General features: G+C 39.8%; 3 protein-coding genes across 5 annotated transcripts in view; 1 reads left to right on the forward strand and 2 right to left on the reverse strand.

Moving 5' to 3' along the window:
• Positions 1-3,924: 3,924 nt before the first annotated feature.
• On the reverse strand, positions 3,925-5,940 carry LOC138609354 (mRNA cap guanine-N7 methyltransferase-like). Its single transcript, XM_069681997.1, has 5 exons — positions 5,121-5,940; positions 4,788-4,905; positions 4,386-4,487; positions 4,218-4,251; positions 3,925-4,113 (listed from the first exon to the last, which is right to left on the reverse strand). The coding sequence occupies exons 2-5, from the start codon at positions 4,902-4,904 to the stop codon at positions 4,076-4,078; spliced, it is 291 nt and encodes a 96-aa protein (XP_069538098.1). The 5' UTR covers position 4,905; positions 5,121-5,940; the 3' UTR covers positions 3,925-4,075.
• A 6,979-nt stretch (positions 5,941-12,919) lies between these two features.
• On the reverse strand, positions 12,920-34,416 carry LOC138608828 (mRNA cap guanine-N7 methyltransferase-like). 2 transcript variants are annotated; one of them, XM_069681404.1, is made up of 11 exons: positions 34,250-34,416; positions 30,117-30,271; positions 29,806-29,935; positions 28,277-28,402; positions 27,788-27,903; positions 20,760-20,941; positions 14,116-14,280; positions 13,783-13,900; positions 13,381-13,482; positions 13,213-13,246; positions 12,920-13,108 (listed from the first exon to the last, which is right to left on the reverse strand). In XM_069681404.1, exons 2-11 carry the CDS (start codon positions 30,261-30,263, stop codon positions 13,071-13,073), a joined length of 1,158 nt encoding a protein of 385 aa, XP_069537505.1. In that variant the 5' UTR covers positions 30,264-30,271; positions 34,250-34,416; the 3' UTR covers positions 12,920-13,070. The 2 variants fall into 2 exon arrangements, with proteins under 2 accessions (XP_069537505.1, XP_069537506.1); XM_069681405.1 differs by lacking the exon at positions 34,250-34,416 and adding an exon at positions 30,370-30,383.
• A 30,779-nt stretch (positions 34,417-65,195) lies between these two features.
• LOC138608512 (dentin sialophosphoprotein-like) overlaps positions 65,196-72,089 on the forward strand; it is a 15,868-nt gene continuing 8,974 nt past the window's right edge. For both annotated transcript variants that reach the window (XM_069681115.1, XM_069681114.1), the window contains exons 1-6: positions 65,196-65,235; positions 67,209-67,267; positions 67,793-67,825; positions 68,160-68,195; positions 68,632-68,649; positions 72,078-72,089. The exon at positions 72,078-72,089 is cut by the window's right edge and continues 24 nt beyond it. In XM_069681115.1, the coding sequence (XP_069537216.1) occupies positions 65,225-65,235; positions 67,209-67,267; positions 67,793-67,825; positions 68,160-68,195; positions 68,632-68,649; positions 72,078-72,089 (169 nt within the window). In that variant the 5' untranslated portion in view covers positions 65,196-65,224. The remainder of the gene's footprint in view (positions 65,236-67,208; positions 67,268-67,792; positions 67,826-68,159; positions 68,196-68,631; positions 68,650-72,077) is intronic.

The raw sequence follows: 72,089 nt of genomic DNA on the forward strand, positions 1-72,089 counted from the left end.
GCAATTTAGGGCAATCACTTTATTTTTATACATATAGAGATGTAAATGTGAAGGTAGGGAATTTTATATTATTGTATGATGCTGCCATCTAGTGGCCATTTTCATTATCAGGAAAAGAAATCTGGAATTGGAAGTGGAATCATCAATTGTATGATACTGCCATCTAGTGGCCATTATCAGTATCAGGAAAATCAATCTGGAATCATCAAATTGTATGATGCTGCCATCTAGTGGCCATTTTCAGTATCAGGAAAAAAAATCTGGAATTGGCCACTTCCGAGTTTCGTTTTCTGTATAGTAGATTGAAATTTGAGTCGAACTTCTGGAGGCGTTACTTTTCCCATTGACTTTGAATGGCATGCTCCTAACCCCTACCCTAACCCTAACCCTAACCCTAACCCTAAACCTAACCTAACCCAACCCTAACCCTAACCCTAACCCTAACCCAACCCTAACCCTAACCCTAACCCTAACCCAACCCTAACCCTAACCCTAACCCTAACCCCTAACCCTAACCCCTAACCCTAACCCTAACCCTAACCCTACCCTAACCCTAACCCTACCCTAACCCTAACCCTGACCCTAACCCTAACCCTAACCCTAAACCCTAACCCTAAACCCTAACCCTAACCCCTTTCCTAACCCTAACCCCTCCCCCTTGGACATTTATAGCATATAAGTTTATATAAAAATAAATATAATATATTAAAATGTGTAAATAAGTACATATTTTATAGTAAAATCCATAAATAAATTAATATTATACATTAAAATCCATAAATAAATTAATATCATTTCCATATAAATAAATAAATATCATACATAAGTAAATATCATATATTAAAATGTCCATAAATAGTATTAACATCAATTAGAATGCATTGGGAAAAGGAAACATAGGGTTAAAACCTAAAAAACAAAAGACGAACATGCAAAAGTTAAAATAACACTGACACAAGCTCTGGCAAAACTTGCACAGTATAAAAGCGGCCAAGCTCAGAACAGCACTCACTTTGCTTAGACCATCAACGAGACAACATCTCTCTCTCATTAGACAGTCTATTGCCAGCTATTCTTTTCTTTTTTTCTTTTTTAGTGTGTGCCTTGGCCTGAAGAAGACCCACTACAGGGTCGAAACGTCGCCTACAGGCACGCAGTATTTAGTTAAAAACATTTAAAAACAATTTTATTTTACTTTTATTTAATCTAAAAACAAAAAAATATGCCAACAGGCACGCAGTATTTAGTTAAAAACATTTAAAAACAATTTTATTTTACTTTCATTTAATCTAAAAACAAAAAAATTACAAGATATATAGCAATGTATAAAAAATAATTTTTGATTTTTGATTTTTGATTTACAATTCATTGGTTTAAAAAAAAATATATATATAGAGTTTCATTTTATAACAATCTAATATATATACAAACAAATTCATTATCAATAAATAACAAAGGCGATATTAAAAAACAATACCCACATGATGGGTAACCCGGACGAGGGTTGGACAGAGGTCCGTTATGGCAGGAGACGCCAGCGCTTCCGTCAACCCACATGGGACTGGGGCTTGGGGTCAGCCCGAGGGATGGACCGTGCGCCTCCCGCCCCATTCAAGGGACGGGCTCAGTTCCCCTACCCTAACCCTAACCCAGCCAGAGCCTCGGATTACGAGTTCCTCCTCAAGCACAGATGCTCTTGACCCATCCCATTTTACACTCCTCCAATGGAATGTAGATAGTCTAAAATACAAATCTTTCTACCTCATGTGGTAGTAAAATTCAGAAGATATTACACGGATCTGGAATGGAACAACACTGAGGAAACAGCTCCCTCCAGCGGAACCCAAAACACCTCTGTGACTCTGAGGACGATTCAAAAGCTTGCCTTCATCTTCTCAGCCCACAGACAGCAGTTCGGAAGCAATTGTTCAACATTAAAGCTGAATTAGCGTTAATTAATAATAATTAGTTAATTAAGGATAATTTTCACTAATAACAAGCTCTGTTTTGAGTATTATACAACATGCTTCCGCTCTACATTTCCGCCTGACCCAGAGCTTTCGGAAAATGTATATATTGCCTAGGCAAAACAGCCTCCCTGCTGACTTATTTGATGAAAACTCATAATGCCACAAAGCATCATGGGAAATATTGTATTTTCCTTAATATCTTCATCATGACTCATCATAATCCTCAAGTATTATACATTAAAATGATTGTCTTAACCTGGACTTCCGGAAAACATCATAAAAATGTAATTAAACATATTTTTCAAAAAAGTATAATTGCACCAAGAGTTAAACTCTTAGGAGAAATCACAAAACCCAGGACAAAATGATGATTTCTATCATCTGATGACTCGGGATTCTCTGCATGCTGGAGGACTCCATTACCCAGAAGCTTGGATTCTTGGCACACGGACTTCCTGATGGAGGACTTCATCACCTAAAATCTTGGAAACTCTTCTTTGGTGAGTAATCTCAGCGCTTCCTGGGGTCGTGCGGTGTAAGGGGCACAGGAAGTAGCCTTCAGCTAATCGCTAGATTAGTGCCTAATGCTGAATTAGCGACAGTCTTTCAATTCCAAGATGGAATATGATTCAAAGGGTTAGGCCACCATGACTCTGAAGGATAATGGCAATTACCAATATGTGTAATAAGGATGTAATAACCACAATCTTCTTCAAAATCCAACGAAAACATCAGGATAGATGGTATAACACTCTCCACCATGACTCATGGGACACATCCGGAGTTTGATCAACTTCCGGGGGGCCTTCCTTGTGTGAGGGTGTCTAGTGATACGCCCGTTGACCCTGAGGTACACTACTGAGGACATGTCCTGAAATTCTAGGGTTAGGGTTAGGGTTAAGGTTAGGTTATGGCAGGTAAGTGAATGGTTAGGGTTAGGGGATCTCGTCTCCCGACGACCTCCCCACGTTGCCCATCGGCAACGCAGTTGAAAAGAGGCCGAAGGCAATGCACGGGCCGACGCATCTCACTCAGTGAACCTCCTAGCGGTATGCTCTTGGACCCGGTGGTAAATAGGAGAAAAGTGGTGAACTCCTCTGGCTAAAGGAGGGATAGGGGAGAACAGAAGAGTGTTGAGGCTCCTTCATCTTGAAGGAGGGAGAGGGAGAGAAAGTGTTATAGAAACAGATATAGAGAGGGGTACCTCGACTAAGGTTAGCACCCTCCCCTGCCGGTCTAGGCTTATCTGCTGCCCTACTCACTAACTCCGTGTGAGGGAGAAAGTGAGAGAGCGATAGAAGAGTGGAGATGAGAAAGAAGTGAGCGGTTTGGATTCTAGAGGAGGCCCTCTGGGTAAAATGAACACTTCTTGGGCTTCTTGGCTGGTCAGCTGTGAAGTCTTCTGGAGAGTCATGGAGAGTGTGTTCCTTGATCTTTGGGAGGAGTCCGTAGAGATGAAGATGGATGAGTTAGTTTTCCAGTCCAAGGGTTTGGGTTAGGTATGTTCCTCAGATGGTTAGGGTTAGGAGAGCCCATTGGGATAGGCATTCAACTCAAAGTATTGGATCCGACTGGTTAAGGTTAGGCGTGAACCTTGAGTGGTTAAGGTTAGGCGTGAATCTTGAATGGTTAGGGTTAGGCGTGAATCACGAATGGTTAAGGTTAGGCGTGAACCTCGACTGGTTAAGGTTAGGAGAGAGCCCATTGGGATAGGTATTCAGCTCACCTGGATAGGATTAAGTGTTTGAAGCCCCTGGTTAAGGTTAGGTATGAATTTCGAATGGTTAGGGTTAGGAAAAACCATTGGGTTAGGTTGTAGTTGTTGAGTCTTGATTGAAGTAAAGTCTTATAAATCCCATCATTTGGATTGAAAGGGTTAGGGACAAACCGTCTGGTCCCCCTCTTTAAAAAAAGTCAAATACCAAGGACTGAGTTTATATTCAGATTTAATACATTTCTACAACAAACTCATTGCAGTTCATAGTTCATCAAAGACTGTCTTCTAAAGAAAAACTGGTAAACACTGTACAAAAACAAGAGTCAGAACAGGTGAGCTGGTGAGCAGCAGGTGTGTTCACAAACCAAAGAAGATTTTGTTTCCAGCATCAGGACATCTTCTGAAAGACAAACACCAGGTAGACACCTGGACCAACAGAGAGGACAGGTGAGGCTGTTAGTGAAAACGATGTTTTAACAGTGAACTTAACAATGACAATCATATTTGAACAGTGAACTTAACTGACTTACCTGTTGCTTCCCACTCAGATTTACTCAGAGTGCCCTGCACACAGAGAAAGAAACACTTTCACAAAACTGAACCAGTCTGCCCCAGAATAAACCAAAACAGTCTGACCCAGAGCAAACCAGACCAAACTAGTCGAACCCAGTCCAAACTGTAGCTGTCAGCAGACCCACCAGTGGTTGTTTGACTCCAGCTCTGCTGCAGAGCTCTTTAGCATGGCTGTACTCCCCTCTGTTGTCTGTAGCCTGTTGACCTCCGTCCTCACAGGGAAACGGCTGAAAATACAAACAGGTTTTCAACACACACTAAGAACATGTAAAAATGTTTAAGTCAACTACATGTTTACTACATGTTAACTACACATTAACCACAGTCAACCACATGTTTACTACATGATAATTACACATTCACTTAATGTTTATTACATGATAATTAATCATTAACTACATGTTCACTACCCTCTCCTCATACATCACCAAATTAATTTAAATTATGTTCACATCTTTTGCTACAAAGACGAACGACATAAAATAATGCAGGTTAAAGTCTCTGTGATTAACAATCACCAGTTCTACCTCCAGAGCCATCATCTTCATCATGAGGCTGCGATGATGCTCCTTCTTCACTTTCTCTGCAAAGAACTCCGAAAACCTCTGCTTCAACACCAGACGCATGTTGTACCGCCGGGCCATGCTGCAACCAACAGAGACATGTAAAGAAGTCAAGTCTTTACAGTCAAGTCTTTAGTGTAGAGTCCTTACAGTCAAGACAGAGCAGAGTGACAGTAGAACTGGTTCGGCTGGTTACTCTAAGACAGCTCTGATCTGTTCTATGTTTCATATCAACGCAGAAACATGTCAAATGTTACAAAGTGTCAGTGAAGTGCAAAAACTGAAACTTAATCTTACTGTTCGAAAAGAGGAAAGTAGACAAGGAACTCTGGAACATTGACGACGTCCTCAAGGCTGAAGTGATACTGACACCCGAACAGAGGATAGAAACCTTTGGACTGAAAGGAAACGTTAAAAACTTCGTTTCCAAACGACAGAGAGTCCGAAGCCTCCAAACGTTTCCTGAGCAAGAGAAGAAAAGAAATTCATTCAATTATGTACAGACACACGTCGATCAGCCATAACATTATGACCACTGACAGGTGAAGTGAATAACACTGATTATCTCGCTACAATGGCACCTGGCAGTGGGTGGGATATGTTAGGCAACAAGTGAACCCTTTGTCCTCGAAGGTTATGTGTTGGAAGCAGGAAAAAATCGCCAAGCGTAAGGATATGAGCAACTTTGACAAGGGCCAAATTGTGATGGCTAGACGACTGGACCACAGAGCAATGGAAGAAGGTGGCCTGGTTTGATGAATCTCGATTTCTTTCACGTCATGTGGATGGCCGGGTGCGTGCCTGTTGCTTAACGGAGGAAGACATGGCACCAGGTTGCACTATGTGAAGAAGGCAAGCCAGCAGAGGCAGCGTGATGCTTTGGGCAATGTTCTGCTGGGAAATCTTGGGTCCTGCCTCACCACACCTTCAGGGGTGTAGTGGAGTCCATGCAGGTCAGGGCTGTTTTGGCAGCAAAAGGGACCTACACAATATTAGGCAAGTGGTCATCATGTTATGGCTGATCGGTGTATATACATACATATATATATATATGTATGTATATATATATGGATATATCGCAATATAATCTTGTCAAAAAAAGTTTGGAATATGGTGTTTGGTCGATCATATCTCTATTGTCATTTTATCATTAGCATAGAATCTAGTATCATTGGAAAGCTTGTTCATTTCACTTTCCATCGATGTCCCATTTGTAACGATCATGCATTTGTGGAATGACCAGCACATCTGAGAAGTGGGTGAGGTCTCAAGGAAAATGTGCCAAATTTCTCTCCCATTGAAAAACAGTTAAGACTATTCTCCTGTTGGTATGGACTATTGTTTTATGTGTTTTGGGAGATTGGACGATTTAACTCTCTCAGTAACAAGAAACAAACAAGACATAATGGTAATTTTATGCTTTATTTATTGAACAAAATAAGGAGCCTCAGAAGTGGGTGGAAGAATCATACGCAGCCACAACAGCCTGGCACCTCCTCCTCATGCACGTCACAGATTTTTAATTTAAAATCCCCATCAATTTCTTTTCGATTTCCAAAAAACAGAGATTTAGTATTTCCAGCTCCCCTTCAATAACAAACGAAAGTTCCTTTAAATTTCTCCCAGAGCAAAATAAATTTGTATCGTCTGCAAAAATGACAAATTTTAACAAATCACTAACTTTGCAAATATTATTAATGTAAAGTATGAAAAGTTTTGGACCAATCACTGATCCCTGGGGTACTCCACAGGTGACCTTCCTAAATCCAGACATGGCATTGTTAATTTGCACACACTGCTGTTTTCTAAGTATAAACAAAAATGCATCATAAGCCTGATTTGTGTCGTCAACATACACCTCGTCCCAGCTTTAATTTGTAAGGTCCATCTTCAAGGCTTCAAGTCTTTCTGGTGTCCTTGATCTTACTGGTTTGCGGGACGTCTCCCTTCCACCAACTGAACATTTAAATTATGTAAGATCACAAAAATGTGAAGATGATCACTGATATAACAATCCACTAGTTGCTTGGTGATGATCATTGGTGAAATATTATCAATAACAGTAGCACTGTCTTTGGTTATCCTGCTGGGTTTGTTAATAAGGGGCCAGATACCATAACTAAACATTGCATTACAAAAATCTTTTGTTAATTTATGTTCATTCCATTTGAACAAATCAATATTAAAGTCAGCACAAACAAAGAGTGATTTCTTATCACATACTTTCCCAAAAGTATCAACTATGGTATCCATAAATTCTATATACGCAACTCAAGAATATACTCTAGGATTTAGTCGAATGAATTTCAATTTTCAAACTCTCCATAGTATCATTTACAGTTGTTTTATCAACTACCTTACATTGAAAATTGGTCCGTACATAAAATGCAACTCATACACCTTCTAACACAAAGTCATCAGTCTTTTCATTTGTTAACCAAGTCTCACTTACAGCAATGACTTGAAAAGTATGTTTTAATGATTTCAAATAGTTTTTGATTTGAACAAAATTTGTATAAAGGCTTCTACTAGCCCTCCAAGGTTAGGTTATTTAACTGATTTTCAGAATAGTATTCAGAATTTGATTTGTAATCATCATGAAAGTTTGTCTCAGGATCAATGTTATTTTTAAAACTAAATGATTTATGTTCAGTGAAATGTTCTTGTTACTGTTATTTTCAACTAAGGAGTTTTCATTCTCAGAAAGATCATCACTTTCCACAGTAGAAAAATGAAAATCATCTGTCATATTATGACGGACAAAAGTAGTTGCAGAAATTTCAGCTGCAAGCTGCATTCTGCAACCCGACTCTGTCAGAGCATGCTCCCCAACATAACCAAAACAGAATTAAAGTCATCGTCTATTCTTTGTTTATGATGGATGCTCTGTCTGTCGATGCCAGGGCACATTCGCCGTGGCTATTCACAAACTGGAAACACTGTCACTTATATTGATCCAAATGTCTTAGATTCCGTACAGCAACCACCTTGGCTTGCTCTGGTGGTCCATTTCGATTCGCAAACTTGACAACAAGTCAACCCTGTCGAACCGCCATCCTAGCTACATAAAGGACACCTATGATTTTGTAGCCAAAATCAGAGGCATCACCGTCCCACAGTCTGCGTTTTTATTCAGTATAGATGTAGACAGCCTATACACTAACATAGAAACAACAGAGGGACTAAAAGCAGTTAGGAAATGGTTCAACAAATACCCGGACAAAGACAGACCGGATGCAGAAATCCTGGAACTCCTGTTCATCAACCTGACGAAAAACGACTTTGAATTCAACCAGGAATTTTACCTCCAAATCAAAGGGACAGCAATGGGCAAGAAATTCGCACCAGCCTATGCGGACATTTACATGGCTGACTGGGAAGAAACAGTCTTCGAGAAATGCACACACAAACCCACACACTACTTTAGATATTTAGATGACATCTGGGGCACATGGACACACGGCACAGACACATTTTTAGACTTCATGAACATCTTAAACACGCACCACACATCGATCAAAGTTAAACACACCACACATAACTCCTCAATTAATTTCTTAGACACCACCACATACAAAGGCCCTGATTTTAACCGCACTAACACATTAGACACAAAGGTTTATTTCAAAGATACTGACACACATTCATTACTACACAAAAACAGCTTCCACCCAAAACACACATTCAGAGGACTTGTTAAATCCCAACTCTTAAGATTCCACAGAATCTGCAGCCAGTCCACGGAATTTGAAAAGGCCACTCAGACTCTATATGGGTCGTTGAGGAAAAGAGGCTACGCCCGGAGCTTCCTGAGGAAAATCCGAAAGTCGTTTCTGGAAACAAAGGAGAAGAACCTCAAAACTCCCATCCCCCTGATAACAACTTACTCGAGCCTAAGTATCCACATTAACAACAGAATCAAAAGGAACTTTGAAGACACTCAAAGGAACAATTCTGTGATGCAGGAATTTAGGATCATATCAGCATATAGGAAAAACAAAAACTTACAGGACATCTTAGTCAAAAGTAAACTAAAACCAAAACCGGGACAACCACACAAAAACAAACCGCAGTTCTTTAAAGAGAAAAAATCTGTAAAGAACAGGGGAACCAAACAGGTATTTCCCATCCTCCAGAAAATCAATCTGGACACAAGAAACTGCGTGTACATCATCACATGCAACAAATGCGGGAGCCAGTACATAGGAGAAACAGGGAATTCCATCCGAATCCGACTGGCACAACACAGATATAACATTAAGAACCAGAAAGAAATGCACACTAAATTAGTCCCACATTTTCTGGAACACGGCCTTCAATCACTAGAAGTGAGCGGACTCGAACACAACATTAATTGGACAGCTGCACAACGGCAGCAGACAGAGAGATACTGGGTTCGTCAACTCGACACCAGATATCCCACTGGACTGAACATTAAATAAATTTGACATGCTTTCTCAGCCCGACCTGCCGAGTATCAGAGTGAGGTTTGAATCAGGGAATCCACAGATGGCCTATGCATTCCCTGTCTTTTTTAGAAGCACAAGTCAGTTAAAACTGACAGCTCTAGAAAGCAGGATCCGTTGTCCCGAACCTAACCCTAACCCTAACCCTAACCCAACCCTAACCCTAACCCTAACCCTAACCCAACCCTAACCCTAACCCTAACCCTAACCCCTAACCCTAACCCCTAACCCTAACCCTAACCCTAACCCTACCCTAACCCTAACCCTACCCTAACCCTAACCCTGACCCTAACCCTAACCCTAACCCTAAACCCTAACCCTAAACCCTAACCCTAACCCCTTTCCTAACCCTAACCCCTCCCCCTTGGACATTTATAGCATATAAGTTTATATAAAAATAAATATAATATATTAAAATGTGTAAATAAGTACATATTTTATAGTAAAATCCATAAATAAATTAATATTATACATTAAAATCCATAAATAAATTAATATCATTTCCATATAAATAAATAAATATCATACATAAGTAAATATCATATATTAAAATGTCCATAAATAGTATTAACATCAATTAGAATGCATTGGGAAAAGGAAACATAGGGTTAAAACCTAAAAAACAAAAGACGAACATGCAAAAGTTAAAATAACACTGACACAAGCTCTGGCAAAACTTGCACAGTATAAAAGCGGCCAAGCTCAGAACAGCACTCACTTTGCTTAGACCATCAACGAGACAACATCTCTCTCTCATTAGACAGTCTATTGCCAGCTATTCTTTTCTTTTTTTCTTTTTTAGTGTGTGCCTTGGCCTGAAGAAGACCCACTACAGGGTCGAAACGTCGCCTACAGGCACGCAGTATTTAGTTAAAAACATTTAAAAACAATTTTATTTTACTTTTATTTAATCTAAAAACAAAAAAATATGCCAACAGGCACGCAGTATTTAGTTAAAAACATTTAAAAACAATTTTATTTTACTTTCATTTAATCTAAAAACAAAAAAATTACAAGATATATAGAAATGTATAAAAAATAATTTTTGATTTTTGATTTTTGATTTACAATTCATTGGTTTAAAAAAAAATATATATATAGAGTTTCATTTTATAACAATCTAATATATATACAAACAAATTCATTATCAATAAATAACAAAGGCGATATTAAAAAACAATACCCACATGATGGGTAACCCGGACGAGGGTTGGACAGAGGTCCGTTATGGCAGGAGACGCCAGCGCTTCCGTCAACCCACATGGGACTGGGGCTTGGGGTCAGCCCGAGGGATGGACCGTGCGCCTCCCGCCCCATTCAAGGGACGGGCTCAGTTCCCCTACCCTAACCCTAACCCAGCCAGAGCCTCGGATTACGAGTTCCTCCTCAAGCACAGATGCTCTTGACCCATCCCATTTTACACTCCTCCAATGGAATGTAGATAGTCTAAAATACAAATCTTTCTACCTCATGTGGTAGTAAAATTCAGAAGATATTACACGGATCTGGAATGGAACAACACTGAGGAAACAGCTCCCTCCAGCGGAACCCAAAACACCTCTGTGACTCTGAGGACGATTCAAAAGCTTGCCTTCATCTTCTCAGCCCACAGACAGCAGTTCGGAAGCAATTGTTCAACATTAAAGCTGAATTAGCGTTAATTAATAATAATTAGTTAATTAAGGATAATTTTCACTAATAACAAGCTCTGTTTTGAGTATTATACAACATGCTTCCGCTCTACATTTCCGCCTGACCCAGAGCTTTCGGAAAATGTATATATTGCCTAGGCAAAACAGCCTCCCTGCTGACTTATTTGATGAAAACTCATAATGCCACAAAGCATCATGGGAAATATTGTATTTTCCTTAATATCTTCATCATGACTCATCATAATCCTCAAGTATTATACATTAAAATGATTGTCTTAACCTGGACTTCCGGAAAACATCATAAAAATGTAATTAAACATATTTTTCAAAAAAGTATAATTGCACCAAGAGTTAAACTCTTAGGAGAAATCACAAAACCCAGGACAAAATGATGATTTCTATCATCTGATGACTCGGGATTCTCTGCATGCTGGAGGACTCCATTACCCAGAAGCTTGGATTCTTGGCACACGGACTTCCTGATGGAGGACTTCATCACCTAAAATCTTGGAAACTCTTCTTTGGTGAGTAATCTCAGCGCTTCCTGGGGTCGTGCGGTGTAAGGGGCACAGGAAGTAGCCTTCAGCTAATCGCTAGATTAGTGCCTAATGCTGAATTAGCGACAGTCTTTCAATTCCAAGATGGAATATGATTCAAAGGGTTAGGCCACCATGACTCTGAAGGATAATGGCAATTACCAATATGTGTAATAAGGATGTAATAACCACAATCTTCTTCAAAATCCAACGAAAACATCAGGATAGATGGTATAACACTCTCCACCATGACTCATGGGACACATCCGGAGTTTGATCAACTTCCGGGGGGCCTTCCTTGTGTGAGGGTGTCTAGTGATACGCCCGTTGACCCTGAGGTACACTACTGAGGACATGTCCTGAAATTCTAGGGTTAGGGTTAGGGTTAAGGTTAGGTTATGGCAGGTAAGTGAATGGTTAGGGTTAGGGGATCTCGTCTCCCGACGACCTCCCCACGTTGCCCATCGGCAACGCAGTTGAAAAGAGGCCGAAGGCAATGCACGGGCCGACGCATCTCACTCAGTGAACCTCCTAGCGGTATGCTCTTGGACCCGGTGGTAAATAGGAGAAAAGTGGTGAACTCCTCTGGCTAAAGGAGGGATAGGGGAGAACAGAAGAGTGTTGAGGCTCCTTCATCTTGAAGGAGGGAGAGGGAGAGAAAGTGTTATAGAAACAGATATAGAGAGGGGTACCTCGACTAAGGTTAGCACCCTCCCCTGCCGGTCTAGGCTTATCTGCTGCCCTACTCACTAACTCCGTGTGAGGGAGAAAGTGAGAGAGCGATAGAAGAGTGGAGATGAGAAAGAAGTGAGCGGTTTGGATTCTAGAGGAGGCCCTCTGGGTAAAATGAACACTTCTTGGGCTTCTTGGCTGGTCAGCTGTGAAGTCTTCTGGAGAGTCATGGAGAGTGTGTTCCTTGATCTTTGGGAGGAGTCCGTAGAGATGAAGATGGATGAGTTAGTTTTCCAGTCCAAGGGTTTGGGTTAGGTATGTTCCTCAGATGGTTAGGGTTAGGAGAGCCCATTGGGATAGGCATTCAACTCAAAGTATTGGATCCGACTGGTTAAGGTTAGGCGTGAACCTTGAGTGGTTAAGGTTAGGCGTGAATCTTGAATGGTTAGGGTTAGGCGTGAATCACGAATGGTTAAGGTTAGGCGTGAACCTCGACTGGTTAAGGTTAGGAGAGAGCCCATTGGGATAGGTATTCAGCTCACCTGGATAGGATTAAGTGTTTGAAGCCCCTGGTTAAGGTTAGGTATGAATTTCGAATGGTTAGGGTTAGGAAAAACCATTGGGTTAGGTTGTAGTTGTTGAGTCTTGATTGAAGTAAAGTCTTATAAATCCCATCATTTGGATTGAAAGGGTTAGGGACAAACCGTCTGGTCCCCCTCTTTAAAAAAAGTCAAATACCAAGGACTGAGTTTATATTCAGATTTAATACATTTCTACAACAAACTCATTGCAGTTCATAGTTCATCAAAGACTGTCTTCTAAAGAAAAACTGGTAAACACTGTACAAAAACAAGAGTCAGAACAGGTGAGCTGGTGAGCAGCAGGTGTGTTCACAAACCAAAGAAGATTTTGTTTCCAGCATCAGGACATCTTCTGAAAGACAAACACCAGGTAGACACCTGGACCAACAGAGAGGACAGGTGAGGCTGTTAGTGAAAACGATGTTTTAACAGTGAACTTAACAATGACAATCATATTTGAACAGTGAACTTAACTGACTTACCTGTTGCTTCCCACTCAGATTTACTCAGAGTGCCCTGCACACAGAGAAAGAAACACTTTCACAAAACTGAACCAGTCTGCCCCAGAATAAACCAAAACAGTCTGACCCAGAGCAAACCAGACCAAACTAGTCGAACCCAGTCCAAACTGTAGCTGTCAGCAGACCCACCAGTGGTTGTTTGACTCCAGCTCTGCTGCAGAGCTCTTTAGCATGGCTGTACTCCCCTCTGTTGTCTGTAGCCTGTTGACCTCCGTCCTCACAGGGAAACGGCTGAAAATACAAACAGGTTTTCAACACACACTAAGAACATGTAAAAATGTTTAAGTCAACTACATGTTTACTACATGTTAACTACACATTAACCACAGTCAACCACATGTTTACTACATGATAATTACACATTCACTTAATGTTTATTACATGATAATTAATCATTAACTACATGTTCACTACCCTCTCCTCATACATCACCAAATTAATTTAAATTATGTTCACATCTTTTGCTACAAAGACGAACGACATAAAATAATGCAGGTTAAAGTCTCTGTGATTAACAATCACCAGTTCTACCTCCAGAGCCATCATCTTCATCATGAGGCTGCGATGATGCTCCTTCTTCACTTTCTCTGCAAAGAACTCCGAAAACCTCTGCTTCAACACCAGACGCATGTTGTACCGCCGGGCCATGCTGCAACCAACAGAGACATGTAAAGAAGTCAAGTCTTTACAGTCAAGTCTTTAGTGTAGAGTCCTTACAGTCAAGACAGAGCAGAGTGACAGTAGAACTGGTTCGGCTGGTTACTCTAAGACAGCTCTGATCTGTTCTATGTTTCATATCAACGCAGAAACATGTCAAATGTTACAAAGTGTCAGTGAAGTGCAAAAACTGAAACTTAATCTTACTGTTCGAAAAGAGGAAAGTAGACAAGGAACTCTGGAACATTGACGACGTCCTCAAGGCTGAAGTGATACTGACACCCGAACAGAGGATAGAAACCTTTGGACTGAAAGGAAACGTTAAAAACTTCGTTTCCAAACGACAGAGAGTCCGAAGCCTCCAAACGTTTCCTGAGCAAGAGAAGAAAAGAAATTCATTCAATTATGTACAGACACACGTCGATCAGCCATAACATTATGACCACTGACAGGTGAAGTGAATAACACTGATTATCTCGCTACAATGGCACCTGGCAGTGGGTGGGATATGTTAGGCAACAAGTGAACCCTTTGTCCTCGAAGGTTATGTGTTGGAAGCAGGAAAAAATCGCCAAGCGTAAGGATATGAGCAACTTTGACAAGGGCCAAATTGTGATGGCTAGACGACTGGACCACAGAGCAATGGAAGAAGGTGGCCTGGTTTGATGAATCTCGATTTCTTTCACGTCATGTGGATGGCCGGGTGCGTGCCTGTTGCTTAACGGAGGAAGACATGGCACCAGGTTGCACTATGTGAAGAAGGCAAGCCAGCAGAGGCAGCGTGATGCTTTGGGCAATGTTCTGCTGGGAAATCTTGGGTCCTGCCTCACCACACCTTCAGGGGTGTAGTGGAGTCCATGCAGGTCAGGGCTGTTTTGGCAGCAAAAGGGACCTACACAATATTAGGCAAGTGGTCATCATGTTATGGCTGATCGGTGTATATACATACATATATATATATATGTATGTATATATATATGGATATATCGCAATATAATCTTGTCAAAAAAAGTTTGGAATATGGTGTTTGGTCGATCATATCTCTATTGTCATTTTATCATTAGCATAGAATCTAGTATCATTGGAAAGCTTGTTCATTTCACTTTCCATCGATGTCCCATTTGTAACGATCATGCATTTGTGGAATGACCAGCACATCTGAGAAGTGGGTGAGGTCTCAAGGAAAATGTGCCAAATTTCTCTCCCATTGAAAAACAGTTAAGACTATTCTCCTGTTGGTATGGACTATTGTTTTATGTGTTTTGGGAGATTGGACGATTTAACTCTCTCAGTAACAAGAAACAAACAAGACATAATGGTAATTTTATGCTTTATTTATTGAACAAAATAAGGAGCCTCAGAAGTGGGTGGAAGAATCATACGCAGCCACAACAGCCTGGCACCTCCTCCTCATGCACGTCACAGATTTTTAATTTAAAATCCCCATCAATTTCTTTTCGATTTCCAAAAAACAGAGATTTAGTATTTCCAGCTCCCCTTCAATAACAAACGAAAGTTCCTTTAAATTTCTCCCAGAGCAAAATAAATTTGTATCGTCTGCAAAAATGACAAATTTTAACAAATCACTAACTTTGCAAATATTATTAATGTAAAGTATGAAAAGTTTTGGACCAATCACTGATCCCTGGGGTACTCCACAGGTGACCTTCCTAAATCCAGACATGGCATTGTTAATTTGCACACACTGCTGTTTTCTAAGTATAAACAAAAATGCATCATAAGCCTGATTTGTGTCGTCAACATACACCTCGTCCCAGCTTTAATTTGTAAGGTCCATCTTCAAGGCTTCAAGTCTTTCTGGTGTCCTTGATCTTACTGGTTTGCGGGACGTCTCCCTTCCACCAACTGAACATTTAAATTATGTAAGATCACAAAAATGTGAAGATGATCACTGATATAACAATCCACTAGTTGCTTGGTGATGATCATTGGTGAAATATTATCAATAACAGTAGCACTGTCTTTGGTTATCCTGCTGGGTTTGTTAATAAGGGGCCAGATACCATAACTAAACATTGCATTACAAAAATCTTTTGTTAATTTATGTTCATTCCATTTGAACAAATCAATATTAAAGTCAGCACAAACAAAGAGTGATTTCTTATCACATACTTTCCCAAAAGTATCAACTATGGTATCCATAAATTCTATATACGCAACTCAAGAATATACTCTAGGATTTAGTCGAATGAATTTCAATTTTCAAACTCTCCATAGTATCATTTACAGTTGTTTTATCAACTACCTTACATTGAAAATTGGTCCGTACATAAAATGCAACTCATACACCTTCTAACACAAAGTCATCAGTCTTTTCATTTGTTAACCAAGTCTCACTTACAGCAATGACTTGAAAAGTATGTTTTAATGATTTCAAATAGTTTTTGATTTGAACAAAATTTGTATAAAGGCTTCTACTAGCCCTCCAAGGTTAGGTTATTTAACTGATTTTCAGAATAGTATTCAGAATTTGATTTGTAATCATCATGAAAGTTTGTCTCAGGATCAATGTTATTTTTAAAACTAAATGATTTATGTTCAGTGAAATGTTCTTGTTACTGTTATTTTCAACTAAGGAGTTTTCATTCTCAGAAAGATCATCACTTTCCACAGTAGAAAAATGAAAATCATCTGTCATATTATGACGGACAAAAGTAGTTGCAGAAATTTCAGCTGCAAGCTGCATTCTGCAACCCGACTCTGTCAGAGCATGCTCCCCAACATAACCAAAACAGAATTAAAGTCATCGTCTATTCTTTGTTTATGATGGATGCTCTGTCTGTCGATGCCAGGGCACATTCGCCGTGGCTATTCACAAACTGGAAACACTGTCACTTATATTGATCCAAATGTCTTAGATTCCGTACAGCAACCACCTTGGCTTGCTCTGGTGGTCCATTTCGATTCGCAAACTTGACAACAATCGTGGGCTTGGCTTAATTATCCTTGCGTGGGAGAGTGTGACAAGCTGTAATTTGCTTTCTAGGTAAATGTTCTTACTGCTCAGGAATTGAATGACTTGCTGCTCCAGTGTGTGCAGCTCCTCAGGAGGTGCGTCTTCACCTTGTCGGTCACTGGCTGCAGCCCTAGCATAGTTGCGATTGTTGCATTCGGTATCCAGCCCAGTAATAATGAGGTCATCAGCACGGGAGTACTGATCGGTGGATTGTAGCCTTCAGCTCATGCACTTCTTCCATTAAATCCATGAGGTTACCTTGCTGTTGTGCCACTTTGCTTATCTCCTCAGACATGAAATTAAGAGATTTTTTAATCTCTCCTAATTCCTCTGCAAGCTTTTTAGTTGTAGTAGCCATCTTTTCAATAAAAATGGGTCGACTGAAAGAAACAAAAACTGCTCTGTTACCAATCACCATGTGCTCCCAGGCCCTTAATAATGTCCTTGGTCAAAAAAAACACCAAAATGACAAAAAGATTTTCTGAAGGATGGAAGTAAGACTTTACTTTGCTGTCAGCAATGATCTACTTTTGAGTGGATGGTATTATATTTAGGTGATTTTGAAAGATTGTAGAGAGACACTGAGCAGGGAAAGACAGTTTACTGCCATCTCGGACAAGCTTTCTGAGCTTTTGTGATTAATTCACTGATATATGATTCATTCAATGATTTAAACTTATGATTAGAATGAGAATCAGGTTTATTGCCAAGTAGTTTTACACATACTTTGTTTCTGTGTTTTGATGCAGAACAATAGAGAAAATTAGAATAAAAAGAAGTAAAAGTCACAGAGTCTGATTTAGAGACTTAACATTCATGAAATGTTCAGTGACTGAGGGGCTGGATGAGAGTCCATATCAAGTGGGGCAGTAGGGTGGGGCCAGAGCCTTGTAGACGAGGCTGGCAGCAGAGGGGAAGAAGCTGTTCCTATATCGGGAGGTTTTGGTCCTGATGGAGCGCAGCCTCTTGTCAGAGGGGAGGGTCTCAGAGAGACTGTGTCCGGGGTGAGAGGTGTCGGCCTCGATCTTACCTGCACGCCTCAGGGTCCTGGAGGTGTACAGGTCCTCCAGAGATGGCAGATTGCAGCCAATCACCCTCTCTGCAGGGTTAGGGTTAGGGCCTGCCTTTGTCCTTTGCAGTGGCAGCAGTGTACCAGACGGTGATGGAGCAGGTGAGGATGGACTCAACGATGGCGGTGTAGAAGTGCACCATCATTGTCTTTGGCAGGTTGAACTTCTTCAGCTGCTGCAGGAAGTACATCCTCTGCTGTCCCTTCTTGATGAGGGAGCCGATGTTCAGCTCCCACTTGAGGTCCTGGCTGATGGTGTACAGGGAGAAGAGCAGAGGGGAAAGAAGGCAGCCTTGCTGAGTCCAGATGCTGGAGGATGACCAGACCTGTTGGCTCTGTAGGCAAACTGCAGGGGGTCCAGGAGAGGGTCTGTGATGTCCTGCAGGTGTGAAAGCACAAGGCACCTAAAAGACTTGATTACCACAGAGGTCAGGGTGACGGGGGTGTAGTTATTGAGTCTTGTGGTCCTTGGTTTTTTGGGGGGCAGGAATGATGGTGTAAGCCTTGAAGCAGGCTGGCGCGTGGCAGGTCTCTAGTGAGGTGTTGAAGATTTCTGTGAACACCGGAGACAGCTGATCGGCACAGTGCTTCAGGGTGGAGGGGGAGACGGAATCCAATCCAGCTGCTTTGCTGGGGTTCTGTCTTTTAAAAATCCTGTTAACATCTCTCTCCAAGATAGAGAGAGTTGTTGCTTTGGTGTGAGGGGAGGGGGCCGTTGAGGTGCTGGAGGAGGTGATAATCTGTAGCTGTTGAGTGGCGTCACGGGGGATGGTGTCAGGACTGTCTCAGTGTCTCTGAAAGCAACAGTAAAACTCCTTGAGGTCGTTGGCAAGGCGCAGCTCAATGACAGAGTGGGATTTTGGCTTGTAGCTGGTGAGCTGCCTGAGACCTTTCCAGATTGAGCCAGGATCTCTCCCTGAAAACTGCTGTTGCAGTTTTTCAGAGTACAGACGCTTCTCTCATCGCCTGGCTGGAGGTATATTTAGCCTGTTTGTCGCCATCTCTGTCCCCACTCCTAAATGCCTTATAGAGCTTTAATTTCCGATGCCATCCGTGGGCCCAGATGGCATCAACTCCAGGCTCCTCAAATCCTGCGCAAATCAGCTGTGCGGGATTACGGAGCACATGTTCAACCGGAGCCTGAAGCTGGGGAGAGTACTTCAACTGTGGAAGACACCCTGCATGGTATCGGTGCCAAAAATACCGCACCCCAAGTTCCTCAACCATTAAAGGCTGGTGGCACCGACATCGCACCTGATGAAGACCCGGGAGAGGTTGGTCCTTTGCCATCTGCGACCCCTGGCGAGCTCATCAATGGACCCATTACAGTTTGCCCATTAGACAGGCATTGGGTCGGGCATTTAATAAACTGTCTGTATTTTGGGGGTTCATGACTGAGGTTACCATTGTTAAAGTCCCAGAGGACAATAACTAAGGAGTCCGGGTTTGTCCGCTCCACACACAGGATCTGGTGGACGAGCACGCGTGGTGCCTCCTGCACGTTCGCCTGTGGTGGGATGTAAACACTGACTAGAATGAATGAAGTGAACTCACGGGGGGAGTATGATGATAAAAGATTCCAGTCCAGGAGAACAATGCTGTTGTATGACTGTAACGTCCATACACCAGCTGCGGTTGATATAAAAACAGATTCCTTTTGCCTTTTGCGTTGCCGTAATGTTGTGTATCACGATCCACTCTGTAAAGGTTGAATCCTGCCAGGTGCAGCGCAGAGAGAGTATCATTCCAAATAGCCAGGTCTGAAGCACAAAACAGAAGATGTAGAAAAGTCTGTTTCTTCCCACTAGTAGCTGAAGTTTATCCAGTTTATTGCACAAAGAATGCACGTTGGAGAGAAAAAATACCCGGTAATGCTGCGACGTAGACACAAGCACGCCAGAACTTTTCCCTCGCCACTGCCATTTCACTGCATTGGCAAAGGTGAGGGCACCTTTGAACAGAATGTCCAATAATTCCACGAATTGCTTAAGGAAAGTTAATTCACCTATTTAAACTTGTGATAAATTCAGTGATTTAAACTTGTGATAAATTCACCGATTTAAACTTATGATTAATTCAGTGATTTAAACTTGTGATTAATTCAGTGATTTAAACTTGTGATAAATTCAGTGATTTAAACTTATGATTAATTCAGTGATTTAAACTTGTGATTAATTCAGTGATTTAAACTTATGATAAATTCACTGATTTAAACTTATGATTAATTCACTGATTTAAACTTGTGATAAATTCACCGATTTAAACTTGTGATAAATTCACTGATTTAAACTTGTGATAAATTCACCGATTTAAACTTATGATAAATTCAGTGATTTAAACTTGTGATTAATTCAGTGATTTAAACTTATGATTAATTCAGTGATTTAAACTTGTGATAAATTCACTGATTTAAACTTATGATTAATTCACTGATTTAAACTTGTGATAAATTCACCGATTTAAACTTGTGATTAATTCACTGATTTAAACTTGTGATAAATTCACCGATTTAAACTTGTGATAAATTCACCGATTTAAACTTGTGATTAATTCAGTGATTTAAACTTATGATAAATTCACCGATTTAAACTTGTGATTAATTCAGTGATTTAAACTTATGATTAATTCACTGATTTAAACTTGTGATTAATTCACCGATTTAAACTTGTGATTAATTCACCGATTTAAACTTGTTATTAATTCACCGATTTAAACTTAAGTGGTTAATTCACAGACGTAAAATAACATATTTGGCTGAACTTGCTCTCAGGATTCACAGTGCTGTGTTGTTGATTCAGTTCTTACACAAGCTCGAAGGCGTCGGGTGTCGTTCCGATGAAGTAGCCTCCGGGTCTCAGACGCTCGCAGGCGTTTCTCAGCATCATGTCGGCCTTCTGCTCACTCTCAAAAGAGTAATGATAAACAAACTGACAGCTGCAGATGTCAAACATCAGCTCAGGGTTGTCCAGCTTCTCAGACAAAACCTCCTACAGACAAAAATCAAAGTACCTATAGTCAAGTTTCTACTTTTTGAAGAGAATCACAGAAGAAACAACACACGAAAAAACAAATTATACATATTTTCAGTCTAGGAAATGTTCTTTAATCTGTGAAACCACTGAAAAGAAACCTGAACCACTAACCCACCGAACCACTGGTGAATGTGGTGTAATTGTATATCAGCGATGTAATACACTGATGTAGTCTCTAAATCAGGGGTTCCCAACCTTTTTGACTACACATACCAGACAGTAGCAATGATATATATTTTGTATAGTTAGGGTAGTTTGGCAACAAATCAATATCTTGAGGCAAGACAGTCACACGCACGGAAATACAGACAGATCGTGTCTGTATTTATTCAGTGAGGAGACTGCATCTAAGTGTTTAATACGGGACGAGCGAAAGAGAGGGACGGCGCGGGTCAGAGAAAGATTATCCATTGTGCGATCCTAGCAGTTTAACGGAATTTATAATGTGATCCAGCAGTGAGCAGTTTATAATCATGCAGCGCAGTGAGGACACCGATCTGTGTGTTTCTCAGGCTCTGCCCCTGACATAACAGGGTCGCGATCAGTCCCGTATTCCTGTGAAAACCTTTATAAAGCATAAAATATGTCTTCACACGCTGTGTTTGAGATGAGCCGGAGCTGATCCACACGTAGTTTATCAGAGTTATCATGCCGCACGGGGAGGAGACAGGCGTTAGGAGGAGCAGATATGATGCACACCGGTGTATGTTTTGATGCTCATAAGATAAGATGATCCTTTTTTGATCCCCAGGGGGGAAATACCTGAATCAATAACGTTGCGATCCGTCCGTACTTCTGCGCACAGTTACATAAACTTTGTCTGCACAGGCTGTCAAATGCCCATATTCCTTGGTTCTATATAATCTGATCTATGTGTTGCGGCTCTACTTAATGTACTCTAATGTTGCTAATGTACTCCCATTTCACATAGTAGTTTCAAATCATTTGAACATCTTGGTTTTATGGTTCATTTAAAGGATTCTGTGTTAATTTTAATCTTCTACAGACCGCCCAGACCAAACAACGTTTTTCTTCAAGTGTTCTTAGTTTGTTTCCTCTCTCATCTCTAAATTTGAAAAAATCCTTATTTTAGGTGACATTCCTGTCCACTGCCCTTCTCAGGCTTTTGTTGTTGATTTTATGGACAGTCTGAGTGTGTGGGTTCCTGTATTGCCTGAGTGAGGTAAAAAGACTCCAAAGGGCCACACTCTGGATTTAGTTTTGCATAGTGGTCTCAGCCCTGACAACTTTGAGATGAAAGATATGTGTGTGTCTGATCACAAAACAGTTTTATTCAGAATGGTTTTATCCATCTTCTAACAATGCACCTGTCCGCTGCCGTGTTTTTAAGTCAATGTCTGCTACCAAGTTTTCTGAGCTTTTTATTTCTGCCTCTTCAACTGCCTTTTATCCAAATGTTAACACACAAGAGCTGGTCTCCCGTTTTAATCACACCTGTCAGATTGTCCTGGACTCTGTTGCTCCTTACAGAGACAAAAAGTCAAACAGAGAACCTGAGCCATGGCTTACTGTGTCCACACATGCATTAAAAAATAGACTGTAGAAGAAAGGAATGCAAATGGAAGAAAACTGGCTATCAAACTATCAAAAGGCGAACTTAATTATAGGAAATCATTCTAACCCCAGAATTCAATTTAAGGTTTTAAACTGTCACCACCCCCTCCCTCTGTCGTTTTACTGATGCCTATCAAGAGATGTGTGAGAAGTTTTTAATGTCATTTACAAATAAAGTCAAGGATATAAGGCAACAAACCACCCAGCCAGACTGCATGTTACACACCAGTAGGGAAACTTTAGCAGTTTTGAGCCTGTAACCTTGCACTTTAATCCAAAATCATATCAATCAGAAATCAACTACGTGCAGCCTTTTATTCCCTCCAAGTTGGACCCAGTATTTTATCGATTATAAACAGCTCCTTGGAGGAAGTCATATTACCATCCATTTTTTAAACACGCTGTGGTCCAACCTCTTGTAAAGAAAGCCAACCTCGATCCCCCTGATTTTAACAATTTTAGGACAATTTCTAAACTTCCGTTTATTTATCAAAAGTTTTAGAAAAAGTGGTTTCAACCCAACTTTTATCTTTTATGTCTTTTAACAACCTCTTTGAGACATTTCAATCTGGTTTTAGAACTCAACACAGTACAGAAACGGCCCGCCTCAAGGTAACCCGTGACTTCCTTTTAGAACAGGGGTGTCAAACGTACGGCGAGATGATTTTGCAAAGTATAAAAATGAGCTGCAATTTTTCAATGAAAGAAACTGTTGTTCTAAATGTGTCCACTGGATGTCGCAATAGCAATGCTGCGAAGCAAGCAAAGTGTTTATACCGGGGCTGAGCAAGTAGGCCAAGCAAGTACAGCTAGTCCGGAGCTACCTTGACGTTCTGCCTGCCCTATTACGTCTTCTACTTTGAACATCACGTGCTGTGGCACCCTCATTTCCCCAAAATGTCTCTGTCAAAAAAGAGAAAAGTGGACGCAGAGTGCCGAGTGTTCAAAGAAAAATGGATATCCTCCTATTTATTCACGGAAATGAATGGGAAAGCTGTGTGTTTGGTTTGTTCACAGTGTGTTTCAGTGCTGAAAGAATATAACCTTCGTCGCCACTATGAGACTCTTCATGCCGACAAATACAACAACCTTCAAGGACAACAGAGAAGAGAGAAGGTGAATGAATTGTTGGCGGGTCTGAAGAAACAGCAGTCTGTGTTTACTTGTAGCCGAGAAATCAGTGACGCTGCAGTGAAAGCTAGCTACCTTATTGCTAATGAAATTGCAGTGGCTTCAAAACCATTTAGTGAGGGTGAATTTGTGAAAACATGCATGCTGACGGCTGCGGAGATTGTGTGCCCTGAAAAGCGCCAGGCTTTTGCAAATATCAGCCTGACAAGAAACACAGTTGCAGACAGGATTTCTGATCTTTCGGCGGATTTGGACAGCCAATTGAAGCGCAAAGTAAAGTCATTTATTGCGTTTTCAGTTGCAATTGATGAAAGCACGGACATTACAGATGTTGCGCAACTGGCCATATTCATCCGCGGAGTTAATGACACTTTGACAATCACCGAGGAGTTCGTGGAGTTGGTGCCAATGACGGATACCACAACAGCAGTTGATATTTTCACCGCACTCGTCGGCGCGCTGGACAGGGTCGGAGTGGACTGGTCCCGCGCTGTCAGCCTGGCTACAGATGGTGCGCCCTCAATGATCGGGAAAAAAGCAGGTGTTGTGACAATGTTCAGAAAGAAAGTGCAGACTGCAAATGGAGGGCGTGATTTTTGCACTTTTCACTGTATTTTGCATCAGGAGGCTTTGTGTTGCAAGTCATTAAAGATGGATAACGTCATGAGGGTGGTCGTCCAAACTGTTAATTTCATCCGATCCAAAGGCCTGAATCACCGTCAGTTTGACAGCCTTCTCAGAGAGAAAGACCTCAACTATGGCCTGCCGTACCACACCGAGGTAAGATGGTTAAGCCGAGGTGCTGTGCTGAGGCGTTTCTTTGATTTACGAGAGGAAATTGAGCAGTTCATGGAAAAAAGGGCAAACCAGTGTTAGAATTTCAGTCCACAGTATGGATGCAGGACCTTGCATTTATGGTGGATGTTACAGAGCACTTGAATAACTTGAACAAAATGCTGCAAGGGCGCAACAAAGTTGTCACGCAGTATTATGACAGCATATGTGCGTTCAAGTTGAAGCTGTCATTGTGGGAGACGCAACTCGCAGGTGGTAGTGCAGCTCACTTTCCTTGTCTGAAAGATGTGTGCGCGACCCAACATGCCGTAGACATGAAGCGGTTAAAAGATAAAATAACAGGACTATTGCGGGAGTTTGAGCAACGCTTTCAGATTTTTGGTGAACTGGAGAAAGACTTCAAAGTTTTTTGCTCGCCATTCACCGTGAATGCCTCTGATCTGCCCGTCAACATCCAACTTGAAATAATAGACTTGCAGTGTGACTCAGATTTGAAGCTGCAGCTGGCTTGGACACATTTTATCAGTATCTATAGCCAGGTTACCCCAACTTGACAGCCCTTGCTGCAAAAGTGTTGTGTATGTTTGGAACCACATATCTTTGTGAGCAAATTTTCTCTGTAATGAGCATCAACAAAACAAAGCTGCGCTCAAGGCTCACGCACAAGCACTTGAATAACATCCTGAAATTGGCTGCCACTCAGGATGTGACGCCTGATATTGATGCACTTGTGAAAGCTAAAAGATGCCAGGTTTCAGGTGTAAAATAAACAATGGGTAACCCCACTTAAAATGCTGCATGAGACACTGCATCCTGATATAGTTCTGTGAAAATGAATGTCTTCTGTGGTAATTTAAAGAAAGTGAACAGTGTGTGATTTACTGTAATAATGTCAGTCACTTCAGTTCATAAGTTTGGTTTGTTGAAATTGTTCATGCATTGCACAGCTTTTATTTTTCTATCAATAAATAGTGTAGCCTACAAGGCAGGGAGTAACTCAACCCTCTTGAATAGTTTCTACCTCAGTTTGTATGGTTTGTTGAGTTAGCACAGGATTAATATGTGGAAATGACAAATGAGGTATTTGATATCTAGAAGAGTGGTTTAATTTATTTATTTATTTTGTATTTTGTTCAATCCCAGATAGGCTGTGACTTAAAGTTTAATGGCTTTGTATATACACTGAGACGAAGTCTAAGTTCCAATCACTGAGGCATTGTGATTGTGAAATTGCACCAATTTTTTCCTCAGAATTTTCAACTAACTTGAAGTGTTTTGTCAAGAGGATTATTTGTGATGTGTACATTTTCAGAATGTGCTTGTACTATTGTGGACCAGAGTAAAACAAAGAAAACAATCTGAAGTTATTTTTAAGTTATTATGCCATGATTTTACCGGTCCGGCCCACTTGGGAATAGATTTTCCTCCATGTGGCCCTTGAGCTCAAATGAGTTTGACACACCTGTTTTAGAAGCAGACGGGGGAGAGCGCCATTTTAATCCTTTTACACTTAAGTGCAGCTTTTGACACATGGGGATGGCACTTTAATTGAGCATCTTAAAACTTGGGTTTACAGATGGCACAATGATATACCTTCCTTTGAGACCTGGGGACTCGAAAAGCATAGCTGCTGTAATAGACTGTCTCGATGACATCAACTGTTGGATGGCACAACATTTTCTACAACTCAACAATTCAAAATCAGAAGTCGCACTGTTCAATCCACATAACTCCTCTAATCTCCTTGAGAATGGCCTCTGTGCCCTCTCTGCTGCTGGTAGAAATGTAGGAGTAATGTTTGACTGTCATCCTACCTTTGAAACACACATCAAAAACATTCGTACAGTCATGCTTCCTCCAATTATGCATTATCTCCAGAATAAAACCAATACTCTCCCAATCAGACATTTGAAATGTCATCCATATACTCATCTTCTCCATACTAGATTACTGAAACTCACTCCTTTCCGGAGTTAATCAAAAAGCACTCTCTCACCTCAAAGTACTGCAGAATGAAGCAGCTAGGCTTCTTACTGCTTGTAACCACAGACTGTATAAAAACATGGCCGACATGACAGCTCCCTAAAACTGAAGCCAAAACATTTCAGGCGCCCCCTGCTGACTGGCTGCAGTATAGCTCATAAAGCCCGCCTCCTCCATGTTAACAGATGGGACATGAGTCAAACTAGAAAATCAAAATACACGCCAGATAAATTTTGTCAGACATGGTTTCTGTAATTATAGTTAGTTCTTATCCTGCTGATTTACGTCCAAGTGTTCATTTCTGACAAGTTTATTTTTAATTAGTTATTTGATGCTGTCAAAATGATGATTGACAGCTCTGTTGACCAATTCGGCTCCTGCAGCCGATCAGTTCCAGGTGAGCAGAGCGGAGGACGATCTGCAAGAGGAAACGTTACTAAAACAATCACTATACCTATATTCCACACCTGTGCACGTTAACCTCAGACCAACACAAGAAGCTGTTCTGCTGTTAAACACGCCGGCGTGCGGGATCCTTGCTGTTGTTTCGGTAAGTTAAGTGTGTGTTAGGGTTAGCGGAAGTGGCTACGGCTGCTTCACCCGCCGATCTCTACTGCGCAGACTCACCATGACGTCACTATCGAAAGATGGCAGCGCCAATCACAGGGGCTATTTTGGCATGAATTTCGTACAATGGGAGCAGATGGAGACGCGTTGTCCATCTACATATACAGTCATTGGTTGTAACAGACGACATCACATCACCTCAGTCCTGGCCTCCTTACATTGGCTTCCTGTTACTTTAAGAATTGATTTTAGGATTTTACTGATCACTTTCAAAGCACGTATGGGTCTGGCTCCAAGCTATATTTCAGAATTTTTGACACCTTGTGAGCCTGCTCAAGTGGGGCTCCTCTGCTCAATCCTAAGTCGAGGCTTAAAACTTAAGGAGATCGTGCTTTTACCGTCAGGGCCCCTCCACTTTGGAACGACCTGCCTGAGGACCTTTGATGTCATGTGTGACATGATGTTTGTTTTGTTTTATTTCTTCCTATTTAATTTATTTTCATTTACTGATTCTAATACCTTTTACCCTTTATGGTCTGTTTCCTGTCTGCCATTTATTAACATGTTTACATCCTTTGTCCTATTACTTTGCCTTCAGATGGACTAACTTTGTCTTGTCTTGCTGTATCTGCCATGTTGTTTGGGTTCTTTTGTAACCTATTGTGTTCATGATTGCTTGTTTGTCAAAGCACTTTGTAAACGGTTGTTTTTAAAAGGTGCTATATAAATATAAAAAATATAAATAAATACCTTGGTGCAGTCCGCGGTGATGAATTGAGCACTGAAGATTTTCTCGTTAAAGTGACTTTTCTTCTTCATGTCGTCGTAACGAATCTGACACTGTTCAACAGACACAGCGGCCAAATCTGAAACAAACACGTGTTAATAGACTTGTTACTGACACACTCGTTATCAATACAAAGTAATTATTAATTAATACTTTCACATTTAAAATAATGATAGTTCAGCTATAAAATCATCCACCTGGACTGGAAGCACAACCAGGGGCACTACAAGCAGAGCCAGGGGCACTAGAAACAGAACCAGGAGCACTAGAAACAACCAGGGGCACTACAAGCAGAGCCAGGGGCACTACAAGCAGAGCCAGGGGCACTACAAGCAGAGCCAGGGGCACTAGAAACAGAACCAGGGGCACTAGAAACAACCAGGGGCACTACAAGCAGAGCCAGAAGGACTAGATGTTGGCACCTGTCCCTGACTACCCTATCAGCTGATTACCTGCACAGACCAAGTGATTGATCCCTCCTCTCCTCCACTTCAGCAGGTCGCCTCCTTTCCCACAGCCGAGATCCAACACAGACACGTGCTGAGGCCCCGCCGCCCGCACCTGCTCCAGGATCTCACCTGTCAATCAAACACTCAACTGTAAAACACCTGTTTACATTACATACAAATGATAGTGTTTGTGTTCTGTAGCTAACTAACAGAGCAGGCTAACTCGGCACATGTTTCTGGGCTTTGATTTGTTGTAGTGTCCAGACAGTTTGGTTCGAATCAATCAATCAATCAATCAATCAATCAATCAAATTTTATTTGTATAGCGCCAAATCATAACCAGAGTTATTTGAGACACTTTACAGAAAGAGCAGGTCTAGACCGACTCTTTGTTCTGTTATTTAAAGAGAGGCCCAACATGAATCACCATGAGCAGCACTTAGCAACATTCAGCACATTGGCAGAAAAACTTCCTTTAACAGGCAGAAACCTCGAACAGAACCAGACTCATGTTGAACATCTGAGGAGACTGGATGGGCCGAACATGGGACAGAAGGAGATGCAGGATAGAGACAGGCAGAGAGAGCAACAACAACATATGTCCTTGTTACAACAACAACAGACACATACTGATGGTTACAATGCCAATAATAGTGGTAGACTAGGGTGAAGATTAGCAAAATAAATAAATAAACAAATTAGCGAGAGAAGCAGAGTAATGATAAAGGCTGAGGTTATCGTAATTTGGTGAAGACCTGGTGATGTCAGAGCCCTGAGACCAGGTTAACACTCATGAGGTGTGATGTATTGATGAGTTGATCGATGTTAAATGGTAAATGGACTGTACTTATGTAGAGCTTTTCAGGTCTTCCGTCCACTCAAAGCTGCTTTTACACTACTTGTCACATTCACACATTCACACACTGATCGCAATCTATGCATTCATACCAGATGGCTTTGCCACCAGGAGCAATTTGGGGTTCAGTGTCTTGCATTGAGCTACAGTCGCCCCTTGATGTACTGATGAGTTGATTGATGTATTTTTTCTGTACACTGCACTATTTTTATTTTTTACTTTAACTTTATACTGTAAGCTTTAGCACTCACGAATATCCTGTACATCTGTACAGTTTTTAATCACACCTGTTGTACATATTTTGTATTATGCTTTTTTAACATATTTTTATTGCCTATTTTTGATCTTATTCTGTTTAAGTCTTTACTTATATTCTAGTTCTGTGTTAATTGTTCTGCACCAAAACACACAAAACTAATTCCTTGTATGTGTGAACCTACTTGGCAATAAACCTGATTCTGATGAGTTGATTGATGTATTGATGTGTTGTTGAATTGATTGATGTATTGATGAGTTGATTGATGTATTGATTGATGTGTTGATGAGTTGATTGATCTGTTCATTGATGTATTGACTGATGTATTGACTGATGCATTGACTGATGCATTGGTGAGTTAATTGATGTATTGACTGATGTGTTGATGAGTTGATTGATCTGTTGATTGTTTATGGTTACCGATGACAACGCTCTTAAGCCAGTTGTTGAAGTTTCTCATGAAGAAGATTCGGCTTCGGCTTCGTGCAGCAAGTCCGACTTCCTGCAGACTGTTGTAGTGAGACGCGACCTTCAGGCCGTGATCAGTCACCTGCCAGAACAACAACACGTCATCTATACACACATATGTATTTACAGTATATTATAATATTATTTCATTAGTCACCTTATTTAATATAATCATTAATCTAAGTTTGCTTACACACACAAGGCTAAAACTGTAACATCTTTAACAATCAATAATCAATTACATTCATTATTATTTAATTCACCAGCTTCTTGTTGGGCGACGTCTCCTCTTCCTCATGTCTCCTTTTCTTTCCTGCCCTCTGTCCTTCCTCCCCCTCTCCTCCCCTCTGTGTCTCTCCTCCGCCTCGTCCTCCCTCCTCCTTCAGGGTCTGCACAGACTGAAGATCCATCGTTTTTACTGAAAAGAAACAGGAAGTGATCAGAGGGGTGTACTGCGAAGTGAAATTAAAGGCTTATGCTGTGTTCGAAATTCCATACTATACAAGAAGTACGCACTGATTTGGCCAAAATGTCGTATGTGTGCCAATGCAGTATGCCAAAAAATACCCAGATGTCGTACTGATTCAGAAAACATTTCCAGTATGCATCGGTCCAGTCTACCTCACCTACTGTATCCCACAATGCAAAGCACTGGAAAGTCACAGCGGCAGTTGAAATGATGAAAGCATTGAAACAGTGACAGGAGTCGCAGGACGTCAATCACACATGAAGTCATGGCAACCAAATAAACAACAGCGGGACCAGTTTACTCCTCACACACTCCTCTCTGTTCTAACAGCAAAAGAGGGTCCGACATCGGACGCTTTCTGTCCACAGACAGTTCTGTAAAGCAAAGTAAACCATCTTATTGTGTATCTCCATATGTCCCAATAGTAAATGCATTGACTGTCGCTGTTTAGAAAGCTTATAAAAAGGTGCAGATGTAGTTTGGTAACGATTGATTGATTGTTTTGATCGCTACTGTGAGAAACTGCAAGTGTTTTTCCCCTCCTCTCCACAAGGAGACACCCAGTGGTGGCTCCATAGATTTGGGTACCTCCCACTCTATAACTACAGGCCTGGATGAGGACTTCCTGTTCTTTCTCTTCAAACACATCCGCCTTGATGCAGTGTTTGCCACCGGTGTTTTGCGTTCATTCAATGTAAGTAGCCGTTTCCCTTTATTAAAAGGTTGATGGATAATTTAATTTGTTAAATAATATTACAATGAAATATGTTCAGTTAGTCATTATTTTATGGATTTATGGAACTTAAATATACAAATATTTCTCTGGATTTAAAGGCTGGATTAATTATTTGTATGGGAAATATATTATAATTTGCATCTTTCTTTGTCTAGAACCAAGGCAAACATCCCAACAAATCAACATAAAACTTCAATCTCCTACAAATGAATGGATGATTCACAACTTTGTATCCTGGTTGTTTGTGGCTCGAGCTAGAACCATAAATCCACTACAGCTACGTTACAATGCTTTTGTCCAAAGCGACGAACATCTGAGAGTTAATACAACACAAGCCATGATCGAGACAGAAGGGGGCGGAGTCAGGAAGAGCCAACAAACAGCTTCAAGTGCGATTAGACACTGGTGCTGACAGACAGGGTATAGGGTGGTTTTTTGTTTTTTTAAATAATAATAATCATCATCAGCAACATCAACAAGATCAGTACAGTCATCATCCTCATCATGAAAATCCTAGTCAGCATAAACTACATCCTGGATGTCATCATCATCAATAGCATCAATATCATTAAGGTCAGAGGTCATAAAGAGCTGGGTCCTTAGCTTCTTCTTAAAGGTGAAGGGGACTCTGCTACGTCATTAATAACGTCCTCCTGCACACGCGGCTCACGTGCTGTGAGAACTGTTTTGTAACTTTATCAAACAGACTGCTGATGAAGACAGTCAACAAAGCAGACAGAGAGACAGACAGAAAGAGGGGGCGGGGCCAGCAGCTGTGCAGAGAGCAGAGGTGCAGGTGTGCTGGGGGGACTAAAGCAAAGCAACAAGATCAGATTAAAGTAGTTTGTGAATTAAAACTTAATAAGGTGAAGAAGAGAGTGCAATTATATGATGTGCTTCTCACAGAAATCATTGATTATGCGATTCATGAATCACAAAGCCTGTAATTAATGAGATGTTTTTTTTGGAACACACTCCAATGAACTGAGTCGATTGTGGCTTTGTTTTATATATTTGCATTCATTGGCAGTTTGCACAAACAAGACTTTAAAGACGTAACAGATAAGTATATTTTAGATCTTAATGGAAAACTCAACAAAGACGCATTCACGAGGGCAGCTACGTATTCCCTTCCCGTTTTCAATAACAGCTGTAACTACGACAACCACAGACACATTTGATTGAAAGTCGCCAGTTAACTTGGCCACACGTTAAACCGAAACACAGGTCTTTTCTAGCGGACCATGGTCCGGTTGTTTGGTCTGCACCAGAGTTTCATTCCGGCGATCACACCACCGAAACAAACCGCACCAAGGGGACTAAACAAGGTTGGTGTGAACCCGCCCTAAGTTACCTTGGTGATTAAGCCAGGTTAAAAGAAAGAAAAAAAGAGTTGAGGCCAGAGACGGCAGCTATCGGTTGCTTCAGTGACCCGGATCTTCAGATCCCGTTCAGCTGAATGATTCGTTCATTACAATCGTTTACCCGTAACTCGCTCACTCCTTCCTCACTCTCACTCGTTCATGAACGATGACGGCTCCTATTGCATTGACTGGTCTTCTCATACAATTGTCAGATATCAAACACAGTTACTTGGCCCAACTATATAAAAAAAAATACCTTAAAAAAAAATTCTAAATAAACTTTCTTGCGTAATCTCATCCTGCTTTTGTGTCACCGTTTTATTTTCGAGCTGTTGTAATACAGCTTCTAGTATTGTACATTATTTCTTTGTTTCAGACACATAGGTCCTCATCGGGACAAAACACAATACATCAAATAAAAGACAAAGACAACAACTTCATTGTACTTCACACAAAGTTATTGACCAGTCAGTTTGCTAAAAATAGTTCATATATTAACGTCGAACCTCCATTACAAAACATGCCAACTTCGTAATTTTGTTTGTGTTCATCTATAAGTGCTGTAAACATATGAGAACTGCTGATGTGGGAAGCCTTAAAGATGAACCCCCGCCGCCTTAGTTTGTCGTGGTCGAGGATCAGAATGACCTGTTGGGACTAATTTCGTTCACGACCCAGAGATGACCCGGTCTCGTTCATGAATGATCAGTAAGTCATTCGCCCCCCCTCGACGCTCAAACTGTCTGTCTGTCACTGTTCACAGAGACTGCAGTCTGTTGTATAGTTCATATATTTCACACAGAGCTGCAGAGGATCATCAGGCTTCATGATCAAACTAAGTTTTAGATCATGTCATCACTTCAGTCCGCGCTGACCCGCTGCCTCCCTCCCTCTGTGCCGGTGCTCTCCCCCTCTCAGCGCTGCGAGTCTGCATCACAGTTTTAGTTAGATGTTTTTTTAAAGTCTAATGAAGGTGAATGAGGCTCCTTGTGTATTCACAGGGCCTAAGGCTGTAATATATTTAATCAGAGATCCCCCCCCCCAAAAAATGAACTTGCGATACCAAAACAATTGTATTTTTCCACATTTTTACACAAATAAATATCCAAGAGGCCTGTGCCAATTAATAAAAATATATCTCATGCACAGCTTATCTGATGGTCTTATAGATCATTTAACAGAAAACTGGCCGATTTGAGATGACTTCACTTTACATTTTGTTCACGAGGACCATTCTCGTTCAGTGAACAAGAAAGAGAGAGAGAGTGAGAGATTCAGACCATGCGGTCTGTAGTTCTCCTAACCGATGATGGTCATTTGATACATTTGATTTGAACGGATAATTCCGTTCAATAAAAAGATTCTTTCTTTTTCAACGAATCGTTCAGGTCCGAAACATCTGTAGTTAAGGCTCAGACCCAGCTGTACGTGTGTGTGTGTGTGTGTGTGTGTGTGTGTGAGTGAGTGAGTGAGTGTGAGAGAGAGAGAGAGAGAGAGTGAGAGTGGGAGAGAGTTTAAATAGCTTACTGCCGAAACGCAAAACTAAACATACGTCAAATTAATTTCTCTGACCGGTGGCGTCGCACAGCTCTCAGCAGAAACACAAACACAGCGGTTATAAACAGCTTTTAATCCGCTCATGCAGCTAACATTAGCTGTTAGCTGTTAGCAGCGGCTCTAGTGTTATAAAACGCCGCTGTAGTCAGTCTGAGATTAACCGGGTTAGACACGGACCGCATAAAACACGTCGGCTGATAATAAACAATAAATTAAACCCGCCGTTATCGTTAAATAATCTTAAACTTTAAACACAAACAATGAACTCACGGTTCGCTGCAAACAGGACGCGTGCGCTCTGCGTAGCTTCTGGTTATGCTTGCGTCATATTTCTGCGTCACATCAGAGACTACGGTTGCGGTCGAAAAGTCCAAAAAAATACCCCTCTGTCTTTAAACCACTTTTCCTTGACCTCGATGGAAAACGTCACGAGGTCAAGGAAAGGTGTGAGGAGAATTCAAAAGGAGTAAGGAAAAGACAACCTCGGGGCTCAGAGAATCCGATTGCACTTACATTGGGCCGGATGTGACTGATGTCACGTGGTTCTGCCGTGTAAAAAACTACAATCTACCCATGTTGGACTACAAAGAGTGCACCTATCGCCGAGGTGGCGATCTATTTCTTTCCGTGTTGGGTTAGTCCAAAAACAAAACGTACAACTCCATGGAAAATCTGACCTCATTAAGATGTTTACAGTGTTTAAACCAGGAGAACACCTGAAGTGTTTATATCTCTAAACGTCACTTCAAACTTCTGCAGCCTGTTTAAGATGAAGAATTCTTAAATTAATAATTTTATGAATGTTTTTAAATCACTCATTTTAATGTATTAATCCGTTTGTTGTTTTCTTTTACCTTATTTTTACAGGTAATATTACTATTGTCTACACTTGTTCTGTCTTACTATGAGCTCGTAATGTGTGAAGCAAACAAAACTGCAAACTAACGCACTCCAACGTCACAGATGATTATTTATTTATTTATCATATGATATTTTAGTTATAATCCTAAACCTCATCGATGTCATCACAATAGAACACTAAAGCACGTAGGTTTAATCTGTATTATTTTACAGTGGAGACACTAATAAAGTTTGTTTGATTGATTGATTGATTGATTGATTGATTGGAGGTGGGGATTAAATAATCTTAACTCGTCTTTTATTTATCCACATGAATCATAAATTTGATTGTTTGAAAATAACTATTTAATCCAGTCCAGTCGGCATTTAAATCTAAATCTACTATCTTTTGACATGTTGATGCGTGTAGTCATGACCACCGAGAGGTGTGAAACTTTGGATGTTGCTGCCCCAAGGAATTGTGGGTCGTTATTTTCTTCTCTCCTTTTGAAAAGGATGGTCCAGTGTTTCCTATGCTAAAGGAGAGAATAAAGGAAGCAATGAAGCTCCTTTCCTTATCATTTACAGAATTCAAATCGCTCTTATCATGGCTTACACTTAAACACTTCCGAGTCGTATAACTCCGTTAGAAACCTTCCTTCCAAAAAGCACTATTTGACCACAGCCTACAGCTGCGAAAAGTCCAAAAATGTATCCCCACTTTCTTTTCCTCACCACCTGTCCTCGACCGCGGTGAAAACGTTGTGAAAGAAAGGTGTGAGGAGGATTCATGAGGAGTGAAGGAAAGATGGCCACGGTACTCAAAGAATCCGACTGCAGTTACACTGGGTGGATGTTAAAGAGTAACTGCACAAACATTTTTTGAGCTATAGTCTAAATTATAGTGCTGTACTGTGATGAAACACATCAATGCTTTATACCAAATTCATAAAAATTGGCATTCCATGGGTTGGAAATGGCTCAACACACCATCTACTGTTTCAAATCAGCCCTAGACCCTGTCAGCTAATAGTGTTTGGGACAAAATTACACCATGAAAGTTATTTTAAAAAAGGAATGTTAACACCTGTAAATGCCTGTGCGGCCCGTGCATGTGCGCTTGCATTGCCTCGGCTCCGAAAGCTCCGGCTTCAGGCGTTAGTGGGGCTGGAGACAACGGCTCGAACTGATAGGGCTCGGGACCACCACGGTCCCCCACCACACTAAAGTGCTCTTCAGGGGACTCTGGAGAAGTCCTTCACCTCAAAAGAGCCCTCTGTGGCCTATGTGCCTTGTGACTCTGTGTCGCTCTTCATTTTTCTCTGGCCAGGGGAGGTGACGTCACTGAGCTGCTGAGCTGACGAGGCAGCTTTTAGCAGCATCAGTCTGAGGACCTGGGAACACCTGAAGTGTTCTGAAGTCCTGCTGCCTCGCTTTAGATAAGAAGATAAGATTTTATAAATGTTTTTTTAAATCTCTTATTTTACTGTATTTATGCTGCAGAATCATTTTCTGTTTGAACCCTAACCCTTAAAAAAACAACTTAAAACCAACTATAACCAAACCCAGCAATCCCATGGTATGCAAAAACACAGAAAGAGCACTCACTCTAATCCTTTTCTGGAGAAATTCCTCCGACCCATGAAGAGGGTCTCATGGGTGGCCCGCTATTTACTGATAGTTTCCTCAGATATCCCTGTGTTTAAGTGAAAAAGTAAACATTACCCATAAAGTAAAGACACAAAAATATGATATAAAAAATAAAAAATCCAACAGTTGTAAGCTTGGCTTTTCTCTTCATTTAAGTGCTGCTTTGGCTGCTCTGACTGCCATGGTTCTGTGTCACTGTGGGGCCGTAAATGACTGGCCTGCTAGCTAGCTGCCCCAGCTGGAGCATGTGAAGCTTCTGAACTCCAAAAGCAAATTTCCGATTTGACATTATTTTTTCGTAAAAGTGTCAATATTCAAAAATTCCTGCATTGACTTTTCGCCTTTAAAAGGATCAGAAGTGTATTTAGTGAAATAGAAAAACATAAAAAGCTACCGTTGTTCTTCTTCTGCAACTTTCTTGCAACAAAAAAATGTCAACAACACAGATAGATAGATAGATAGATAGATAGATAGATACTTTATTGATCCTGAGGGAAATTTAGGAACACAGACATACTGGAAACAGTATGTCACGTGTTTACATTGACGTGAGTTCTGTCCAATCACAAACAAGAAGTGTAGTCCTTCCCTTTCCGTATTCTGAAATGTTTTTTTTCTGATGCCATCTAGAGCAGCTATATCATTAGAGAAAGAGTCTCTGAGGTGTTTTGGGCCGAGCACAATAACTTCAGTTTTGTCTGAATTAAGTAGCAGAAAGTTTCTTGTCATCCAGATCTTTATGTCCTTAAGGCATGCTTCTAGTTTAGATTGCTGATTGGTTTCGTCTGGCTTCATAGATAAGTATAATTGAGTATCATCTGCGTAACAATGAACATTAATGGAGTGTTTCCTCATGATATTACCAAGAGGAAGCATATATAAGGTAAAAAGAATCGGTCCGAGCACAGAACCTTGTGGAACTCCATGACTAACTTTAGTGTGCATAGAGGACACATCATGAACATTAACAAACTGAGATCGATCTGATCAATAAGATTTAAACCAACTTAGTGCAGATCCTGTAATGAACATTAACTGTTCTAGTCTCTGTAACAGGATGTGATGGTCTATCGTGTCGAAAGCGGCACTAAGATCTAACAGGACGAGTACAGAGAGAAGTCCTCTGTCTGAAGCAGGAAGTAGATCATTTGAAACTCTCAGTGCTGTCTCAGTGCTGTGGTGGACTCTAAATCCTGATTGAAAGTCCTCAAATAAACTGTTGTTATGAAGAAAGTCACATAATTGATTAGCAACTGCTTTCTCAAGGATCTTTGAGATAAAAGGAAGGTTAGATATAGGTCTATAGTTAGCTAAGGTGCCTGAATCTAGGGTAGGCTTTTTAAGAAGTGGCTTAATTACAGCTAGTTTAAAAGACTGGGGTACATAGCCAGTCGATAAAGACATATTGATCATATCTAGTAAAGAAGTGCTAATTGAGGGAAAGACTTCCTTAAGCAGCTTGGTTGGAATCGGGTCTCAAAGACAGGTTGATGGTTTAGACGAAGATATCAGAGAATTTAGCTCAGGAAGGTCAATTGGAGAAAAACAGTGTAAACATCAGGTTTTTGAGCAGTTTCCAAAGATACATTTGCACCAGTTAACGGCAGGAGGTTACAGAGTCTCTAATCTTTAGGATTTTGTCATTAAAGAAGCTCATGAAATCGTCACTGCTGAGGCCTATAGGAATACTTGGCTCAGTGGAGCTGTGACTCTCTGTCAGCCTGGCTACAGTGCTGAAAAGGTACCTGGGATTGTTTTTATGTTCTTCTATGAGGGAGGAGGAGTAGACACCTCGAGCATGCCGTAGGGCCTTCCTGTATTTATTAAGACTATTTTGCCAGAGTAAAAGAGACTCTTCTGTTTTGGTGGATCGCCACATTCTTTCAAATTTACGCAACATTTGCTTCAGGTTACGAGTTTCTGAGTCATACCATGGAGCTAGCCTCTGTCGTTTGATAATCTTCTTTTTTAAGGGGGCAATCGAGTCTAGAGTACTTCTCAGCAAACCTGCAGGACTATCAACAAGCTGATCAAGCTGAGAGGGACTAACATTAGCATCAGAGCTTTCTGTAGTAAACAGATGTGGTAAAGAATTAAAAGCAGCTGGAATTGTTTCCTTAAATTTAGCTACAGTCCTATCAGACAAAAATTTTGTGAGTACATGTTTGTTAACTGGAGAGTAGTCGGTTAATTAATTAATAATTAATAATTATTTGATCTGAACTCAGGACTAAATCTGATAAAAACTCTGAGAATTCAGTTGAAAATCAGAGTATGCGCCAGGAGGGCGGTATACTATCACAAATAAAACAGGCTGTCAAGTTTTCCAAGCTGGGTGTGAAAAACTCAGAACAAGGCTTTCAAAAGAGGAGAAACTAAGTTTTGGTTGAGGGTTGATTAGAAGACTGGAACTGAAGATAGCTGCCACTCCACCACCTCGACCAGTGTCTCGAGGAATATGAGTATTAAGATGACTGGGAGGAGTGGATTCATTTAAGCTAACATATTTTTCCCAATGATTGTACATAGATGGACAAAGCGTCTCCATCTGCTCCCATTGTACAAAAGTGATGCCAAAACAGCCCTGTGATAGGCGCTGCCATCTTGCGATGGTGACGTCATACGGAGCCAGAGACTGCCCAGTAGAGATCGGCAAGTGAAGCGGCCGTAGCCACTTCCGCTAACCAAAACACACACTTACCTTAGCAAAAAAACAGCAAGGATCCCGCACACCCGCGTGTTTAACAGCAGAACAGCTTCTTGTGTTGGTCTGAGGTTAAAGTTCACAAGTATGGAAACTTCAATGACTGTAGTGATTGTTTTAGTTACGTCTACTCTCGCCGTTCGTCCTCCGCTCACCTGGAACTGATCGGCTGCAGGAGCCAAATTTGTCAACAGAGCTGTCAATCATCATTTTGACAGCATCAAATAACTAATTAAAAATAAACTTGTCAGAAAAATGAACACTTGGACATAAATCAGCAGGATAAGAACTAACTATAATGACAGAAACATGTTTGAGAAAAAAAATTCTGCCGTGTGTTTTGATTTTATAGTTTGACTCATGTCCCATCTGTTAACATGGAGGAGGCGGGCTTTATGACCTATACTGCAGCCAGGCAGCAGGGGGGCCCGAAATGTTTTGGCTTCACTTTTCGGGAGCTGTCATGTCGGCCATGTTTTTATACAGTCTATGATTCTTCCTGACACAGCCAAGTCTCAGTTAAAGAGAGTAAATCAATATGATCTTCTGATATCAGATCGTTCACTTATACAGCTTTAGATAACAGGGATCTGATATTTAACAGACCACATTTAATTCTCATATTTTTTGGCATAACTTCGGTTGTTGTTTTAATTTTTATTAAATTTTCTTGATTTACTCCTTTTTTATTTAAGTTTGAATTAACTGTAATAAAAGGCCTGTGTCAAGGCCTCCACCATCACTCCTGTCCCCAAAAAGCCAAGGACCACATGACTTAATGACGACAGACCTGTCACCCTGAACTCTGAGGGAATGAAGTCTTTTGGGCGCCTGGTACTCTCACATCACAAGGACATCACAGACCCCCTCCTGGACCCCCTGTAATGTTCTGTGCAACCTGTTTGTTTTAATTTGTTCTGTGTTCACTTTCTGTTTCGTTTTGTATCATGGTGCTTGATAAAGCCACTTATCAGATCAAATGAAACAGGGATGAAGTCATGTGATGGACAGAAAAGTACAGACATGTTTTTGTGTAAGGCATCAGAAGGTTCTCCTGTTGAGTTTCATTGCATCTAGCCTCTAGCTCCCCTCAAGGCTGCGTTCTTTCCCCTCTGCTCTTCTCCCTGTACACCAACAGCTGCACCTCCAGTCATCAGTCCGTCATGTTCAGGCAGGTCCTGAAGTTCGCAGACGACACCACCCTCATTGGACACATCTCTGGAGGGGATGAGTCTGCCTAAAGGTGGGAGATTGACCATCTGGTGACCTGGTGTGGTGAGACCAACCTGGAGCTTAATGCTCTGAAGACAGTGGAGATGGTTGTGGATTTTAGAAAGAAAGCAGCCACACCCGCCCCCATCACCATCAGTGATGGCACTGTTTCCACTGTGGAGTCTTTCAGCTTCCTGGGGACCATCATCAGCCAGGACCTCAAGTGGGAGCTGAACATCGGCTCCCTCATCAAAAAGGGACAGCAGAGGATGTACTTCCGGCAGCAGCTGCACAAGTAGAGGTATTGGATCTCTAATGCCTTTGCTGCAGATAGCTTGTGCCTCTCTGACTTCTCCTACCCAGTTGCTACACTACAAAGGAAATACAAGCACCTGAGAGGGCTCCCCCTACCACCTGTGGACCGTGCCCAGCCATTGGTTCTCATTGGGTCTGACATGCCACATCTGCTTACACCCATTCGACCAGTGTGTACTGGACCACCTGGCAGCCCAATCTGATATCCCTCATCCAAACCACAGTGGAGGAGCAACAATGTCTACACAGAGCTAACGCATCATCTGAAGAACTCTTCAGAAATGTTGAGCACCTCTGGCAGTTGGACACACTTCCGTACAGTGCTAAGCTAGTCACCTGTTCCAAGCAGGACCAACAAGCCTTCGCTCTATTCCAGATAGCTACCACTCAGGTAGAAGTTGATGGCATCAAACACTACACTACATCCCTCCTCTGGCGTACACCAGAAATAACCTCAATGCTCCCAAGGAAGCCGTGCTCCCCAGTCTTTGCAGTACGGAATGCTGACTTACCAGAGACCCTAAGAAAGCTGAGTCATACTGCCAAGAGATACAGACGCTAGAGCAGGCTGGATACAAGATTTCATCAGACCAAGCCAAGCAATCCACCAAGGCGTGGTTTATTCCTCACCATATGGTCCATCATAATGCCAAGGACAGGATTGTTTTTAACTGTTCATACCAATATCAAGGACAGTCACTGAACTCCTGCCTAGACCCACCTTAAGACCATCCCTGCATGGAGTTCTTCTTTGGTTCCGGCAGCACTCAGTTGCGGTGAGTGGCGACATAAAGAGCATGTTTCACTGGATCCGCCTGCTGCCAACTGACCAGCCAGTGTTGCGCTTTATCTGGAGAAATATGCAGATGGAGCAGGAGCCAACTATCTATGAATGGCAAGTGCTGCCCTTCAGAACAACCTGTAGCCCCTGTTGCGGCATCTATGCGCTTCAGCGGCACGTCCAGGATAACTGGAGAGATCAGGCCAGTCTGAAGGACGCATTACAACAGTCCTTCTACGTTGAGAACTGCCTACACAGCACCCGGACCACGGAAGAGGCCAAAGATCTAGTCAACAGCCTACGAAAGGTATTCTTCGATAGTTGTTTCAAGATAAGGCAATGGGCTTGCAACCAACCTTCAGTCGTTGAGGATCATCCTCCTGAGGCCAGATCAGCAAGCATTGAGCTCTGGCGGTCCAAGGGAAGCAGTGCCCTCTAAGAGCCGACCTTGGGTTTATGATGGAACTGTCTCAGCAATACACTAGGGTACAAGCACCGGCCCTTGGAGCCTACCATGAGGAATGCTAGTATGACCCTACAAGCTACATTGTGCCATTTACGACCAGGGTAAGGTTCTTATTCAGGACATTGACCGGGATGACCCAATACAGCCTCAGACCTTGCGGGACCGGTGGCTGAACTGAGAAAAGGAACTTCCAAACCTTCTTAACCTCGAGTTTCTTCTACCCTACACTCCAGCCTATGCTGATTCATCTGCCTCTACCAGAGAGCTCCATCATCAGTGATGCAACAGAAAGAGCTTACAGCTCTGTCGCTTACCTGTGCACAACCGATGGCCAAGACAAGATTCATGTCTCATTCATGCTCACCAGGTCTTGGGTAGTACCAAAAAAGCACCTTTCAATGCCTCACCTAGAGCTGAGTGCCACTCTCACCATTGCCCAGCAGGCCAATGTCATCCAGACATTAACCCATTGTGCCCATCCAACGAGTCATCCTCTGGTCAGATTCCATCACTGTGCTGCACTGGTTAAGGTCTGAATCATGCAGATATAAGGTCTGCATCAGACAGACTGGGGTGATGTTGAGTCAGAAAGGAATCTAGCCAAATGAGGAGCCTGACCTTGATGGAGTTGACTCGTCTTCACCGATGGACTATTGGCCCGGATTTCCTGCATCAACCACCAGATAAGTGGCCAGTCATGCCCACTACGGACACTCCCCAACCTTAACCCTAGTCCTCCGTGTCAGAAACCTTATTGGTTAAGAATGTGGTGAGCATGTCTGTAGTGAGCAGAGCGGAGGTTGGGCGAGGTGGAAGATAAAGTGAGTTAAAAGCAGAAAACATTTTTCCTGTATCAGTGGCACCACAGATCTTGTTTTGATAATAAGCAGTCTTAGCGGTTTTTGAACTGGCGGAAAATTATGCAAGTCAAGTTGTTGATAGTAATCACTGAGGTCAGTGGATTTACACCATTTTCTCTCTGCTGCCCTGAGCTCTGCCTTTTGGGAGGAGTTTTAGGGAGTTGCGGTAAGAGACAGTGAATTAAATGAAGAAGGGATCTGACATATGTAGGGGGGTCACGGTCAGATTTGCTGTGGGGCAGTTTTGAGTTAAAATGAGATCCAGATTATTACCTGCCTTATGTGTGGGAGGGGAAGGAACCTGTCTGAGGTCGAAAGAGGAAGGAAGAGAAGAGATAAGAAGTCAGTTGCCTGGGCTTTGTCCATGTAAATGTCCATGTCTCCCATAACAATTAGTGGTGTGTCATAGTCAGGAATGTCTGAGAGTAACATGTCCAGTTCCATAACAAAGTTGTGCAGATAATATTCTGGTGGGCGGTATATGACAATAAAATTTATTTTAATGGCAGCCGTAATCGTGATTGCATGGTATTCAAATGATGAGTTGTTGCTTAGTTCAGGTTCAGGTTACTTTATTGATACCCAAGGGTAAACTAGTTTCGCAGTCGAGAGTCAAAACATCCAACACAGTTTGACAATCTAGACAAGACATAAAACAAGAAACATAAACAAGAAACAAGAGTGCTGCAATCCATGAAATACAAGCATGGAATAAAAGCAAATAATTAAGATAATTAAAAAACGCCAGAAGTAAAAATTTCTACCAGACATAGGTAAAAAGAATAAAAACAGTTCAATAAAATAGAATAAAACAATGGGATAAGAATCAATCAATCCATAAAAAGTAAGATATAAGATACATTCTCCAAAGTGACTCGTGCAGTTCTGTGCAAAGGTTCTACAGCGTGTTTACCAGTGTGATTGCAGCTGGAACAAAGCTGTTTTTGAAATGTTTTGTTCTACAGCGTGGGACTAAGAGCCTCCAACCCGAGGAAAGAAGCTGGAACTCACTGTGCAAAGGATGCAAACCGTCATTTAAAATGGTCGTGGCTATCCGCTGTAACTGCTTGTTATACAGGAAAGAGGGGTTCAGCTGGGACTCGCCGGTCAGCTAACTTGACCATTTCACAATTTGATTTAAGGAGTTCTTGTTCTTCACAGAGAGGCTTCCAAACCATGACACTAAGGAAAAGGATAAAATGGATTCAATAAAAGCATGATAAAATAAGGTCATCATGGTTTTGTCTACACGAAAATAGGACCATTTTCTCAGACAGTGCAAATGCTGTTGTCCTTTTTTGCATACAGCCTCACAGTTTTCTTGAAAGTTCAGTTTAAAATCTATAATAGTCCCAAGGTATAGTGGGGTGAGCTTGCTGAATTTCCAGTTTTTGGAAATGTGGACACCTGTCCCACCTCCACGTCTAACAGAGCGTGATATGTATGAAAACAACAGAGAGTGCAGCTGGAGTGACAGTTTTCTGGATGATCCAGGTTTCAGTCAGGTCTAGTACCTGAATATCTGACAGTTTTGTAAGTGCTTGGATAAAGTTTTATTTACAGCAGACTGGCAGTTTCAAAGGCCACTATAAATGGAGGAGTGAGTAGAAGAGACTTTTATGAGTGAGGAGAGGTTGTTGGGGTTGCATTGTCTGTGACAGATGCGTTTTTTTCTATACTATAACGGAGGAAAGGGCATTACCAGCCGGTGTCTTTGATCGGTGGACTCGTGCAGGTAGACTCGATGTTTTTTCCCCAATTTGGTGTTAACACAATGAGGGCTTACACTTAAGGGCTGACGCTACAGCTTAACTTGTGTGTTTAAATACCAGGAAGTGCCACAGCTGAACCCGCCCCTGTTTGATTTCACAACAGCAAGCAATAGAGGGTGTGACCCGCGCCAGCTGACCTCCCCTATTGATGCTCAGAGAGTGAAACTCAAGTGCTCAGCCCTAACAAGGCCTGACAAGCCTGTCTTACCTAAGCTGACTGCAACCTTCCTATGTTCAAAATCAGAGCTTGTTCTAAATGAAGTCGACTGCAGGGTTTAAGTTTAGCTGCTCTCAGTTCACAGAAAACACCTGACTGTCACCTGGAGTGTTTTATCGACCTCTGACACTGTCTCAATAAATCTGATCAGCTGATCCTTCAGACTCCATGAAAGTTCTTTAGATCATCTGACTCTGGATCAGGTTCACGCAGTGACCCTGGATCATGTTCATGCAGTGACCCTGGATCAGGTTTACACAGTGACCCTGGATCAGGTTTACACAGTGACTCTGGATCACATTCATGCAGTGACCCTGGATCAGGTTTACACAGTGACTCTGGATCACATTCACGCAGTGACCCTGGATCAGGTTTACACAGTGACTCTGGATCACATTCACGCAGTGACCCTGGATCAGGTTTAGACAGTGACTCTGGATCACATTCACGCAGTGACCCTGGATCAGGTTTACACAGTGACTCTGGATCACATTCACGCAGTGACCCTGGATCAGGTTTACACAGTGACTCTGGATCACATTCACGCAGTGACCCTGGATCAGGTTTAGACAGTGACTCTGGATCACATTCACGCAGTGACCCTGGATCAGGTTTACACAGTGACTCTGGATCACATTCACGCAGTGACCCTGGATCAGGTTTACACAGTGACTCTGGATCACATTCACGCAGTGACCCTGGATCAGGTTTAGACAGTTACTCTTGATCACATTCACGCAGTGACCCTGGATCAGGTTTAGACAGTGACTCTGGATCACATTCACGCAGTGACCCTGGATCAGGTTTAGACAGTGACTCTGGATCACATTCATGCAGGGACCCTGGATCAGGTTTAGACAGTGACCCTGGGTCACATTCACGCAGTGACCCTGGATTAGGTTCATGCAGTGACCCTGGATCAGGTTCACACAATGATCCGGGCAGGTATGTGAGTAATTTGTGCTGCTGATGGAGATCGGACAGGTGAGACTCTGTTGGCAGATGCTCCCGTTAGAGATCAGTTACCAAAACCAAAAAACTAATTACAATCTGAATTCTTCACTTTAATGAACCAAAACGTCTCAGGGGACATGTCCTTATAAGGTCATCCTGTCTCATCATGTGACACATCAGATGAAATTAATATCTAGTCTGACCTTAAACCTATCTTTCAATTTTTGTTTATGTTCAAACAGAGCAGCTCTACAGTGCTGTCTTTATCTACAGAGGCCAACAGGATTCCACCCTGAGACAGAAACACCTCCTTTAACAGGCAGAAACCTCGAGCAGAACCAGAACACACATCTAAAGAGAGCGAGAGAGAGAAAGAGAGAAAGAGAGAAAAAACACTTTAGTTACATTATTATAAGCTCATATATTTACAGACACTTTAACAAAGTGCTTTCAAAATCAAATCTATACATTTACATAAATACATGTGCAAAATGCAACTCCTGGTCCTCACTCACAGTGCAGATAATGTTTTTGTAGCACCAGTGCTGTTTGAAAGTCTCAGTGTCCCCTATGGTTTGATAGAATCTGAACTCCAGCCACAGTCTGGCCCTGATGTTACAGACAAACACTGCTGCAGCTTCCTGACCTGCTCTGTCCTCCACTCTTTCTGCTGGTCTATATTGCCAATTTAGCTTCTCCTGAGAGAAAATTTTAAAGCTGCCATTTTTTCTTTATTTTTCTTTTCAAAACCTGCACTTAAAATAAAACCACTCTCAGAGAACTTCTCACCGAACGAGTCTCTGACACTCAGTAAAAACATGGAAAACTGTTTCATGCAGACCACAGAAAGGACACTTGTTTAACACGGCGGGGTTAATAACAGAGATAAAAGCATTTGCGACGATAGCACCATGTAGAATCCTCCACTGGAGGTCTACTGTGGGTTCAATCCATTGACTCTGCTCAGTTTAGTCCACACGGTGAGAGGTCTGTTGCTCAGTCCGGACCTGTTGAGACTTTTCACATAATTTGAATAAAAAGTCTTCTTGTCTGCTCTATGCAGGCTCAGTTTGTCAGGGTAGCAGCTGGTCAACACAGGGCTCAGAAGAACATCAGGAAACGGGTCTCTGTGGCGAGGTTTAAATGTAAATATAAAACATAGAAATAAATACTTTGGGGAAAATAAATAGAGGGGGAAATGCAAAGGGAAAACAATACAGAAATAAAGACAGAAATAAATACAAACATTTAAAAATGACACATTCTTATGTCTTGGAAGTATGCTTTCCCAAAGTTTACAATCACCCCTGGTACTCTGAAGAATTGAAAAGCACTCCAAACAAGACTGTGTGGTACTGAACCAAACGCATTTGCCAGATCTACAAAATACCAAATATAAAATTATTTTCTCTATCTTAGCTGCCTGAATCTGGTGCCATGCCATGCTAGTGTGTTCTATACTCCTCACAAAACCTGGGATTCCTGCACTGTGGTATCTATTAAACTAATCCTTTCTAAATAGTTTGCTAGCCTCTGTGCCACTATACTGAAGATCTTACCTTCTCTGTGTGTTTATTAAACAGTGTTTTCACTGAATAGTATGTTTATATAGCAGTATATTTATAAAACCGTGTTTATTGAATAGTGTATTAATTGAACAGTGTGTTTACTGGGCAGTGTTTTTATTGAGCAGTGTGTTTATACAACAGTGTATTTTTAGAACAGTGTATTTATTGAACAGTGTGTTTATTGAGCAGTGTTTTTATTGAGCAGTGCATTTTTAGAACAGTGTATTTATAGAACATTGTGTTTATAGAACAGTGTTTTTATTGAGCAGGGTGTTTATACAACAGTGTATGTTTAGAACAGTGTATTTATTGAACAGTGTATTTATAGAACAGTGTGTTTATTGAACAGTGTGTTTACTGAGCAGGGTGTTTATACAACAGTGTATGTTTAGAACAGTGTATTTATTGAACAGTGTATTTATAGAACAGTGTGTTTATTGAACAGTGTGTTTACTGAGCAGTGTTTTTGTTGAGCAGTGTATATGTAGAACAGTGTGTTTATAGAACGGTGTGTTTATAGAACAGTGTGTTTACTGAGCAGTGTGTTTAATGAGCAGTGTATTTTTAGAACAGTGTGTTTATAGAACGGTGTGTTTATTGAACAGTGTGTTTGTAAAACAGTGTATTTATTGAACAGTGCGTTTATTGAAGTGTGTTTATAAAACAGTGTATTTATAGAACAGTGTGTTTATTGAAGTGTGTTTATAAAACAGTGTGTTTATAGAACAGCGTATTTATAGAACAGAGTGTTTATAGAACAGTGTGTTTATTGAAGTGTGTTTATAAAACAGTTTGTTTATAGAACAGCGTATTTATAGAACAGAGTGTTTATAGAACAGTGTGTTTATTGAAGTGTGTTTATAGAACAGAGTGTTTATAGAACAGAGTGTTTATTGAAGTGTGTTTATAAACAGTGTGTTTATAAAACAGTGTATTTATAGAACGAAGTGTTTATAGAACAGTGTGTTTGTAAAACAGTGTATTTATAGAACAGTGTGTTTATTGAAGTGTGTTTATTGAAGTGTGTTTATAAAACAGTGTGTTTATAGAACAGCGTATTTATAGAACAGAGTGTTTATAAAACAGTGTGTTTATTGAAGTGTGTTTATAAAACAGTGTGTTTGTAGAACAGCGTATTTATAGAACAAAGTGTTTATAGAACAGTGTGGTTATAGAACATTGTGTTTGTAAAACAGTGTGTTTATTGAAGTGTGTTTATAAAACTGTGTTTATAGAACAGTGTATTTTTAGAACATTGAGTTTATTGAACAGTGTATTTATTGAAGTGTGTTCATAAAACAGTGTATTTTTAGAACAGTGTTTTTATAGATTAGTGTGTATGTAGAAGTGTACGTATAGAGCAGTGTGTTTGTAGAAGTGTATTTATAGAACAGTGTGTTTATAGAACAGTGTATTTATAGAACAGTGTGTTTGTAGAAGTGTACGTATAGAACAGTGTGTTTGTTGAAGTGTACGTATAGAACAGTGTGTTTATAGAACAGTGTGTTTATTGAACAGTGTATTTATAGAACAGTGTGTTTGTAGAAGTGTACGTATAGAACAGTGTGTTTGTTGAAGTTTATTTATAGAACAGTGTGTTTATTGAACAGTGTGTTTGTAGAAGTGTATTTTGAGAACAGTGTGTTTGTAGAAGTGTACGTACAGAACAGTGTGTTTGTTGAAGTGTATTTATAGAACAGTGTGTTTTTAGAACAGTGTGTTTGTAGAAATGTATTTTGAGAACAGTGTGTTTGTAGAAGTGTATTTTGAGAACAGTGTGTTTGTAGAAGTGTACGTACAGAACAGTGTGTTTGTTGAAGTGTATTTATAGAACAGTGTGTTTGTAGAACAGTGTGTTTATTGAAGTGTGTTTATAAAACAGTGTGTTTATTGAAGTGTGTTTATAAAACAGTGTGTTTGTAGAACAGCGTATTTATAGAACAAAGTGTTTATAGAACAGTGTGATTATAAAACAGTGTGTTTGTAGAAGTGTATTTATAGAACAGTTTGTTTATAGAACAGTGTGTTTATTGAACAGTGTATTTAAAGAACAGTGTATTTATATAACAGTGTATTTATAGAACAGTGTGTTTATTGAACAGTTTGTTTAAAGAACAGTGTGTTTATAGAACAGTGTATTTAAAGAACAGTGTGTTTGTAGAAGTGTATTTATAGAACAGTTTGTTTATAGAACAGTGTGTTTATTGAACAGTGTATTTAAAGAACAGTGTATTTATATAACAGTGTATTTATAGAACAGTGTGTTTATTGAACAGTTTGTTTAAAGAACAGTGTATTTATAGAACAGAGTGTTTATAAAACTGTGTGTTTATTGAACAGTTTGTTTAAAGAACAGTGTGTTTATAGAACAGTGTATTTAAAGAACAGTGTGTTTGTAGAAGTGTACGTACAGAACAGTGTGTTTGTAGAAGTGTATTTATAGAACAGTGTGTTTGTAGAAGTGTACGTACAGAACAGTGTGTTTGTTGAAGTGTATTTATAGAACAGTGTGTTTATAGAACAGTGTGATTATAAAACAGTGTGTTTGTAGAAGTGTATTTATAGAACAGTGTGATTATAAAACAGTGTGTTTGTAGAAGTGTATTTATAGAACAGTGTGTTTGTAGAAATGAATTTATAGAACAGTGTGTTTTTAGAAGTGTATTTATAGAACAGTGTGTTTATAGAACAGTGTGTTTGTAGAAGTGTACGTACAGAACAGTGTGTTTGTAGAAGTGTATTTATAGAACAGTGTATTTATATAACAGTGTATTTATAGAACAGTATGTTGGTTGAACAGTTTGTTTAAAGAACAGTGTGTTTGTAAAACAGTGTATTTATTGAACAGTGCATTTATTGAAGTGTGTTTATAAAACAGTGTATTTATTGAAGTGTGTTTATTGAAGTGTTTTAATAAAACAGTGTGTTTATAGAACAGCGTATTTATAGAACAGAGTGTTTATAGAACAGTGTGTTTATAGAACAGTGTATTTATAGAACGGAGTGTTTATAGAACAGTGTGTTTGTAAAACAGTGTATTTATTGAACGGTGCGTTTATTGAAGTGTGTTTATAAAACAGTGTATTTATAGAACAGTGTGTTTATTGAAGTGTGTTTATAAAACAGTGTGTTTATTGAAGTGTGTTTATAAAACAGTGTGTTTGTAGAAGTGTACGTACAGAACAGTGTGTTTGTTGAAGTGTATTTATAGAACAGTGTGTTTATAGAACAGTGTGATTATAAAACAGTGTGTTTGTAGAAGTGTATTTATAGAACAGTGTGATTATAAAACAGTGTGTTTGTAGAAGTGTATTTATAGAACAGTGTGTTTGTAGAAGTGAATTTATAGAACAGTGTGTTTGTAGAAGTGTATTTATAGAACAGTGTGTTTATAGAGCAGTGTGTTTGTAGAAGTGTACGTACAGAACAGTGTGTTTGTAGAAGTGTATTTATAGAACAGTGTATTTATATAACAGTGTATTTATAGAACAGTGTGTTGGTTGAACAGTTTGTTTAAAGAACAGTGTGTTTATTGAACAGTGTATTTAAAGAACAGTGTATTTATAGAACAGTGTATTTATATAACAGTGTATTTATAGAACAGTGTGTTTATTGAACAGTTTGTTTAAAGAACGGTGTGTTTATTGAACAGTGTATTTAAAGAACAGTGTGTTTATAGAGCAGTGTGTTTATGTATCGTATCGTCCTCTGTTTCAGGTTACCTCCTCCTGTGGTTGGATGGATGAAAGGATGGATGGATGAACAGATGAGTGGATGAAAGGGTGAATGGAGTGATTAATGGCTGAAGCTCTATAAACATGTAAATCTGACCTTATAGTGTTTCAAAGCAGCGCTGCTTGAAAAAGCGTCTTCAGCCGTTCAGTCGAGTCTCCGTTTACTCAGACAGACAGAGGAGCCTTTATAAGCAAATATCACAACCCCCCCCACACACACGCACTTACACACACACACACACACACACACACACATACACATACACACACACACACACAGTTTGTTTGAGGGGGATCTCCAGAGACAGAAGATATTCTCTACCTGAATTTCCATTTCAACAGCGCACACACACAAAGCCATGAGTAACCTGCATTTTAAACCTCATACTCAGGACTTTGTCTGGTTCAGGACTGTAATCATTTAGGTCTCTAATGGCTCTGGTCCATCTTGGTTCAGATCTGTACTGTTCTGGTCCATCCTGGTTCAGATCTGTAGTGGTTCTGGTGCATCCTGGTTCAGGTCTGTAGTGGTTCTAGTCTGCCCTAGTTCTGATCTATAGTGGTTCAGGTCTCTAACGGTTCAGGTCTGTCCTGGTTCTGGTCTGTAGTGGTTCTGGTCTGTAGTGGTTCAGGTCTGTCATGGTTTCAGGACCATCCTGGTTGAGGTCTGTAGTACTTATGGTCTGTATTGGTTAAGGTCTGTAGTGATCCAGGTCATTAGCAGTTTTGCTCTGTAGTTCTTCTGGTCCAACCTGGTTCAGATATGTAGTGGTTCAGGTTTCTAATGGTTCTGGTCTGTCCTATGTCAGGTTTGTAATGGTTCTGGTCCATCCTGTTCACATGTGTTGTTGTTCTGGTCCATCCTGGTTCAGGTCTGTCCTGGTTCAGGTCTGTTGTTGTGAGTTTATGCACTGTTCAATGCTAACCCTAACCCATCTAGGGCAGCTATATCATTAGAGAAAGAATCTCTAAATGTTTGGGCCCGAGCACAATAACTTCAGTTTGTCTGAATTAAGTAGCAGAAAGTTTCTAGTCAGGTTTGTAATGGTTCTGGTCCGTCCTGGTTCTGGTCTTCCAGGGTTACTGTTCTGAGTGAGTGTTCAGATGTAACCAGACCTGCTGCTAATGTTCAGAATCACTGTGTGTTTGTTAGAGGGGGATTCCCTGACGTCAAGAACCTGTGAGTGAGTGAGCGTGTGTGCGTGTGTTTGTATGTGATTTTTGTTACTGTGAAGACCACTGACTAAGGATATTTCTATACAGTGAGAATATTCCTATGATGTGAGGACTTTTCTTCATGTTAGACTAAGAGGATAACACGTTAAGAATACATTAACAGCAAGTTATCAAGTTAAGCACCTTTCTCTGAAGGGCTTCAGGCTAAGTTTATGCCTAGGGTCCTCACAGATACAGAAATACTAACCTGTGTGGGAGTCTTCCCCACCCGCGGAACATTAACGGAAACCTGACACTCTGATACACGCGCACACACACACACACACACACACTCTGGTCCGTCCACTGATCCGGTGACATTTACGCAGATATATAAACCGCCGTGCCAGACGCTCAGAGCCAGAAGATTCCTGCATTGCTGTGTGCATCACCTGTCTCTCCACCTGTCATACTGATCACCTGTCTGACCCCACAGCATCATGCTCTCCAGGTACGTCCATCATCTCCTCTCTGCGTGTTTACACCTCACTGTAGAAAGGGTTATCACTTATCATGTCACTATAAAAAAATATCTTGTCAAATCTGTGAAGAGTTGTTTTATCCAATTATTGTTTATCTGTTACATTAATGTCAGTGTGTGTGTGTGTGTGTGTGTGTGTGTGTGTGTGTGCTGTATCTTAGATTCTATTTTATCAGATGTTGAAATCGAATAATTTGAACTTTAAACTTTGGTTATGTGGAATTTGTATTTTTTTTACACCCAACAAGACTTTTAAAATACAACAGTTTAAATAAATAATAATGAAGACATGATGTCACATCATTAATGTGACATCATGTCCTAACTGCTGATTGGCTGACATTTAAATTAGCTTATGGTTGTTTGGTGACTGACTCTGATTCTGTTTTAAACATACCATATTGATTCTGAATATAAAATGTTTTTTTCCTTGACATACATCTGAAACAGTGGGATCATCTTATATTCAGGGTCTAGACTTTTAAATGCCAGTATACCTTCACGGCAGTAAACTCCACTCATGACTGAGGCTGGCTGTCACTCACAACAACAGAGCCAGGGGGATGATAGATGGAAAGGCACGATGATCATCCGGAACAAATGACTTAAAAGTCGGCCAAGTTAACCAACAACTGAGGCGGAGTTATGATGCTTAGTTTAAGATAATGGTTATCAATGCAGCAGAGTCATTAAACAACTGTCAGGCAGCCAAGAAATTGTCACAGTGTGTAATGTCTGAAGACGGCGAGCCCAAAAAGATGGTCTTACAAATAACAGTCAGAGAAACTCTTACTGCGGTCCTCAAAGCGGCCGCTTCCAAGAGATTCACAGGAGAGTGTATGACTATGTTACTGAAAAATGGAAGGAAACAGAACGATCTCAAAAGAGCTAAACATACGAGTTTATGAGACGAATGGCCTAATCACCTACCATGAACGTAGAGCATATAACACCAGTCCTCAGATCCCTACGCTGGCTTTCTGCGATTTAAAGGATAGAGTTTAAAATCCTACTCCTGGTATATAAAACACTAAACGGTCTTGGGCCCAGTTAATGGACAGGTTCACTCATTGTTCCCAGAACCAGAACCAAGCAGGGTGGACAGCTTTTAGTTTCTACACTCCCCAACTGTGGAACAAGTTACCAGAGTATCTGAGGAACAAGCTACCACAGTACCTGAGGAACAAGCTACCAGAGTACCTGTGGAACAAGCTACCACAGTACCTGAGGAACAAGCTACCAGAGTACCTGTGGAACAAGCTACCACAGTACCTGAGGAACAAGCTACCACAGTACCTGTGGAACAAGCTACTACAGTACCTGAGGAACAAGCTACCAGAGTACCTGTGGAACAAGCTACCACAGTACCTGAGGAACAAGCTACCAGAGTACCTGTGGAACAAGCTACCACAGTACCTGAGGAACAAGCTACCAGAGTACCTGTGGAAAATAATAACACATAGTAAGTTCAACAGCAACTGGTGAGCATTGAGGGTACAAGGACTGTGAGTGGATCTCTCCATCACAGCACCCTTGTGGGGGAGTTTCCGGGCCAGCTAAGGTCTGCACCCGACACAGATGGCGCAAATTGTGAGCCTTGTTCCTCAGGAAGACGTTCTGGGGTGGATTAGTATAGAATCCTCTTCGTTTAAGGCAAGACCAGTCTGTGAATCTGTGTCCGTCAGGACGACTCCAGAGCTGTGTAATTTTGGTATGAGCACTGAGCAGATTACCCAACCCCTAAAAAGAAACAAAGTTGAACAAGATAAGACAAAGGTGAGACAATTGTCTGAAAAATCAATTACTCTTCAAAGATCTCGATCCTGTTGGAATGGTAATAATGTGAATATGTTTTTTGTGCTGCTGCACTACAGAACTTCTTATTCTCACTCCAAAATTTTTACTTAATTCTTTTAATCTAACTGATTTTAGTTTTTTTTTAATGTGCTTAATGCTCTGTTTTTGACTGTATAAAGCATTTTTAATTGCTTCGTGTACGATTGGTGCTCTACAGATAAATTTGCCTTGTCTTGCCTAATTACAAATAGACTACAGGTTATTTAAATTTGTATGTTATTTATGTAAAATAAATGCTTCATTTACACATGTGATTACATTTTATTTAATTAAAAAGATCATCTTAAAGGAATTGAAAACCTACCTTGTTTTCATCAATATGTTTGTATTGTATCTTAAAGGGACGATAGCTTCCCCTACAGGCTGCAGACGTCATTACAGCAACAATATGAACTAACAGTGCTCTGATCATTTATTTATTTATCAAATCAATCAAAATTTAAAATATAATAAAAAATTGGTGTTCTTTACGGAGGCCCTGTGAGGACAAACAAATGAAATAAAGGTTGTGTCTGTGTTGCAGGAAGGTTCTTCTTCTGTTCTCTCTGTTTGTCCTGCTGGTGGAAGCAGACCTCGACTATAACGGTGAGATTAAATGTAATCTGATCAATAACATCAGAATCAGAATCAGGAACCTGATCAATGTGTGTCCTAATTGATCAGATGACGTCACAAATTGTGCTTCATAAAACTTTTTCTGTTGACAGATACTGGAATACAAGTGATGGCGACAGGTAAAACACCGGTCTGTCTGTCATCTAAACTTACTGTCGATCCTCCAACTCCACCTCTTACCTGTCTGTCTGTCCTGTAACTTGTCTGTCTGTCCTCTTACCTGTCGGTCTGTCCTCTTACCTGTCTTTCTGTCCTCTTACCTGTCGGTCTGTCCTCTTACCTGTCTGTCTGTCCTCTAACCAATCTGTCCTTTTGTCCTCTAACCTGTCCTCCAATATGTCTGTACTCTCACCTGTCGTCTAACCTATCTGTCTGTCTGTCAGATAAAGACTCAACATCTGATGAAGCCCCGACAGGTAACAAACTTTTATTTGAAGGATTAATAAGTAATAAAACCTTGAATCAACATTTTAGAGATATATTTTGAATTTTGAATATTTGAACTTCACAGAACTTCAGAACAGATTATGAATAAAATGTAGACTTTTTAGGCAAGGGACTTGATTTTAGTACAAGAAGTGAGTCTGTTTAGTATTGACCAATCACGTATCAGCAGGCTTTGGTTACATGCAGGAAAAACTGTCCATGTGAAGAGCAAAAGAGGCATAATGGATCACAAGATCAGGTTATCTTTTTATTCATCTCTATAAACGGACAGCTGCACGAGGAGCAGCTAACAATCTGTTCTTTGACGTCGTCTCTGAGCTCCAACTTCATTCTCACCTCTCAAGTTTACAGTCAGACTGTAAACAAGGCAGCACACAGAAAACCAAGTCTTGGCTGGAAGTCATTTATATATATATATGTATTTATATATATAGATATTGTGATATAGATATATCTGTATACATATATATATATATATATACACATACACTGATCAGCCATAACATTATGACCCCCTGCCAAATATTGTGTAGCTCCCCTTTTTCCAACTAAGCAGCCCTGACCTGTCGAGGCATGGACTCCACTAGACCTCTGAAGGTGTGCTGAGGTATCTGGCACCAAGACGTGAGCAGCAGATCCTTTAAGTCCTGTAAGCTGCGAGGTGGGGCCTCCATGGATCGGACTTGTTTGTCAACACCTTGAACTCGTTCCTCAAACCATTCCTGAACCATGTCTGCAGTGTGGCAGGGCGCAGCATCCTGCTGAGAGAGGCCACTGCCATTAGGGAATACTGTGTCCATGAAGGGGTGGACTTGGTCTGCAGCAATGTTTAGGAGGTGGTACGTGTCATCCACATGAACGGCAGGACCCAAGGTTTCCCAGCAGAACATTGCCCAAAGCATCACACTGCCTCCGCCGGCTCGCCTTCTTCCCATAATGCATCCTGGTGTAAGAGACGCACTCGCAGCCGGCCATCCACATGATGTAAAAGAAAAAGTGATTCATCAGACCAGGCCTCCTTCTTCCATCGCTACGTGGTCCAGTTCTGATGTTCATTTTAGGAGCTTTCAGTGGTGGACGGGGTCAGCATGGCGCCCTGACCGGTCTGCAGCTTCACAACCCCATATACAACAACCTGTGATGCTCTGTGTGTTCTGACACCTTTCTATCAGAACCAGCATTAACTCTTTCAGCAGTTTGAGCTACAGCAGCTCTTCTGTTGGATCGGACCACACGGGCCAGCCTTCGCTCCCCACGAGCATCAATGAGCCTTGGCCGCCCATGACTCTGTCAGCGGTTCACTGCTTTTCCTTCCTTGGTCCACTTTTGGTCGGTCCGGACCGCTGCAGACCGCAACACCCCAGAAGAGCTGCAGGTCTGTCGTCATCACAATTTGGCCCTTGTCAAAGTCATAACATCGTTTCCTTTTCAACACATCAACCTCGAAGACAACTTGTTCAGTTGCTGCCTAACAAATCTCTATCAGGAAGCAACACAAACAATGAACAGTATAAACATGTGTAATCGAACCTTCAGGCATGAATCTGCTTATTTGTCTCCATTCATTCATTTGGTTTTAATGTTGTGTTAATGCAGCTCCAGCAGCCAATCAGGTGACAGCACCTGGTACGTCCTGTTTTCTTCTTCTGCACACGTGTTTAAACCATCAGCCTCTGTTCATTGATTAACTGACTGATAGGTTGATTGATTGATTGACTGATTGATTGGCTGAGTGATTGATTAACTGATCTATTGATTAACCGATTGATTGATTGGTTGATTAACTGACGATTGATTGGTTGATTAACTGACGATTGATTGATGAACTGATCTATTGATTAACTGATTGATTAACTGATTTCAGAACCTGCTAACAGTCTGGAGGAGGAAGATGGTGAGTGACACAAACATGTTTGAATCATTTATTTATATTTGTAATTTCTTTATCGTATCATATTATTTATTATTTATATTGATGAATTCAATTTAATATTTTATATAGTTATAATAATAATATTTACTTGATCTTTGTAAAGGGTGCTGGTTTAGCTCAGTTGGACCAAGCGTGGAATTGGGGCTGGTAGCTGGAGAGGTGCCAGCTCCTTTCCTGGACTCCGTTGGGGTGTCCTTGAGCAAGGCACTGAATGCCCCCACTGCTCGGGGCGCATGTGCATGTGCAGCCCCCTCACTCTGACATCTCTCCATTAGCGCATGTCCATGGAGTCCTGTTTCAAATTTAAATCAAATTTTATTTGTATAGCGCCAAATCATAACCAGAGTTATCTCGAGACACTCTCACAGCAGGTCCAGACCGACTCTTTGTTCTGTTATTTAAAGAGAGGCCCAACATGAATCACCATGAGCAGCACTTAGCAACATTCAGCACATTGGCAGAAAAACTTCCTTTAACAGGCAGAAACCTCGAGCAGAACCAGACTCATGTTGAACAGCCATCTGAAGAGACTGGATGGGCCGAACATGGGAGAGAAGGAGATGCAGGATAGAGACAGGCAAAGAGAGCAACAACAACATATGTTCTTGTTACAACAACAACATATGTCCTTGTTACATGAACAACAACAGACACATACTGATGGTTACAATGCCAATAATAGTGGTAGACTAGGGTGAAGATTAGCAAAATAAATAAATAAATAAATTAGCGAGAGAAGCGGAGTAATGATAAAGGCTGAGGTAATCGTAATTGTAACAGTTGAAGTCAACAGGTCTACTATTAGCATTAGCAGCAACAATAATGATACTATGGGGAAGGCTGATGTTAGTAGTTGTTGCAGTCGAGCAGGTCCACAGCAGCAGGTGGTCTGCAGCAACTATCCCCAGGAACCTTCAAGACAAGGGAGCACAAGAACTCCCAGGAAGATATATGCATGTGTGTATTTAAGGCCTATGTGTGTGCAGCATGTTTGTACCAAAGACTGTATATATAGATGGACGACATGACAGCTCCCTAAAAGTGAAGCCAAACCCTCTCTGTCGCCCCCTGCTGACTGGCTGCAGTATAGCTCATAAAGCCCGCCTCCTCCATGTTAATAGATGGGACATGAGTCAAACTAGAAAATCAAAATACACATCAAATACATTTTTCTCAAACATGGTTTCTGTCATTATAGTTAGTTCTTATCCTGCTGATTTATGTCCAAGTGTTCATTTTTATCGCAAGTTTATTTTTAATTAGTTATTTGATGCTGTCAAAATGATGATTGACAGCTCTGTTGACCAATCCGGCTCCTGCAGCCGATCAGTTCCGGGTGAGCAGAGCGGAGGACAATCTACGAGTAGAAACGTAACTAAAACAATCACTACAGTCATTGAAGTTTCCATACCTGTGAACTTTGACCTCAGACCAACACAAGAAGCTGTTCTGCTGTTAAACCGACGGCGTGCGGGATCCTTGCTGTGTTTTCGGTAAGTTAAGTGTGTGTTTGAGTTAGTGGAAGTGGCTACGGCCGCTTCACTCACTGACCTCTACTGCGCAGACTCTGACTCCGTATGACGTCACCATCGCAAGATGGCAGCGCCTAGCGCAGGGGCTGTTTTGGCATTACTTTCATACAATGGGAGCAGATGGAGACACGTCTATCTATATATACAGTCATTGGTTTGTTATAACATGAGTTAAAACATTTCCCCTCTGCGATAAATAAAGTATCTCTTATTCTAAAACGTTTTTTCCTACAGAAGATGAGACCTCCGACTCTGACGAAGGAGGCAAGAAAAAGTTCAGAGCTAAACCACAGAGCAGCGCCCTCACACCTCGAGGCCCCGCCCCTACATCTGAGAGCCCCGCCCATAACAACCAAAGTCCCACCCTCCCTCCTCAGCCAATCATTCCTCAGCCCAAAGCGGTGGTGAGGAATCGAACATCCAAGAGACGATCCAGGACCAACCGCCGCCAGATCTAACACACACACACACACACACACACCCACACACACTCACACACACACACTGATGTATGCAGGTATAAAAACATGATCGTCCGATCGGTCATCTGATTGGTTGTCTGATTGGTCATCCATAGCCAAGTGCACCAGCTGGGCGTACGCCTGGGTATAAAATGTTAGGACAGACTAAGTTATGCTCTCTGCACTATTTAGACTTAATCTCCTCTTTTAGGCCTAGGACATAGCAACCTAGGTTTAGAAAGTCAGACCTTTAGGTAATACAAACGATAAAAGTAAAAGGGCATTAAGAGGAGAGAGAGTCATCAGGAATTGGACCAACCCTCTGGGTGAGCTGATCAAAAGGCAGGCGAGCTCTCCCCTCATCCATGGCGCTGTGCCTGCAGGTGCTGATCGCAGTCAGATTTTATGTCTCTGGGGCCTTTCAGAACACTGTGACATATATGATAAATGTTCATTGGGAATTTGGAAGAATACCATATTTCTTATTTCACTACTCTTTTAGTGTTTTTTGTCTTTAGAACTTAAATCTAATTATTTGCTTTCACACACATCTAGACCTACCTGCATGCACACAGTAGCTTAGCCTGCTTCTTTCTGTCTCTCTGTATGTGCCGTGCACACAGAGGAGGCTTTTGTTAATAATGTAGCGTACAGAAACAAATGTGGAGAAAGAAACAACATCGCTACTATTTGTTCACTTTTAAGATAACACCATAAGCAGGTTGCACCTCAATCAATGCATTTACAGGAGGAAGGTACCAGAGGATGTCTCTTACTCCTTTGTACATGTGTGTTTCTCTGCAAAGCTTGTGTGAAGTCCCCCATTGCAACAGTCAGACCAGAGCAAGCGCCTAATGTGTGGGGAACGCTGATGTGTGGTGTTCAGTTTTGCTGTGAGAACATTTTTAGGGTTAGGTTTAGTTTTCTTCTTTCACTACCCGTAAAAAAAAAAGGTTCTTTTGGTGTGTTATCCATATCTTCTGTCAATAGTTAGATGCAAGAAGTAAGGGAGTGGTTATAAGTGTGTTGCTTGGCAGTCACTGTTCTGCAAATGTTGACGTGGACGTGCATCATAAGACCGAACTGTTGTCAGTCAGGCTTGGTGCACTCTGTGTAAATTTGAATCGAGGAGTTGGTCGAAGCTAAGTCGTAAGAGGAAAAGACCTACTTTTTTTACGCCCAGCTGGTGAACTCTGATTGGTCATCTGGTTGGTCGTCTGATAGGTCCTCTTGATTGGTCCTCAGACAGCCAATCAGATTAGCTGCAGGCATAACAGGTGCTCTGGGGCCTTTTTGAAACAAACTTTGTTTGTTTTACATGTTTGGCCAAATCATAAATATATTCTATCTTCCAGAAAAAAGATTTGATCAGAATCACAAAAGATGTCTTGTTTGATGATGTTTTTATTCATACGTTTATGTTTGTAAACAAACATTTAAACAGAGATTTCATGTTTGTTTCTTTGTCATGTTTAATTAAAGTTTAGCTGAACATGATCTCTGACCTATGACTCAGTCATTCCTACTTCAACTTTCTGCTGTTCGTTTTTAGGTTTTCCTTCTTCCTGATTGGACCCCACTGCATATGCTCTGTAGTTTCACTCTGTGTCAGTAGTTTCACAGATCATTGATTTCCTGCTGTGGTAACTATGGTGACAGGGAAACACATGGGGGTAAAAAAAAGGAGGTGAAAATGAAACTTGTTGTGAATGATTGTAGGATGTTCTCACAGTTTCCTTTTGCTAAAATAAACGTTTGACATGTTTCATAGAGTAGAATGCAGTTACAGTTTGGCACCTCGGCTGTGACATCATCACTCCCCGCCAATGTTTACACACTTTTTTGTTTACACAAATTATATTAAGACCCCACTGAGCCTGCAGGTGGATGCTGGGTAGAGGCAGGGCTGAAGTATGAGCACAGTACTGATTCAGGGCAGCAGAGGGAGACATGGGAAAGCTTAACTATAGACCTATATCTGACCATCCATTTATCACAGCGGGTCACAAAAACGATTTATTTGAGGACTTTCAGTCAGGATTTAGAGTCCACCACAGCGAGACAGCAGTAAACAAATGATCTACTTCCTGCTTCAGACAGAGGACTTCTCTCTGTACTCGTCCTGTTAGATCTTAGTGCCGCTTTCGACACGATAGACCATCACATCCTGTTACAGAGACTAGAACATTTAATTGGCATTACAGGATCTGCATTAAGTTGGTTTAAATCTTATCTATCAGATCGATCTCAGTTTGTTAATGTTCATGATGTGTCCTCTATGCACACCAAAGTTAGTCATGGAGTTCCACAAGGTTCTGTGCTCGGACCGATTCTTTTTACCTTATATATGCTTCCTCTGGGTAATATCATGAGGAAACACTCCATTAATGTTCATTGTTACGCAGATGATACTCAATTATACTTATCTATGAAGCCAGACGAAACCAATCAGCTGTCTAAACTAGAAGCATGCCTTAAGGACATAAAGATCTGGATGACTAGAAACTTTCTGCTACTTAATTCAGACAAACTGAAGTTATTGTGCTCGGCCCAAAACACCTCAGAGACTCTTTCTCTAATGATATAGCTGCCCTAGATGGCATCAGCCTGGCATCCAGCACTACTGTTAGGAATCTGGGAGTTCTGTTTGATCAGGATATGTCCTTCATCTCCCACATAAAACAAATATCAAGGACAGCCTTCTTTCACCTTCACAACAAACATCAGACACATCCTGTCTCAACACGATGCAGAAAAACTCGTCCATGCATTCGTTACTTCCAGGCTGGATTATTGTAACTCGTTACTATCAGGCTGCCCTAATAAGTCACTAAAAACTCTGCAGCTGGTACAAAATGCTGCAGCACGTTTGCTGACAAGAACTAGGAAGAGAGAGCACATCTCTCCTGTATTATGGAGGTGCTCATGGTGGATTCATGTTAGGTCTCTGTAATAATATAAAAGAGTATGGTTTAGACCTGTTCTGTTCGTAAAGTTTCTTGAGATAACTTTGTTATGATTTGGTGATTTAAAAATAAAAAGTGATTGACTGAAATAGCCAGCTGCAGGGTTGAGACATGTCACATGTCACAGGTGCGTGTGTGTGTGTGTGTGTGTGTGTCACTGTCTGAGTGTTACACACGTGTATCTGTTGCTCCATTTAATTTCATTTGGAAGATTTAACATTTGAAAGTTAACTGATTTTCAAACGATCTACGGCAATAAAGACATGTTTATTAAAATTATATACATGTATATACATACATGTATGTATGAATATAAAACCAACCTACATAACATATACTGTATGATAGTGAGGGGTTCATGTTAATCCAGCAGTAGCACCCCCCAGAGGGCAGATAGATAGGCAATAGTTCATAATCAGCTGTAAGATGGACTGAAGTGATGTTTCCCACCTCTGAATATGTTCCAGACTTTCACTCAGACCCTGATGATGATGATGATGATGATGATGTGTGTATGTGTGTGAGTGTGTGTGTGTGTGTGTGTGTGTACAAGTTCAAATAAATGTATATGGATAGAACATTAATTTGTTGAAAAATAATAAGATCTGGAAAACAGCCTAAACAACATGAATGGTGAAGGACAATAAGGTAAAACCTTTGATTCTGTTCAGGTAACTTCTTCTTCGACACACTGTAGTCAATAAATGATGACTCGTCCCGTCTCACTGTTCTTTATTTACAGTATGGAATGGAGTAAAACCTAAAAGATGCAAAAGAAACAAGAGAAAATAAACATACAATATATAGTGTATTAATATACATTCCACATTATACAACATGCTCAAAGTCCAAACAGTACATGGTTGCAAATGTCTGATTGGAGGCAGTCAAACGGCAGACAAAGTATACTTTAAAACACAAAACGTAATCTGACATAGCCATCTGCCATAAATACAAACAAGAATGTGACTATAAACGTCAAATAAACACTATACTTACAGACGATGCCTCTACAAGTGCTTCGTGATAGAGGATGGATGTGGATACTGCCAGCAGAAGGCTTGACCATGTGCTCTTGCCAGTAAGGGAAAAACAAAATGGTTCCCTAATCCCTCATATGGAAACCCATGAGACCCAAACAGTGCAAAGAAAACATGCGCTACCTAGTGGCTGTTAATGAACTAAAAGGTTTTTTATTGCATGGAACAGAACAGATTCGTTATATATAAATACACAAAAGTGGTATTAAGAAGTACAAGAAACAATGTGTCATTGTATCTATGTTAATATTTAATTGAACTCTAATATCTTTCTGTATTATTATTTGTATAATATTGTTGTTATAACTCAAAAAAGATGTCTGAAATGACTCTATGTGGACCCAGCTGTGAATCTAAATGTCATATATTATATTTTTATTAGTGACTCTAGTCTGTTCTCATGATCAAAAACTTTTGTTTAAATAAAGTTTATTTGAAGATGACACTCAGAAACAGCATTTGTTCTTTTGAAACTTCCTGTTGTTCAAACTGAACTGACTACACAGCTCATTAGTGGCTGTTTGCATGCACACACACACACACACACACACACACAAACACACAAACTCAGTAACACACCGACAGATTTATTTTCACTCTTTGTGTTTCTGTGTTTCTGTCCTCAGCTGAACTCTCATTAAAGTTTAACAAACATTTCGCTGTGCAGAGTTCACTTTCTCAAACACTGAACATCAGACTGTTTCCTGTTCAACTGTACATGTTATAGTTTATTAACATCTGTAATTATGTTATAGTTTAACATCTGTAATTATATTATAGTTCGATAACATAATATTGGTTTAAATCTAGTATTAATCTGGTATAAATCTAGTGTAATGCTGGTATAATACAATATATATTTGGAATCAAATTGGGGGAATTCTGGTATAGACTTGGTATAACTATTGTGTCAATCTGGCATTTATCTGTAGTGTTAATCTGTTGTAAAGTTTAAAGCAGGTTCAGGTTTATCTACCGATCTCTGTGCAGGTTTTTATCTGAAGTTTTATTAACAAATTTGAGGTATTCGTAGTTAACCAAGTCGTAAGCATCCATTGTATGTTACATGTAATTCTACACCAACATGATCATGATGATATAATAGGTAATAATCTTAGTATGCACCTGTCTCCCTCAATTAGCTAAAGCTTTAAAATGCTATATAATGATGTATATACACTATAACTATATAATCCTGACTAACACTTCTACCTATTTAGTTTGTAATAGCTTTATACTTTAACATAAAATATATTTGAATCAATTCTAATGCAATGAGGTGGTAGTCATTGTGTTTACTTTAAATAAATCGTTCTCTCTTTATTTTAGAAAACTCACACCTGTGCAAACTCTGGCTTTCACTAAGGGTTAATTTGATCAGGTCTGAATGATGTGACATCAGAGAAAAGTTGCATTCTTCTGGTTTTAGTTAGATATAATTTGTGTTTTTAAACTGGATAAGAGAATGTTAACCTGAGTGTAGTAGTTTAGACAGGTGATCAGAGGGAGGGGGAGATGGGGGTGAGGGGGGGAGGGGGGAGGAGAGTCTGAACATAAAAAGCTGCGTCTCTCCTTCAGCCGAGTTCAGAAACTCAACAAACAGCGGAGTTTGTTTCCTGCTAAACATGTTCCAGCGGTGAGTTTAATCTTCACTTTATTCTTCTTATTAGACATCCTCACGTTTACAAAACTTTGAACTTTAAGAAAGTTTATAAAAGTTATAGAAAGAAAAGTTTTTTTGGAAACTTAAAATTTTTTGGAGTTTGATGAGGATTGTTTCTTTGTGACCTGAAACCTGTAAAAATGTTCTGAATATTTACCTCATTCATTTCCATATATGTATGTAGTTTTACACTCAGCATGCAACGTGACACATTATAATAAATATTACATTTTAAAACATGTAAGACAACATCTTTTGAATCAGTGAACTCAACTTTCTGCATAAATCTGTTCATCACCGTTCAGGGTTTCTGCTGGTCGCTTAGTTTTCAGGTTTTTTTCATGTGTCTGTATAAAACCAGCAGAAGGACTTCAGTGTTTCAGCATAAAGCAGCAGTCTTCTCTGGTTTTTCATCCGACACTCGACTCTCATAATGAACCCTAAAGCTTCTCTGTCTCTTTGAGGATCTGAGCTGCTCTCCTCCTGCAGCTCCTTTCTCTCTATACATTGGAAAGAAGAGATGCTTTGTTTTTTTCTTTGGAGGAAACACAAAGGAACACAGTCATTAAGCTTTCAGGCTGCAGACCGGTTTCACCCAGCACTTACTCAACACGGCTTGCATTCATCACTTATGTCACTTTACATTCTTAACGTAGTACTTTATATTCAGTAACATTTGTTCTTTAACAATCTTTTCTTTTTGTTTTTTCACTAAATATTTAAAATTTCTTCTCTATATTCCACACATCTGTTTCTTTAAATTCTTTCCTTATATCCTTTACATTTGTCATTTAACATTCATTGCTTAACATTGTTTACATTTAGGGTTAGGGTTAGGGCTAACCCTAACCCATTTAATCAGTACTTTACATTCTTAACCTTACAATCTTGTACTTTGTTCATTACCTTTGTAATGTTGGCGCTCTTAATATTTGTTATTTCAGAATCTTTTTTACATTGTTGCTTTTCATTGTTTATATTGGTTGCCTGATTCTTCACATTTATTAAAATTATAATTTGAGATTTTTAAAATTATGTCCTATACAGTAGATTCTTTATATTTGTTAGTTTATATTTCTTACATTCGTCATATTACATTTTTTCCTGACATTCTTTATTTACATTACATTCTTTAGGGGCGCTGGTTTAGCTCAGTTGGTCAAGCAGGCGACCCACATACAGAGGCTAAAGTCCTCGTTGCACTGATTGCAAGTTTAATTCCTGATCTGCCGATCCATTTGGTGCATCTCATTTCTACTCCCTACATTTCCTCACTCATCTCGTCTCACTTCATCTGTCCTATCTAATAAGGCCAAAAAGCCAAAAACAAAACAAAACAAAATATATATATATATATATATATAACATTACATTCTTTACATACAGTATGTTACTTAAATTCTTTACTTTACATTATTTACATATTTATTTGACATTCTTTCCATTTATTACATTACATTAATATGTCAGTACATTCTTAACTATAAACTATAACCCTAACCCTTTACTTTGCTATATCACTTAAATCTTTCCATTAGACTTGTGTTCATCTCCTTGTATGTTGTCTTTTTGTCTGTATATGTGACATTACAATTTTGCTTAAACTGTTTGTCACTAAGGTTCTTTAGTTTGCATTTGTCACTTGACAAACTTTTCTTCAAACTCTTTTGTTTTCTTTAGTTTCCTCTTAAACACATTCAATTTTTGCTGCAGTCTGACATTGTCTTTGTAAATCAGGTTTACTCATCTCTTACATTCAATGCTCGTTTTTTAACCAATCTGAAGATTCTGATCATTCTGCACATTAATATTCAAATTTGAGTGTAATAGTTTGTATGTGATGTAAATGTTTGTACCTGCAGAGTGAAGGAAACAACATGCAAACAGGCTGCAGACAAATAAACCTTGTCACTTTGCATGTGTGTGTGTGTGTGTGTGTGTTACAGGTGTGTTGTGTTGTTGCTTGTTGCCCTCAGTGCTGTCTCTCTTGCAGCTCCAGTCTCAGGTGAGCTATGACATCATGTTTTAGTCTGTAACCATCAATATTAACTTGATTAAATTATTTAAATGATTGTTGACAAACATTGCTGTTCACAGATTATTTGATTTAATCACCAACAAGAACTCATGACTTTGTTTTTTACAAAGTTTGGACTTTATTTGTTTAAGTTTCTGTCTGTCTGCCCGTCTGTCTTTCTGTCTGCCTGTCTGTCTGCCTGCCTGTCTGTCTGTCTGCCCGTCTGTCTTTCTGTCTGCCTGTCTGTCTGCCCGTCTGCTTACCTGTCTGCTCGTCTGTCTGCCTGTCTGTCTGTCTGCCTGCCCGTCTGCCTACCTGTCTGCTCGTCTGTCTGCCTGTCTGCCCGTCTGTCTGCCTGTCTGTCTGTCTGTCTGCCCATCTGTCTTTCTGTCTGCCTGTCTGTCTGCCCGTCTGTCTGCCTGCCTGCCTGTCTGTCTGTCTGCCCATCTGTCTGCCACACCTCTTGATGACATCACAGCCATGTTGAGTGACATAAATAAATGTTTGTTTCAGAGAGAAGAGAAGCACTGCTGAGCCACCTTAATGGTAAAACACACACACTGTACTGATACTTCACACCTGTTTTGACGTAGGTTATGCTCCAGGTATCACATAAACTTGTATTTAACCCCGCCCACTAGACAATCAGGTAAGTGGGCGGGGTTTATCAATAGCTGTGTGAGCTGACACTTTGATTAAATGATGATTTTAATTTTAGAGAAATTCATCCATAAGTACTTGTTGTACCTGTAAATACTAGTTTTACCTGTAAGTACTCGTACCTATAAGTAGTCGTCAAAATAATCCAGACTTTTCCTTAATTCACCTTCATCAAACATTACTTGTTATTTATGTTGTTTTTGTTGTTTATTTGATGTAGGAGGATCTACAGATGAACCTGTGACCTCACAGCCAGGTAACAACACAACAAATACACACTTTATGCACAGTTTATACACAGTTTATACACACTTCATATAAAAAAACTGTGTACACATTTATATTGTCTGTCTCACTTTCTGTCTGCTGACAGACACAAAATGAACTATAAAGCAACTACTACAAACAGACCCCAAACATCAGTGAAACCCAACAAGATGAAATACAAAGTGGCCGGATCAAGAATCAAAAGTCTGAAAACACTACTAACAAAAAAACACTAAATAGCTTAAACAACAAATAATTGTGTCATACAGCTGCAGAGAGACACAAAACGACCACAGACAAACGAACATATAAAAAGAAACAAAAGTTCAACCAACATTCACAAAACAAATACACAGAGACACAACTTATACTTCTATATACTGCATATATGTTTATTACATACAACCTTCTTATTGTCTCCACAGGAGCTGCCAACAGCAAAGGTAACCTGTCTGTTTGTCTGTTCACCTGTCTGCTGCCAGCTTCAGGTTTTCTTCCTTGTCTTTTGTTTGTTCTGTGTCACTGACTTCTATTAACAAAGAGCAGATTCACACTGAGAGGAGAAAAAACCTGAAACCAAACCCACACAAAGAATGAGGATGTTAAAAGAAGGAAACTAAAAACATGATGAAAAAAGAATGAAGACGTTAAAACAAGGAAACTAAAAACATGATGAAAAAAGAATGAAGATGTTAAAACAAGGAAACAAAAAACATGATGAAAAAAGAATGAAGATTTTAAAACAAGGAAACAAAAAACATGATGAAAAAAGAATGAAGATTTTAAAACAAGGAAACAAAAAACATGATGAACTAATGAAGATGTTAAAACAAGAAAACTAAAAACATGATGAAAAAAGAATGAAGATGTTAAAACAAGGAAACAAAAAACATGATGAAAAAAGAATGAAGATGTTAAAACAAGGAAACAAAAAACATGATGAAAAAAGAATGAAGATTTTAAAACAAGGAAACAAAAAACATGATGAACTAATGAAGATGTTAAAACAAGAAAACTAAAAACATGATGAAAAAAGAATGAAGATGTTAAAACAAGGAAACTAAAAACATGATGAAAAAAGAATGAAGATGTTAAAACAAGGAAACTAAAAACATGATGAACTAATGAAGATGTTAAAACAAGAAAACTAAAAACATGATGAAAAAAGAATGAAGATGTTAAAACAAGGAAACTAAAAGCATGATGAAAAAAGAATGAAGATGTTGAAACAAGGAAACTAAAAACATGATGAAAAAAGAATGAAGACGTTAAAACAAGGAAACAAAAAACATGATGAACTAATGAAGATGTTAAAACAAGAAAACTAAAAACATGATGAAAAAAGAATGAAGATGTTAAAAGAAGGAAACTAAAAACATGATGAAAGAATGAAGATGTTAAAACAAGGAAACTAAAAACATGATGAAAAAAGAATGAAGACGTTAAAAGAAGGAAACTAAAAACATGATGAAAAAAGAATGAAGATGTTAAAACAAGGAAACAAAAAACATGATGAAAAAAGAATGAAGATGTTAAAACAAGGAAACAAAAAACATGATGAACTAATGAAGATGTTAAAACAAGAAAACTAAAAACATGATGAAAAAAGAATGAAGACGTTAAAACAAGGAAACTAAAAACATGATGAAAAAAGAATGAAGATGTTAAAACAAGGAAACAAAAAACATGATGAAAAAAGAATGAAGATGTTAAAACAAGGAAACAAAAAACATGATGAACTAATGAAGATGTTAAAACAAGAAAACTAAAAACATGATGAAAAAAGAATGAAGATGTTAAAACAAGGAAACTAAAAACATGATGAAAAAAGAATGAAGATGTTAAAACAAGGAAACTAAAAGCATGATGAAAAAAGAATGAAGATGTTAAAACAAGGAAACTAAAAACATGATGAAAAAAGAATGAAGACGTTAAAACAAGGAAACAAAAAACATGATGAACTAATGAAGATGTTAAAACAAGAAAACTAAAAACATGATGAAAAAAGAATGAAGATGTTAAAAGAAGGAAACTAAAAACATGATGAAAGAATGAAGATGTTAAAACAAGGAAACTAAAAACATGATGAAAAAAGAATGAAGACGTTAAAACAAGGAAACTAAAAACATGATGAAAAAAGAATGAAGATGTTAAAACAAGGAAACAAAAAACATGATGAAAAAAGAATGAAGATGTTAAAACAAGGAAACAAAAAACATGATGAACTAATGAAGATGTTAAAACAAGAAAACTAAAAACATGATGAAAAAAGAATGAAGATGTTAAAACAAGGAAACTAAAAACATGATGAAAAAAGAATGAAGATGTTAAAACAAGGAAACTAAAAGCATGATGAAAAAAGAATGAAGATGTTAAAACAAGGAAACTAAAAACATGATGAAAAAAGAATGAAGACGTTAAAACAAGGAAACAAAAAACATGATGAAAAAAGAATGAAGACGTTAAAACAAGGAAACTAAAAAGATGATGAAAAAAGAATGAAGATGTTAAAACAAGAAAACTAAAAACATGATGAAAAAAGAATGAAGATGTTAAAACAAGGAAACAAAAAACATGATGAAAAAAGAATGAAGATGTTAAAACAAGAAAACTAAAAACATGATGAAAAAAGAATGAGGATGTTAAAACAAGGAAACTAAAAACATGATGAAAAAAGAATGAGGATGTTAAAACAAGGAAACAAAAAACATGATGAAAAAAGAATGAAGATGTTAAAACAAGGAAACTAAAAACATGATGAACTAATGAAGATGTTAAAACAAGAAAACTAAAAACATGATGAACGAATGAAGATGTTAAAACAAGAAAACAAAAAACATGAACTAATGAAGATGTTAAAACAAGAAAATAAAAAACATGATGAACGAATGAAGATGTAAAAACAAGAAAACAAAAAACATGATGAAAAAAGAATGAAGATGTTAAAACAAGGAAACTAAAAACATGATGAACTAATGAAGATGTTAAAACAAGAAAACAAAAAACATGAACTAATGAAGATGTTAAAACAAGAAAACAAAAAACATGATGAACGAATGAAGATGTTAAAACAAGGAAACTAAAAACATGATGAACTAATGAAGATGTTAAAACAAGAAAACAAAAAACATGATGAAAAAAGAATGAAGATGTTAAAACAAGAAAACTAAAAGAATGATGAAAGAATGAAGATGTTAAAACAAGGAAACTAAAAACATGATGAAAAAAGAATGAAGATGTTAAAACAAGAAAACTAAAAACATGATGAAAAAAGAATGAAGATGTTAAAACAAGAAAACTAAAAACATGATGAAAAAAGAATGAAGATGTTAAAACAAGGAAACAAAAAACATGATGAAAAAAGAATGAAGATGTTAAAACAAGGAAACTAAAAAGATGATGAAAAAAGAATGAGGATGTTAAAACAAGGAAACTAAAAACATGATGAAAAAAGAATGAAGATGTTAAAACAAGGAAACAAAAAACATGATGAACTAATGAAGATGTAAAAACAAGAAAACAAAAAACATGAACTAATGAAGATGTTAAAACAAGAAAACAAAAAACATGAACTAATGAAGATGTTAAAACAAGAAAATAAAAAACATGATGAACGAATGAAGATGTAAAAACAAGAAAACAAAAAACATGATGAACTAATGAAGATGTTAAAACAAGGAAACTAAAAACATGATGAACTAATGAAGATGTTAAAACAAGAAAACAAAAAACATGATGAACTAATGAAGATGTTAAAACAAGGAAACTAAAAACATGATGAACTAATGAAGATGTTAAAACAAGAAAACTAAAAGAATGATGAAAGAATGAAGATGTTAAAAGAAGGAAACATTCTGTTTTTCTGTTTCAGCTCCTTCACATT

Source organism: Semicossyphus pulcher, unplaced genomic scaffold, assembly GCF_022749685.1.
Source record: "Semicossyphus pulcher isolate SPU_LCO1_2020_fin unplaced genomic scaffold, fSemPul1.0.p SCAF_5, whole genome shotgun sequence".
NCBI classification, from domain to species: Eukaryota; Metazoa; Chordata; class Actinopteri; order Labriformes; family Labridae; genus Semicossyphus; species Semicossyphus pulcher.

What these genes read in the sequence shown, in the direction of transcription:
- LOC138609354 (XM_069681997.1), bottom strand. Translation starts at nt 4,904, where the DNA reads ATGGCCCGGCGGTACAACATGCGTCTGGTGTTGAAGCAGAGGTTTTCG. An exon ending in TGAAGATGATGGCTCTGGAG is followed by an intron (nt 4,488 to 4,787) that starts GTAGAACTGGTG and finishes TTGTATTTTCAG; the next exon opens with CCGTTTCCCTGTGAGGACGG. An exon ending in ATCTGAGTGGGAAGCAACAG is followed by an intron (nt 4,114 to 4,217) that starts GTAAGTCAGTTA and finishes CTGTTGGTCCAG; the next exon opens with GTGTCTACCTGGTGTTTGTC.
- LOC138608828 (XM_069681404.1), bottom strand. Translation starts at nt 30,263, where the DNA reads ATGGATCTTCAGTCTGTGCAGACCCTGAAGGAGGAGGGAGGACGAGGC. An exon ending in CGTCGCCCAACAAGAAGCTG is followed by an intron (nt 29,936 to 30,116) that starts GTGAATTAAATA and finishes TTGTTCTGGCAG; the next exon opens with GTGACTGATCACGGCCTGAA. An exon ending in GCTTAAGAGCGTTGTCATCG is followed by an intron (nt 28,403 to 29,805) that starts GTAACCATAAAC and finishes TTTGATTGACAG; the next exon opens with GTGAGATCCTGGAGCAGGTG.